At 40.5% G+C, this 72,089-nt stretch overlaps 1 protein-coding gene and 1 long non-coding RNA gene across 2 annotated transcripts in view; one reads left to right on the top strand and one right to left on the bottom strand.

The window, feature by feature from the left end:
• Positions 1 to 13,073: 13,073 nt before the first annotated feature.
• TBX18 (T-box transcription factor 18) lies at positions 13,074 to 44,199 on the bottom strand. Its single transcript, XM_082405972.1, has 8 exons — positions 41,982 to 44,199; positions 40,560 to 40,764; positions 38,292 to 38,393; positions 34,967 to 35,138; positions 26,752 to 26,919; positions 23,635 to 23,699; positions 17,916 to 18,010; positions 13,074 to 16,064 (listed from the first exon to the last, which is right to left on the bottom strand). The coding sequence occupies exons 1-8, from the start codon at positions 42,286 to 42,288 to the stop codon at positions 15,340 to 15,342; spliced, it is 1,839 nt and encodes a 612-aa protein (XP_082262098.1). The 5' UTR covers positions 42,289 to 44,199; the 3' UTR covers positions 13,074 to 15,339.
• Positions 44,200 to 45,987: 1,788 nt separating this feature from the next.
• The window catches only part of LOC309635148, a 136,646-nt gene continuing 110,544 nt past the window's right edge, over positions 45,988 to 72,089 (top strand). Inside the window, exons 1-2 of the long non-coding RNA XR_014248661.1 lie at positions 45,988 to 51,939; positions 61,796 to 61,885. This is a non-coding gene — a long non-coding RNA (uncharacterized lncRNA). The remainder of the gene's footprint in view (positions 51,940 to 61,795; positions 61,886 to 72,089) is intronic.

Here is a 72,089-nt window from a genome sequence, read left to right as displayed (position 1 = left end):
TACCACTGGCATTTTTCATAGAACTAGAACAAAAACTTCCACAATTTGTATGGAAACACAAAAGACCCCGAATAGTCAAAGCAATCTGGAGAAAGAGAAACGGAGCTGGAGGAATCAGGCTCCTGGACTTCAGACTCTACTACAAAGCTACAGTAATCAAGACAGTATGGTACTGACACAAAAACAGAAATATAGATCAATGGAACAGGATAGAAAGCCCAGAGTAAACCCACACACATATGGTCACCTTATTTTTGATAAAGGAGGCAAGAACATACAATGGAGAAAAGACAGCCTCTTCAATAAGTGCTACTGGGAAAACTGGACAGCTACATGTAATAGAATGAAATTAGAACACTCCCTAACACCATACACAAAAATAAACTCAAAATGGATTAAATACCTAAATGTAAGGCCAGACACTATAAACCTCTTAGAGGAAAACATAGGCAGAACACTCTATGACGTAAATCACAGTAAGATCCATTTTGACCCACCTCCTAGAGAAATGGAAATAAAAACAAAGATAAACAAATGGGACCTAATGAAACTTAAAAGCTTTTGCACAGCAAAGGAAACCATAAACAAGAGAAAAAGACAACCCTCAGGATGGGAGAAAATATTTGCAAATGAAGCAACTGACCAAAGATTAATCTCTAAAATTTACAAGCAGCTCATGCAGCTCATTGTGAAAAAAACAAAAAACCCAGTCCAAAAATGGGCAGAAGACCTAAATAGACATTTCTCCAAAGAAGATACACAGATTGCCAACAAACACATGAAAGAATGCTCAACATCACTAATCATTAGAGAAATGCAAATCAAAACTACAATGAAGTATCACTTCGCACAAGTCAGAATGGCCATCATCAAAAAATCTACAAACAATAAATGCTGGAGAGGGTGTGGAGAAAAGGGAACCCTCTTGCACTGTTGGTGGGAATGTAAATTGAAGCAGCCACTATGGAGAACAGTATGGAGGTTCCTTAAAAAACTAAAGATAGAACTACCATATGACCCAGCAATCCCACTACTGGGCATATACCCTGAGAAAACCATAATTCAAAAAGAGTCATGTATCACAATGTTCATTGCAGCTCTATTTACTATAGCCAGGACATGGAAGCATCCTAAGTGTCCATCGACAGATGAATGGATAAAGAAGATGTGGCACATATATACAATGGAATATTACTCAGCCATAAAAAGAAATGAGTTGAGTTACTTGTAGTGAGGTGGATGGAGTTAGAGTCTGTCATACAGAGTGAAGTAAGTCAGAAAGAGAAAAACAAATACCATATGCTAACACATATACAGAATCTAAAAAAAAAAAAAAAAGGTTCTGAAGAACCTAGGGGCAGGACATGAATAAAGACGCAGAAGTAGAGAGTGGACTTGAGGACGTGGGGAGGGGGAAGGGTAAGCTGGGACAAAGTGAGAGGGTGGCGTGGACTTATATACACTACCACATGTAAAATAGATAACTAGTGGGAAGCAGCCGCATAGCACAGGGAGATTAGCTCGGTGCTTTGTCACCACCTACAGTGGTGGGATAAGGAGGGTGGGAGGGAGACGCAAGAGGGAGGAGATATGGGGATATATGTGTATGTATAGCTGATTCACTTTGTTATACAGCAGTAACTAACACACCATTGTAAAGCATTTATACTCCAATAAAGATGTTAAGGAAAAAAAAGCTATTATGCTCATAAAAAACATCGAGAGAGAGAGGAAGATGGGGCATAAATTGATATTAGTGAAGTCATCATTGGAGGAATGAGGTCAAGTCCACCTTCTCTTACAAAGCAACATCTAAGTGCTTTATGGAACTCAACAAGCAGAAAAAGCCACCTTCTAGTTTGCTGGAGACATGTACAAAACAATATCCTATTGCATGCCAAACAATGCAGTGGAAGGCAGAAGAAATTGCAAAGCAACAAGAGACTGGTGTGATTGATTCATGTGTTGCCCAGGACGATGGGTAATGCCTTGTGTCAAGTTGAACTGGCATCTTTTTTTCTTCCTTAGTCGTTCAAAAAAATGACGACACATGTTAGATTCCAAAAAATTCAATGTGTAAGTAAATATATAGACAGAAAGTCATGAAGAACTGTGCCCTCAGCCTATTTTGGGCCCCAGTGATACACTGCTAAGAGACATCTTTGTCTTTGGTAAATAATAAGTTGTTCCCTGTTCTCCCTTCTAACGTAGGGAATGCTTGGGTAAATTTATATATTTACTTTTTTAAATGACTGTTTTAAAATATGAATCACTTGATTTTTTATAGGTGAGCAACGTTCAATTACAGAAATGATGAAATTTTCCTGTGCCCTCTTGCCCGTAAACAAAATTAATCTTCCCTTCTTCTTTACTTAAGGTCTAATAGGAATGACCATAGAGATTTGCAAAATAATATTGATAGGCTGTTTTAATTGCCAGGAGAATCAAATGCTTGCTAGTTAGATGACAGATAAGACTCAAACACACGCCATTTGCATTTTTGTATCAGGCTCATTTGTGTATCAGGCTTATGTTTTCAATACCGTACTCTGGCAGTTGCACAGGAAACATTCCCCATTCTTTCTCAGTAAAGCAATTTCACAAATACACTTGGCTCATGGAAATGAGGAACTTGGGAAACCAGTGCCACTCATGTTATATGTGGAGCCGCAGTATAGTGTGTCCTGTACACAAACGTGTGTGTTTTTTTAACCTTAAAACTTAAAATCAAGAATCAAACATTCCTTTCTTCAATCACATTTCTCCTAGTCTATGCTCTCATAGCACCCTGGATGCCCTTTTCATGGAGAACACTTATGCCATAGTGATTTTATATTTATTTGTTATTATTTGATTGTCTGTTTCCTCTGCTAGATCATACACGCTATGTGCGCAAGGCAGCTGTGTCTTATTCCAATACTTAGTATTCCAATGTCTAGAATGAGACCTGATTCATAAATGATGTTAAATAAATATTTGTTAAAGATTGAAAGAATGAATGCACACATGATTGTGAGATTTATTTTCTAAAAGCTACAAGGATTATTTTTAGTCTTTCTTACCGAATTAGTATAGTGCTATGAATGTACTAGCATTATGCTTTAAAATTTTTTTACTTTAGTAAAATATACATAACATAAAATATACCATTTTAAAGAGTACACTTCTACAGAATTAAAGATATTCACATTGTTGTGTAACTAACACCACCGTCCATCTCCAGAACAATTTCATTTTCCCAAACTGAAACTCTGTATCATTAAACACTTACTCCCCCTTCCTCTCTCCCCCAGTCCATGGCAACCACCACTCTATTTTGTGTCTCTTTGAATTTAACTACCCTAGGTATTTCGTGTAAATGAAATCATACAAGATTTGCCTTTTTGTGCCTGGCTTATTTCACTTAGCATAATGCTTTCAAGGTTCATCCATGTTGTAGCATGTACCAGAATTTCATTCCTTTTAAGGCTGAATAATATTCTATTGTATGTGTAGACCACACCTTGTTTATCTGCTCACTTGTTAATGGACGCTGGGATCACTTTTGGCTTTGTGTGAATAATGCTGCTGTGAACATGGCTGTACAAATATTCATTCAAGTCCCTGCTTTCAACTCTTTCGGATATATATTTACAAGTGAGATAGCTGGATCATATGGGAATTCTATTTTTAATTTTTTAAGGAGCCACCTTACCTTTTTCCACAGTGGCTGCACCATTGCCACCTGCAATGCATAAGGGTTCCAATTTCTTTGCATCCTCGCCAACCTGTTCTTTTTTTAAATGATATCCATCCTGTTGGGTATGAAGTAATATCTCATTGTGATTTTCATTTGCATTTCCTAATGATTAGTGACATTGAGTGTCTTTTCATGTGGTTATTGGACATTTGTATATCTGCTTTGGAGAAATGCCTATTCAAGTCCTTTGCCCATTTTTAAAGTAGGTTGCTTTTTTAATTTGTTGCTGTTGTTGTCAAGTTGTAGGAGTTCTTTATATATTCCAGATATTAATCCCTTATCAGATATATGATCTGCAAACATTTTCTCCCATGTTTTCACTCTGCTGATAGTGTCCTTTGATCCACAAACGTTTCAATTTTGATGAAGTCCAATTTATCTATTTCATCTTCTGTTGCCTCGCATTATGTTTTGTAACACAGGGATTACTGCGAAAACAAATCTGGGATCAGATGAATTTGAGTTCAAATCCTGATTTTGTTCCTTTCCAGCTGGGTGGCCCTGGCTAGGTCAGACCCTTATTTTGCTTCAGTTTGCTTAGTTATAAAATTGTACTAAATAATACTTGTTAGGATTTTAAAAATTAACACACGTAAAGGAGCTTTGGGATCACAACTCATGTTAAAAGATTTTCAGGCAATGACACCAACCATCATAATATTTAAATTTGAAGCTGCTGCGGTTTTCCCTGAGCCAATACAGCAAGATCAGTGAACTTTGGCATGAGGTCAACTTTTCCATCAAGAAACAAGTTGATACAATTCTTCTCCACTCTATCTTCACTATCTCCACATATTTGCTCCCTTTTTTAAGAGGCGTAGAAAAAATAATTTTCTCAGATGAAGGCTTCACTTCAGAAATAATTTCCCATAGCATTTTGACATTTTGTACACATATTTCCAGGGGGATCATAAGAGGAAAAGCTGACCATTTCATTTTTCCTCTTTTCAATCCCTTGAATTGAAGTAAACTTAAATTAATTACACAATGTGGCCATTAGACTGCTGTGGCTCTAAGGTCACCTATGTAAGCAAACCCAAATCTAAGCCTGCAAATGCTTCAAGGTTCCAAAATCAAACTCCTAGGGACAGCCAATCAAACAGTCAACTAGGCTAGGCTGTAAGCGAATAGTCAAGCAGTAATTCCCTCTCTTTGCTTTGCTTTGGAGTTTATAAAAGTCTGACCCCAAGCTCCTGTCTCTGGAGTGCTCCTAACCACTTCAGTTTAGCACTGCCAGATTAGAACTGATTTTCGCTCAAATAAACTCTTAAAACACTTAATATGCCTCAGTTTATCTTTTAACAACTCTTAATTTAACCAAGACTTTCCCACTGGCTTTGAGCCAGCTCTGAATCCCTTAGCTACCCATCCAAGGTAGGGGCTGTTCCCGGGAAGCTGGTGAAAAGAGAGAGGAAAGCTGTGCTGAAGGGTTTGTTTCGGGGATTATTCCTGCCAACCAATTGCTTCCTCTGGCAGGAGTTTCAGTCATTCGGAATCAGCAAGGAGCACTTTCTTTCCCTTTTTCTCTTCCCTTCCCTCCCAGTCAGGATTTCCCCTCAGTCTTTATTTTTGCCCCAATCTTCTTCCTTCCATGCTGTCAGACGCTCTTTAGGCATCAGCAAACAGGCTGAACCCCAGTTTGCCACCTGATGGCCCAGTGATTGTGGGCAAGTCCTTAACTTTTGTGAGCTCCAGTTTCCTCACTTATAAATTGAGGATCAAAACATCTCACAGGAGTGTTGTAAAGACTAAATGGAATAATGTATGTGATTATGCAGTATGTTCTATAAAATGCTATGCAAACGCTAGTCATTTTTTAATATCTCATATGAGGAATATTTTGCATTAATTTTTCCCCATCTTCCACTAGGAGGAATTGTCTTCTTAATTCATTTAATGGGGGTAAGGCGAGAGAAAGAATCGCATTCACTAATAAACGATTATCTGGGCTTTAATCAAGGGAAGAGGATGACAGCCTTTCATCCTGTAATTCACCAGTGGGTACTGCACGGAGAGAGTAAGGAGCAGAGCAAGGAGAAAGGGGCCAGGGCGTCCAAGTCTCCTCAGCCAGGAAGAGAACCACTGATACCAGAAACTGTCTTTCCTGCTTCAGAATTAATAACCGCTCTTCCCAAAACAAGCCTTGTCAAAGAGAATTACAATGTGTAAATGCCCCCGAAAGGACTCTCTTGGCTTCTGCCTGATAGAAGGGAAATGACCTGAGGCCTGGCTCATCGCCAAATGACTGTGCAACCAGCCCAGCCATGTGGAGGACAGAGGAGAACTGCATAGGTGCTCAATAAACATGTACATCATGGATGGGTCGCCAGGCAGAGTCTTGTAGCCTACTCAGTTTTCAGTGATGGTACAGTCACCACCTACTGGTAGTAACCCTCCAGAAGTATCCTCCACACAGTGGAGTGAACTGCGTATTGAGGAAGATTTATTCTCTCCATTGCCCATTATCCACACTTCTCTTAGGACGTGCATTGCTTTCTGTTTCACAGAGTTTTCTAGAGCTTCGCTGTTCGACGTGGTAGCCACTAGCCACGTGTGGTTTCTTTTTTTAACTTAAATTCGAAATAATTAATATTCAATAAAGTTAAAAATTCAGTCCCTGAATCCCACTAGCCTCATTTTGAAGTGCTCAGTAGCCACATGTGGCTACTGTATTGGTTGGTGCAGATAGAGAATATTGTCACTGTTGCAGAAAGCTCTTTTGGACTATTGGAGTATTCTGTTCCAGAATACTCATTCCTCACTTCCACCAGCCTTCCCTGGCCTTTATCAAATAGTGTCTCAGCTTCACGGCTTTTCTTGATCACTTCCTTGTCCCCCGTATAACCTTAGTCACACCCTCCAATGTTCCCACAGCTCTTGGTACTACCTCTATTTTAACATTTACTACATTGTGTCAGGACTCTGTGTTTAACACATGGGACCCTCTGGTGAGGTTCTGAGCACCCCTCCAAAGAGCAAATTCTTCTTGCTAATCACATCTCCAGCAACAGAATCTGGCATGTGGCAAGTGTTCCACAAACACTAAATGCAGGGATGAATTAATGATTGAACCGCATGTAAATAAGCAAACACATGTATTAGGAGGGCAGGGTGTCATTCACAGCCTTCTCCCTGGGGTTCTGACAGATGCATCACACACACAGGAAAATAGAAAAAAAACAGAAACAAAGTACAATTTTATCAATCTGGGCAGATAGCTGGTACCCCCAAAGCACAGCTATGGTAGAAGTTACTTTGTGAACACAGTGGGGCTGCCCGCTTTGTAGATGCTGCCTTCCCCTAGTCTTTGCTTATGTCACCCCCAACCTCTTAGGTAGATCTTACTACTAGAATCTGAAGAAAAACCAAGCCAAGTTCTCTCCTGTATACCAGAGAAAAAGGAACGGGCAGAGAGCAAGAAGGGGCATGTGTGCCCCAATATGCAGTGCCTCGCTCATCTAAGCTGTTCACCCCGAAGATGGCACCAGCTTCTAGGTCAACAGTCATTGTTACGCGTTTCCTCACAGCAAAGAAGTTTTTCTCCAAGGTGTCTTGGGTCTCCACCAACAGAGAAAACATTTTTATCCTGACAGAGCGCCCCCTAATCCATGTGAGTTGGAGAGATCTCTAGGTTCTCTTCTGTAATTTTATTTTTTAATCTTACAAAATAGGCGCTTTTTCTAGATGAAATGATATTTATTGTAATATCAACTCACTTGCACAGATGTACAACTAATAACCTACAAGTAACTATGTTAATAACCTCAATCCCTTTTGAGCCCCTGGGCCCATAGCTCCCAGGATACAATACATCCCTCACCTGTGAAACCTGGACTTCTCTACCCATCTCACTTCAATCAACAACACATCTGTGTCCAGCTGGGTGTCCTAGGATGTAGAAAGCCCCACTTTCCTCCTGTTATTTCTAGACTAGACTCTAGGGATGCCTGCAACATAAACAGTCAGTTCCTGAAACTATAGCTTTGCCTGCTGAAGCTCCCTAGAATGAATGATCTCCATGCTGCATATAATACATTCTCCCCTTAGGAGTATTTCCCCTTTGAATTCATATAATATCCTAATAGCTTTTGAAGACAGTCATGATAAAATACATAGAATATAGGGAGGAGTATCTTATGTAGGTGTCAGGCACAATGCTAACAGGAAGGAAGGAACGAAGAAACGAAGGAAGAAACAAAGGAAGGAATGAAGGAAGGAATGAAGGAAGGAAAGAAGGGAGAAAGTCTTTCCTTTCCTGTCCTTTTGTGAGGAACTACTGACCTCTGTGTCTCTGCTGATAATGGCAAATTGGCAGCTCACCAAGCAAAACCTCCAGACCTACCAAATTTTAGGTTCCTTTGTAGGCCTACAAAATTTATTCAATTTTTTATTAATTTGTTCACATATTTATTCATGTATCCACTGCTTCATTAATCACTTTTTTATCTTCACTGTATGCTGTGGCAAAAACAAACGAGACACAGCTCTCTCCCTTATGGATGTCCCATTGTAGCTGGGCTGGTTGGCCTATATGAAGAGCATATATTGAGGTATTTTCTTTTAAGAGAGGTACGCATGGAGTGCTGTGGTAACATTCTAGAGGGCAAGTTTATTTCTCCTGGGGAAAGGAATATGGAAAGAATGGAAATTGGGAAAGGCTTCACTGAAGAAAGAGTAAGTAATTCCTTAAAAAATGAGAATGTAGGCTTGAAGGACATTCAGGGCTGAGGGGAAACCATGAAGAAAGACAAGGAAGCTTGAGAGTGTTTAATGTCATTGATGGAGGCTATCACTGAAATTTTCTGAATATCTTGTCTGAAGCTTGTAGTTGAGTCAACATTGTTACCTCAATGAGGTAACAAGAAGGTCAGTTGCTTCTCCACATACAACTCTCTTACTTGACCACTCAGGCCCTTCTAGCTCTAATTTTTATATTTCTGTCTCCCCATCATGCCCTCCCAAGGTAAAATTGAGTCGACAGCAGACATTTAAACATAGGCAATTGCTATTTCCTCTCTTCTCCACACACCAAGGTCATCAAATTCAGAAAAATAAAAAAATGAGCAGAAGCTACAAGGGACCTGCCATGATGTTCATTCATTCCTTAGTCCCTAAAGCCAGGGACTACTGGAACTTTGTAACATTCCTTGATAGAAATGACTTTTGAAATTGTCTTTATCATTGATGAGTAAGAGCTTCTGTTGTTTGAAAAACATACGGTTCAACTAATTTTCCCTTGAAATTCATTTAGGCAAATTAAGAAAAAGAAATCTGCAAATCTCTGCAATCCATTTCACCAAATACCTTTAAGAAAAATATGCAGGAGTTTCCCAAAACCCTAAACAAGTAAGGTTTCCCCTTCCTGTTATTAATAGGGAAATATCTTACTAAAGTTCTGTAAACAGAGCCAAACTGAAACAATTGCGTTTAAATGATGTTAGGGTTTCCAAAGAAAACCACGGAACAAACTCAGAATTAAGGCGATAATGCATCCCTGTTGTACCTTGGCATAGGAGCAAGCATTTTGCAGTGACCATCTGGAATATGTAATATCATAATAAGGGCGAGGGCACCAGTTCACAGAGAAGCCAAGAGGCAACACTTTTTTCCTGCCAACTGTGATATGTTACAGTATGAAGTTTTCTTCCCTAGGAAACCAGCATTTCAACTTTTACAGGGCATTTGAAGACACCAACATTTTTTTTCACTGCAATACCTCAAATGTCTAAAATAATGCCAATGTAGATGCTCAATAAATATTTATTGATTGAATAAATACTGAATGTGCCAGCCTTTTTCTATGGTAATAAAAACGTCATGATGCTTTGGGATCTTTTCACTTTCCTTTTAAGGCACTTAAGGATGTATAATTATTTACCCAAGGACAACATTTCAGGTATGTTGGGAGGAGGTGTAATTTATCAAGTACTATTAAATGTATACACCCGAAAAGCACGCTAAAATGCAGTTCTGTTACTACTACTTCTACTAAGAATGTGAAAAGGCAGATTTTAAAAATTCATCAAAATATCTTGGCCCACATAACAAAAGTACAAGCAACAAAAGAAAGAATAGATAAATTGAGTCTCTTCAAAATTAAAAACTTTTGTGAGGCAAAGGACATGAACAATAAAGTTAAAACACAGCCCACCAAATGGGAGAAAATACTTGCAAGAAATATATCTGATGAGAGTTGTATCCAGAATATATAAAGAACTCTTACACCTCAATAATTAAATGACAACCCAATTAAAGATGGGTGACGGATCTGAACAGACATTTCTGTAAAGAAGATATACAGGAAAAGATGCTCAACATCGTCAGTCATCAGGGAAATGAAAATCAAAACCACAATGAGATATCACTCACACCCACTAGGATGGCTATACTCAAAAAGACTGATAATAACAACTGTTAGTAAGGATATGGAAAAATCAGAACCTTCACACATTGCTGGTAAAAATGTGTAATGGTGCAATGACTTGGGAAGACAGTCTGGAAGTTCCACAAAATATTACGACAGGATCCAGAAATTTCATTCCTAGGCATATACTCAACAGAAATGAAAACATATGTCCACACAAAAACATATACGCCAGTGTTTTTACCAGCATTATTCTTAACAGCCAAAAAATGAAAACAATCCAAATGTCCATCAATGATTGGATAAATAAAACGTAGTGTATACCTACAATGGACAATTATTCAGCAAGAAAATGAAATTAAATACCAATACATGCTACAACATGAATGAACCTTGAAAACATTATGCTACGTGAAAGAAGCCAGTCACAAATGACCACATATTGTATGATTCCATTTACGTGAGAAGCCCAAAATAGGCAAATCTATAGACAAAAAGTAGATTAGTGGTTGCCTAGGACTTTGGGTTAAAGAAAGAGTAGAGGGAAAAGGGGTGACTTAATGGGCATGGAGTTTTCTGCAGGGTGATGAAAATGCTCTATAATTGATTGTGGTGATGGTTGTACAACTCTTATTACACTAAAAAACCACTGAATTGTTCACTTTAAACAGGTGAATTGTATGGTTTGTGAATTATATCTCAATAAAGCTGTTATTTAGAAAAATGTCTTTGCTTATTATTAAGTTATTCTAGTGACCTGATTAATATAATTTAAAAAATTTAAAATTATCAAATATTTTAAAATTAATATAGTTTTAAAACATTATTTTAAAATTAATATAATTTTTTAAATGAACAAAGGATTGGTATGTTGATCCAGCCTTGTGTAAACTCAGTGAATTGCAGAGTAATCAACTTTTTTATATTTTTAATCTGAGTCTCAGCATGAATAAAACCCTTCAAAAAGACAAATTCAGGTTTTTTTCTCAGTGAAGATTTAAATGAATTTTGAATGGCTTGGAATGATCTCTAAATATTTTACTAGATGCCGTAATTATTTCACTTATTTCCAAAGTGAAACAACTTTATGCCATGCCATTAAGAGCATCATGAAAAGGAAATTTTATTAACATCTTTTTCTGTTCACTATAAAGTAGCAAATACATAATTAAGTGCGGCTTCCTTCAAATACTAATATACAAACGTATGTCTTATATATTATAACTAAATAAAGCACAGTTCCATTTTTTTAAAATTCTAAGTAATCCAATAAATTTAAAATAATCCTGGTGGTGTAATGTTCTTTATAAAGATAGATATATATCTAAAATAGTTTTATAAAAACATACCTTTTGGAAATATATATATCCAAATATATGTACATATCTCCCAAAGATACATTTTTATAAAGCTATTTTCCTACTATCAAGCTGAATATTATTTATGCACTAAGGTCATATGAATTTGAAACTGAAAGGAATAGTACAGATTCTCATCCCAGACACTCCTTTCACATATAAAAAAACAGATCTAAAGTGGTTACGTTTTGTCCAAAATCATGATTGGGAAACCCATTGTTTGAAACTAAGTTCCCTATTCTCAAGGAAGTGATGATCTCACCATAGCAAAATTCCAAAAAAAGAAAATTCACCATTTGAAAATCTATCAGCATGTAGATGGATACTAAGTTTATAAACATCTGTTGGATGTTTCTATACTTGAAAAAAATATATACATATATATATTTATTCATTTCCATCACTGATATTGTTTTCAAGTTTTAAGCTCCTAGAAGGCCGTAATCACATATGTCTACTTAACTGTTCACATGTTCAACTTCACCTACTGTTTATCTGAGCACATATTTTAAGGAATGATGATCAATGAGATTAAAACACAATATGGTAATAATTTAATAAAATGACTTAATTACCAATGGAAGGCTTAAGAAAATCTCCATGCAGATGAGTCAATAAACTCCCCATGAGGAAACCCAGCAGAGTTACACTTTGAAATAAAGGATTCTTTACAAACCTGTCTAATTAAAGACAGCACTGGCATAGCATCCACCAACTCTACCGTGACTCCTGAAAGAAACTCATGAAATTAAATAATGGCTGGTGTAATGGCTTTACACCAGGCTTGGTTAGTGATCACTTTTCTTGCACCTTCTCCTTCACATTCATATTTTCCCAGAACTTCCCTACTCCAAAAATTACTCCCTTCTCTTAATCAAACCTCCAGCTATCTCTAAAACTTCTGTTTATCTATTTCATACTAAGGTGTGAGTTGCTAATAGGTTTAAATCTAGGGAGTGAGGTCTCAAGAGGAATTCACATTTTAAAAGTGAGGTGCATTTTGCTCAAAATTCCACTAATATAAAGAGTGAGTGTGATCCTTTGCTATATCAGCAACACTGTGCCCCAACCTTCTCTGGGGGCCACCAAAGTCTCCTGACCCCCTACATTCCAGAAATCAGGGGTCAGCAAGTGGGTGCCCTGCTTGTGAAAAGCTGGTGACCTCTGGGAGGGAGCCTGTATGGAAGCAAGTGTTAATTTTCAAAATGTGACTGGTTGTGATAGCAGCAACCTCACCTCATCACAATGTCCCTTGGAATGTTTTCTGAGTAAGGGGTCTAAAAGTGATCTGTCATCACTGGTCAGTGGTACAAGCAGCTCATTCTTATATCCTTGCCCTTCCCCCCCGGACCCAAAACAAAACATCCCACTCAGCCCTCCTCTTCTCACATTTGAATTTTCATGTGTTCAACATTTGTCAGGTCTTCACCTTCAATGACATGGTCAAGGCACCAAGAAATTATATTTAACACATCAGAAATGAATACCAGGCCCATTTCCCCATGCCTTGTAATCATAAGCTACAAAATTTGTGTTTGGAGTATGCATGTGTGGGCCTATTCTTGGAACAACATTTATAGACACTTCAAATGATTCCCCTCCAAAGCCATAAAAGGGTTTAGTAACACACTTTAATATATAATTTCTTAAGCATTTTTTAATAAAATACAGATATATAATTATAATTATCAATGCCTGTATGTCATTTAATATAATGATAAAAGGCTAGTCTTTGAAGTGACATGATGATTAATATTTACAGTAAAACCTAAAGGAAACAGCATTTGTACAATATTGCCAAATTGAAAAGAAAAGATTAATTAAAAATTCTACTTGTATTGCGGTGTCATCTCAAATCACAAAGAGCAAAAAGGAAAATTCTCTTCTTATTAATGCATATAGGTACAGATCATTACTTTCTATGTTTTCTCCAGATGGAAAACTCTCTTGTTTTCCTTAAATTATACCAAGCACTGAGGCTGGGATGTACTCATAATAAGGACTTTTCCCAAATCTTTGTCAAGTTATTAATACCATACATAAACATCTTATGTAGATCTACCTATTGGATATACGTCATGTGCCTTCATGCTAATTTTAAATTTAAAGATCAATACTAATTTGACAAACTGTTAGAGAACCCATGAGGAAATTTATCAGTATATATAAACAGAGTCACATTCTGTACAAATACTGTTTAAATAGTAATCTCCCTCAAGATGTAACAGCCATGTTGTTTTAAAGTAAAGAAGCAAACCAGGAGCTCTGCCCTAGCCCCATCTAACCTAGGGATGGGTTAAAGCCATTCTGTTTAGCACTGAAACACACTGCTTTCGCTTGGCAAATATATGAAATGTAGTGAGTCAGTGGACACATGATTTTATCCTCAATAGACATATGGTAATGCTCTTCACCTTGCATTCTTAGCCTTTCCTATTCATCTCATTATGTGCTATCAAAGTTACTACATGCTTCGAAACCCTGTATACATTGTTTTAGGGGTTTTTAAAAAATAATGCTGTTTTCGTTTTTTTTTTTTCAGTTTCGAGGTTAAAAATGATGTTGAGGTTAAAAGTTTTACAGCTCCTTTATCATAATTGGTATCTTCCTCCTTAGTCTTCCAAGAGGAACTTTATAGTAATGGGCTTTGGCCTTTGCACTGCAACCCCCAAAAGACAGATTGCTGGAGATAACCCCCTGAAATTCCTTACAGCGTTATTTAACACCATGAAGGCCTAGAATCTATCTGTTTTGAGAAAGACTCAGACAAAGGGACAAGGTTCAGGAGGGGGGAAGGTTTCAATTTGTAGGAGTTATGAGACATAAATAAGTAGCATAAATGCCTTTTTCCCTTACTTATAGACCATGGGTCAGGAATCGCAAAGCAAGATGGAAAAAAATCCTGAATTTAAAAAAAAAAAACACTATAAAAACCTAAGGGATAGCTAACAACATTCTTCTTCTTGATTTAAAAAGCTAGACATTTCTCATTGGAATCAAAGAATTTGAGGTGGATTTATTTTCTTTTTGCCATTCCAGTCATATCATATATTCCTCCCCTGGTGAAAACTGGAATTTAAAAATGTCTATAGGACATTCTTTAATAGTCTACTTGATACTAAATAAAATGAGCAAAACATCCAAAATACTGGAAATTTATTCTCTGCAGATGAATAAATACCTCTTACATGTCCAATAGAAAGTGAAAAAATTACAAGCCTTTCCATTTTCCTTAAGAAAGTAATTATTATGGATTATGAATTTTTATAGGACCAAAGTCACCTAATACCTGTGATAAATAAGAGCAAGTAGGAACACAAAAGCTAATCCTTCATGATTACAAATACCTCAGTACTATTACTAAGACTTCTACTGACTTAGGTTCTCACATTGTGCCCAAGAATAACAGAAATCACAAGACTCTGTGTGCTGGTTACTGCTGGTTATCAACCCTCAAGTAGGAAACTGTGTAGAGCATTTTCCTGATAAATTAAGTTATACGTCTTAGTCTGGTTAGTGTCATTGCCAAGTTTTAAGTTTGCTGTTTGGTTTTTTAAAAAGTATGAGAACTTTGGTTAAACATACTACATTTATGCCAATACTCTGTGTAACTGGGGGAAAAATAGAGGGAGGATGTGGTTTTGTAGGCTGCAAAACTCCACATGCCATATACAGTATACATATGTACCAAAGATAATTACAATCTCACCATGAGAAAGTCAAAAAAACTCAGTGAGCCTTCATTTTCTATTATATGTACATTTTACAAGCTACTGATAAGTTTCTTTTCATATTTCTTTCCAGAAAGAAAAGACAAGGAAAACGAAGAAAGAATATACATTAGCCAGATTCCAATGTAGTTTAACTTAAAGGCTTCATCAGACCATATGTGCAGACACTTGAGATGATGAGAGAGTTAAGCTTCCTAGGGTCCTAGAATCAAAGAAACTCTGCTGACCCCCACTGCTAAGCAGGTGCACTCCTTCCACGGGGGGCAACATCTGCCGATCCGTCATGGTCCCACTCGGTGAGGACCCCAAGAAACTTCCTTGGGAAGAAACAATTTTCTCAGGACTGGCAGCCAGTTTGGGGGATGTGGAGAAGTTATATCCATACAAGGCACAGGGGCTGTGTAACCTGAACGTGTTATAGGAACCCTGGTGTGTCTGGTTAGCAGCAAAGGCGTTGCTGGGGGGTGAAGGCATGATGTACTGGAGCTGGGGGGACATCCCAGAAATCTGCATGGATAAGCTGGTCTGTGGGCAGCTGAAGGTGTCCCCATCCGTGCCGCCCATGGACATGTTCACCGAGGCGCTGCCGCTCACGCCCACGTAGGAGGGAGTCCTGGGCGGGGCGAAGGTCTCGCCTGTCTGATTGGTCAGCCTGTTGTAGGTCTCCGCTAAGGATGTGCTGTACCGGTTGAGGGTTAGGCTGGAGCGAGCGCACGCGGAGTAGTCAGCCGGGGCCAGACTACACAGCTGGCTGGTGTTGGGTCCCAGATGGAAGGCTGGAGACGAGCAAGGGGAGCCGGACAGAAGATGAGGGTGGGTGGCCGCAACGCCATTCCCAGAACCTTGGAGTAAGGTGGAGGAACCTGTATTTCCTGCAGAAGAAATTGAAATGTAAAGAGCATCTTTTCCTTTCAATTGTGTACACAGGAGCTAGACGGACTTGTGAGAAGGGGCGGGTACAAAGACGAAAAGGAGATGGTCTCCGCTCTCAGGAATTGTAATTTCATTGAATTCAGACTGAAATATTTTAAACACAGATCTTCTCAATATTTTCAAGGAAACTATCTCCCCAAGGAGTGATTTTTTTTTTCCAGAAGATATTAGGACACTATCACATAGAATTTTCACATTTTCTCCCTCAATTAGCTTTCTCAAAGTTTTCTCATTTTTTAATAATAAACACTACAAATACTGACTTTCCTGGCAACTTTAGAAAATATAAATTTCATCTTACTCTGTATCTTGTTCCAAAAGTTCCATCACCTCACTTCTACCCAACTTTTACTCTTTCTTTCAGCAGAGCTTCCTCTGGAGCAATATATTTTCTTGCAAGAAAAAAGAAGGAATTCAAAGAAAAGAGCCAAATTGGTCAAAGACACATCCTGCCTCAAACAAACTTGCAACTTCCCACTGCAAGCTTGTGTGCATCAATGACTGTACCATTCAGGGCTACTGAAATAAGGCTACGGTCTAGAACTTTATTTTTTTTGTATTGGAGTATAGTTGCTTTCCAATGTTGTGTTAGTTTCTGCTGTACAACGAAGTGAATCAGCTACACGTATACGTATCTCATTTCCAAACAGACAATGGTTTGGTGAATCACATGCTAACACAAGAGCAGAGGTCCAGCAAATAAACAGTCCTGTGAAATAGAGAGGGGGGTTAACCCTGCATCCAATCAATAACAGTGGTGGCGGCTGACTCCCCACTCTGGATTTGCTGACAGATTGATGTTTGCAACTTGATGGAACTTAGGGAGAGAAGAGAATTCCAATGGGCTGGATAGGTTGTAAAACCTTCATTGCTCTAGTGACAGTGTTTTATATAGCTTCTCAAAATAATCTAAAAGCCCAATCTGCCCAATGATAATTATCTAAAACCCAGCAATGCTAAATTCTCAACGGGGTGCTGGGCAGGATCAGGCGTAAAATGCCTGAGTGCAGGAGGGGGCTGCGAGTCCTACCTACCAAGTAGAGAAGGAAGTGTCATCCCTTTCCGTGCTGCTCCCTCTGAGGAAACACCAGCCCTGTGCTTGTAGGAAATACTCAAAGGGGAGCTCAGGGAAGGTTGCCTCAGTGTGCCTGACCTTCTCATCATAAATACAAGAGAACGCTGCCTAGAGGCAATTCTGCTGAAGGAAGAGGAAGCTGGCAAGAAAGGGTGAACCGAGACCAGCATTGGCAATTATCTGTGAAGTATGCCTAGTACCAGCGCCAACTAGTCTACCTCTAATTTTAAGAAGAGATTTAGGGTAAAGTAAAGGTTATGAAATATATAAACAGACTAAAACATCCAAGACTTAACCTTTGACCACAACGGCCATTTTCCTGGCCCATCCCCATACCAGACAGAAAAGAGAGGGATCCTATAATGGGAGGATGTTGGTAATGAGGTTGCCATTACAGAGGACAAGCAATGACGTGTGCATTTTTCAGTGCCTGAGCATCTAGGCAGGACCTGGCTATATACATGACCCAGAAGACATTTTTTTTTTTTTTCGTTTTTTGTTTTTAAGACTTTTTTTGATGTGGACCATTTTTAAAGTCTTTATTGAATTTGTTACACTATTGCTTCTGTTTTATGTCTTGGCTTTTTGGCCGGGAGGCATGTGGGATATTAGCTCCCAGACCACGGATCGAACCTGCATCCCCTGCATTGGAAGGTGAAGTCTTAACCACTGGACCACCAGGGAAGTCCCTGACCCAGGAGACTTTGTGATTTACCTTGCTTGGGAATTCCAGGGATATCTTCAAAGGTGAGGGTCCGTAGTGAAGGTCGCCAGAATGCATATGACTCCACAAGGGCTTCCAAACCCATTCTAAATGGAAGGGTCAGGATGGGGGTGAACACAAGAAGCCCAGTTAGGAGCGGTTGGAGTTTGCACCCATAATAAGCAGCTCAGAAAACACCACTGGTGTTGACAGTGGCCCCCCACATTTGCAGGTGAGGAGCTTGGCACAAACAGAAAAAATAATGGTTCAGAGATGAGCTACCGTTCTGTCACCAGGAGCACAAGAGGATGGAAACCACCCAGGATGTCCTGTTAACATTCTCAGAAAACTTAGCTGATCTCAGGGGATAAAAAGCTGTCCCCTTGTACTAGGAAGTTGGGGTGAAGAGAGTCCATCCTAGCTGCCGTGAGTCCAAGGCTTTGCTGTGATCTGGAGCTCATTCTCTCTCCCTGTTACACCACCCCCCTCGGATGCGGAGAGCTCTGCCACAAAACCACGCCCTGTAAAGAGGCATTTCTATCCATCATTCGGTGCCTCAGCAGCCAGCTGAGAAGAGCACTCATCCAAAGAAAACTGACTTCTCTCTCAGAGGCATGATCACCACACCCAGGGCAGCCAGGTGGGCTCTGGGGAAGAGAGGGCAGCCCTGGCTTCTCAGCCCAGCCTGCAGGATGATCACAGCAAGGTGATCTCACAGGGCGCTACAGTATACGGAGCTAGTACCAGCATCAGACATTATTTTAAAGCCCCTACATACACTTAATGAATGGACACTTAGAGAGACAGGATAACTTCATTATGGGCTACTTACATGGATATATGTATATTTTAAAACAAGGGTGACTACTCTGAATACATAATAAATGTATGTATCTCCTACCGTAAGTGATTCAGACATCACTTCCATCCATCAGATAACTAAGTCCTCCAGGTCATAGAAATGAGGCCCTTCACTCAACTAGCACATTCTCAAGGCCTCACCACTATTTCCTCAACCATCTCAGTGCTAAGCAATTTGTTAATCTAGGTAACATTGTGCTTTTCATGAAATATATAGCTCCACTGTAGGAAATGCCTGATTCCTGAGTGCCAAACAGCACACGAACATCTCTTGTGATGGTCAGATACAGTTTTATTTAATACAGATAATCTGTATTTAATGCTGATATTAAAGACAGGGTCTATCTTAATAGCTTAGACTCCACGTGCTACTTTCCCTCCATCCCCAAGTCATGAGCTATGAGCTAAGACTAGAGAAAACTCCCCTCACAGAGTCACACCCCCTATACAACATGGCGAGAGCTCTCTAAAGACCCATGGTAAGTGACCTGTGCGTGCAGATAAAACCATCTTCCCCTGCCTGCCCTGGGCTGCCCTGAGCATGAAGGACAGAGTCTGGCTTCAGATGGAATCAGTGTGCCCCAGAGAGAGGACTGTTTTGTGGTAAGGACACTGGATTAGAGATCAGGAGAACTGGGCTGTGACTACAGCCCACTAACCTTGAGTAAATGTTTGAAGCTCCCTGGACTGCAGTTTCCCACAAAGTGAGGATTGGAATACAAAGCTTTAAACCCTCCCCTAGCTCTAAAGTTGTTTACCACTAAGTCATTTTTTTTCCAAATGAGACATGCTATCTGTGGCTGACTACAAACCAGATCCAAGACCACTCGACTCAGCAATATTTTATGTACATTAAAGTATTGATTGGGGAGAAGTTTGGCAGCCTGGTCAGTCCCAAAGCCCCACATAACCTGCAGGTTTCATTTAATACTCAACTTATGAATGCTGGGTGCTGTTTAGCTGATTACTCTATTTTTAGCTTGTACTAATACTCAATTTTTATGACTTTCTAGAAACAAGCTTTTTTAAGCTAAAGAAGTTAGGACACAGTTTTGTATAAACTGCTTTGTTAAACCACATAGATGAGTTTTCGTAATTGTAGTTTTAAATATTCAGGATACCAAAGTAGTCCTGGAGTGATCTCAAGGGGAATTTACTAAGAGGTAATTCATGAGCATCTATGGGACCTAGAAATTTATTAGCTGTGGAGATGAGAATCAGTGCATTATTTGCTTTAGCAGTGTAAACTTTATGATGCTTCAAATACAAACCCACAGACCAAATTTTTAGGGAGAAGTTATTGATCCTCCCAAATATATAACCCTAAGCTTTAAAGGGATGTTCTGAAGGTGACAGAGCTACATGTGATCTGATTTGGACCTATTGATATTTTTCTTGAAGCTGCTGTTTCACACTGCAAGTTCTAGAAAGGATTTCAGATATTTTGCAGGAAACAGTTATAAAATATTTATTAGCTGAATCTGGACGTTTTTTTAAAAAAGCCTTCATTTTCTCCAGTAATGGAGACTTTTCCCATCTAGTTAAAGAAAAGATAAAAGACACCTCCTGCAGGAGTGTAGCCAAGACGGTAATTTATACAAGATGCTTTTGAACAATTTCCACATTTTATCACCTCGCTAATTTATGCTATCAAATGGCCAAGTTTATTTAGCAAAATGGTTATGTTTTTCCTGAAGTATTTAAAGAGAAGAAATTTTTGTACCTTCCTGAGTAAAACATTTTATAGGGTCAACCCTAAGGCCTAACTGAAGAATGAAACTATTCTCAGCACATAAATTCTCCTTCACGTAACAAATGTCTTGCAGGAGAGCTTTTAAGGGCTGAAGCTACTGATTCCTATAAAATAGGCTGCAGAACCATAAATAGCCAGGAAGGTATAATTTTTAATTAAATTGTTTTATAAAGTTTAAAAAAATCACAAGTCCAAGTTTCTTTCTTGTCCTGCATAATATGTTTATTTCATGTCTAGGGAAAAATAAAAACAGAATGTGTATTAAAAAGCAGTAACAACAGTGCAAGAAAACTGGGGGTATTAAAGAAATATTTTGAATTTTTTCTCATGGGCTTTTTTCTCTATTAATATATGAAAACATATCACCCCTCCCCCAAGTTCTCAGCACCAACGCACCTTCCTGGTCTTACAGATAACTTTTTTTTTTAAGGAAAATAATACATAATTTAGAAATCTTTAAAGCTGACCAAATTCTCTCTTTTCATTATAAGTGTCTTTTGCATTTATCAGTGGAAAATGTTAAAATCAGATTTTTTTAAAACCGGGAATACTGATTCATAGATATTTAGCATTCCAAAATGGGCACTGAAGAGCTTTCCTATGATAAGCAGGAGAAGTCATTTAAATGAGAAAAAAAGTGAAACTATTCATTTCACTAACAAGAAAGCTACATATAAGTTCAACATGTTTTTCCTATACTAAGATATTGTTTAAACATTTGGAGTAAAATAAAAATTTTTAATTTTAACAACCTTTAAAAAGTGTTAAAGCATAATTTATTATTTTTTGCATGTCCATTAAAAACTTTAAAAGGCTTAGACTCAGGCAATAAACAGTAGCAAGCACCATGGATGCCATGCTTATATACTCCTGAAACAGCCAAAGGGAAGAAAAAATTTCTATCAGACCTAGCATTTGACCTCATGGTACCAAACAAGAGACTTAGTGGTTTACTTTCACCAATGCCTCTGAGTTTTTTTCACTGATCAAATTTTTAAAAACTAACGTCTTTTCATTGTGCTGACTTATCTAGAATTCTTCCTGAAACCTTGTAATATGTATCCTATCATCTCACTTCTACTTATAGGCTTATCCACTATGACTACTACCCAAAATACACCTTTAAAAATATGTTTAAAGTTATTGCTTCAAAAACGAACTGACAGTAATGTGCAACATGATAAATATAATGAACACTGCTGTATGTTATACAGGAAAGTTATTAAGAGAGGAAATCTTAATTAAGAGTTCTCATCACAAGGAAAAAAATTGTTTTTCTATTTCTTTAATTTTGTATCTATATGAGATGATGGATTCACTAAATTCACTAAACTTATTGTCATCATTTCATGATGTGTGTCACATCATTATGCAGTACACCTTAAACTTAGGCATGCTGTATGTCAACTGCATCTCAATAAAAGTGGAAGAAAAAAAAAAAGACTGTGTACAAGCCATGTGACACCCCAATGTCAACAGCAGTGAGGTGTTTGCCAGAGCCATCCTACAGGAGAGCCTGGACTTAGTTCCTGGCTGTATAGTCTCAAGCCTAAATGCTGCCCTCCTGGAGTTTCAGTGAGTTTTAATAAATTTATTCTCTGCTTAAAAAAAAAAAAAAGAACTGAAAGAAATGCAAGGGTCATAAATAGATAAATACTCTTCTGCTATAACGAAAACCACAAGAAGATTCCATCAAAGTATTTGGCAAGGTAGAAAAGGAGTCATCCCAGGGGCTTCCTTCAGTCACCTTACCAGTGACCACCCCAGTTACTAGATTATTCAACTTTCAGAAACTCCTCTGAAAAACAAAGTTAACCAGGAGCTAATGCAACATAACAAAAGCTAAACAAAGTTTTTCTGCACATGGAAAGAGACATCTAAAATGACAGAATAATCTCAATACAGCAGACAGTGTATAGTAGGAATACCTGCAAATCTTCCTACAGAGTGAAGCCCTGTTATTAGTCAGTCTTGTTGATCTGCCTGCGTTAAGTTAAAGGCTACTCCACTCTCATACATTTTAGCCCTCACATTGCATGGTGTTTAAATGAATCATTGCATATGAAGATGAAATCAAGTCTTTCTGCAAGCATTTGAGTTTATTCTGAGAAAAGGTCTCTGTCTACACTACCTTGCCCAGCTAATCAGCTGAAAGAACTAAAAGTCTGCACTACTGCTTGATTGTTTTCTCTCTACAATTTTAAGCGAAATTGTTCCTAAAATAAGATAATCAGGGATTTTGACCTCATGTAGACACCGCCTATCAATACCAAGTTTTCAAGAAGTATTTCTGGAGTAAAGTGATAAAAAATGTCTCAAATATTTTTTAAAAACACAGTGCTTTTAAAAACATTTAAGTCAAAGTCTTACCCTGAAAGGGCATCTGGAGAACGTTAGTCTATTATTACTATCAACAGTTATTTTAGAAAATCTTGCACCCAACTGTATTGGGATAGAATCATATCAATAAATTCAAAAACTCTTGGCACACAGACTAGGGTGGTCTGCTTTTTGATAAAAAGTAATAGAGTAGAATTCATTATTGTAGCTCTCCCACTTAGTACAAACACCATAAAACACGACACAGAAAAAATAAACAAGTGTGTGGCTGTCAGTAGAGCCAAGACAAATTTGGAAACCAAAGAACATCAGCTGTCTTGGCAGTGAGGAGTAGTCTCATATTCTAGTTGGAAATCTGAGTGAACGAGAGTCTCTGTCCTATTTTGAAGACAGATCAATACATAGTTGTGACATCACTAAGCAAATTCTAAACCAAGAGCAGATGCAGAGAGTATTTTGATTTGGGATATTAAAGCCCCTGGATCTTGAGGGGCAGGTTTCCACAAGGCCCCTTCAGAGGCAGCATGTACTGTACACCCTGAGAACTTCCGTTTTCACCCCAGCATTTCACATCAACATTAACCTTAGAAATGGGCAAAATGCCACACCCAAAATAAGTTACATCCAAGGCTCAATGATATTAGTAAATTTAAATCCTCATCAGAAGTGATTTCAAAACCATGTCAGTAAATTTAACTGTTTACTTTGTAATGGAAAATTCACAATAAAAAATCAAATATATTTATCACAGCCAGAATGTTTTTCACTAAGACTCACCTGTTACGCCCAGAGTCTCGGAAGCCTTTGGCAAAGGGATTCCTATCTATCTTCAGGCGAGTAATCTGCAGAGCAGAAAAAAAAATCACATCAAGTCTTATTATAAATGTCAAGGAAGGTTATTAAAAATGGAAATGATGGAAGAACTGTAAGTAACTCCAAAATTAACTGTCAGAGGATGTACTGTGTTCTTCTTCCCTATTTCTCAGGTATTTTATTATATTAGTAGCAAAGCTACATGAAAATTTCAGAAATCATCTAGACATTCATTTGCTATGAAAAGGACATTCCCCCGCCTCTATTCAAGCTCTGTAATAAAGCTTGCTTTGCTTTTAATATCCCTGGAGAAGGAGATTCTGAATCGTCTGTTGATAATTTGCCCTTTGTTTGACAATCTCTCTAAACTAAAGTTCTTCCCTTTATTAACTCTGTGACATGTATCTGTTTCTCTTGCAGTAGTGGTGATGGGGAACAGCTAATATCCAGCTTCTATTTAACAGCCATTTATACGCTTGAATGTTGTTAACCTTCTTCAGAAATAGGCAATATACATTCCTTTAACTTTGTCTCTCCTTGAATCATCTTTATGGCTCTCATCTCCTCTTTTATCTGTGGAGTCGTGACCTGGTCAGAGCACTACAGTGAATGTCTAACCAGAGGTAACCATGACTTGAAGGTTCTAATGGGATTCAATCTTATATATGTAGAAGAAATAAATAATGGCTTCATTTTAACTACAGTTGTAATTTGTTGACTTACAACCAGATTTTTGCCCAGGAAGACCCCAAGATTTGAGGGAAACATTTTTGCAAGTGGTCTAATTCTCTCCATTCAAAACAACTTTTTTTAGTTATACCATCCTGAAATTGACACTAATAAACAACATCCCATTTGTTTCTTACCAGATCTCCACTTTGCCCAAAGGAGTTAACAGCCTATTTTCTAAAAAGCACATCATGCTTTGTTTTCTGTGTTCCCTGGTTTAGTGGAATCGCCAAAGTTAATGAACATCCTTGTTTCTTATTGTGCCATTTTGGCCAAGGACAAATGAACACTGCTGGACGACACTAAGGCAAAGAAAGGCACCCTTGGAAAGTCGTCTGCAATCCCCCTGTATTATGCTGTGTATGCTCTCAACCATCTGCCAATCAGCCGTGCAACACCTGGGGTAGGTGTACTCCATATGCTACTGTCTCAGTTTGTGGATAAAACTACATTATAAATGAGATAATGTAAGAGTCTGCTAAGTAATTCACCATGTCTGCCACTCTGCCATTGAAAGAATTCTTTATAATTCATTATAGCTCAATTATCTGTTCATTTAAATCATGTTTAAAGAACATTTAATAACTTAAGTGCTCATTTAAAATAGTATTTTAAAAAAGAGTACAGATTTATATAATGGTGCCTTGTCTAAATACAGGTTTATCACAATTACTATTATAATGATTTTTATTACTGACATCACATCTGTTGAGTGCATACCATGTATGCTGTAATATTAGTTTTGTGCATATTATTTTATTGAATTCTCATAGCAACTTAGATGTAGTTATTATCCCAATTTTACGTTTCTTTTATACTGGGTTAAGTTTCCTATGATCATAAGGTTAACTGGCCATAGAACTGGGCTAGCACCCCAGGCTTTAGAGCCCACGCTGGTAGCCACCAAGAATGGGCTGCTTACCAATTTTCCAAAAGTTCTTCAAAATAGCAGCCAGGAAGTTTAAAAAAATGAACATGGTTTTTCATTATCAATTTTCTTTTCTTCTAATTTTTCCATCCTCTTAATTGATTTGTCAACATTTGTGAATTGGTGTTAGTCACCAACGGGTACCAAAAGCCCAGTGTAGCTCGTTTATTGTATCACAGAGGCTAGTAGAAAATACACTTTTAATACAGTTAATTGGGTGTGTTGGAGAGAGACTGATAGATAGACAGGCAGACAGAGAAAAAAGATGAACTGGGTAACAAATGCCTCTGCTCTTTTCTCCCCATGCATTATATATTTTTCCTTTAAAAAGAAACTCATTTTCTACACCTGACATATTTTAAGAATATCTTCCTAATTATCTCCAGCCCTTTTAAAGGTTAATTTCATGTTCCCTCCCAAAAGCCTGTATAGAAGTGTGACAACGTGAGTATGAGAGGACAGGACAGCCTGGGCTGTGGGACAGGTGTCGCCACACGGACGAGAACAGATGAGCCTCTCAGCCCTAAAGGAGGACGCGCAGGACAGGGTCCGAATCTCCTAAGAAGCATTAAAACAACAGAAAACACAACAGAGAGTTTATAAAGCCTAAAATTGTTAACTGAGATGTATATAAATGTAAAGAGAAGTGGAAACCTTGAATAATTCTGCTGACCATTGAAATTTTAAAAAAATCTACCACAGACCACATCAGCCTCAACTCCATCGCTATTTCTTATGAAAACTGGCCAGAATTGCATGGATCAAATAATTGCCTCAATTCAATTCTCCACCAGCTTGACACAGCCTTAAAGAAGTACATACACTTATTCATATAGAAAAGAAGTATTTCACTTCTCAAATTATTTCTAATTTTACGAAAGGATTACTCCATAATCGCTCATCTCTCAGACTATAAGCATATGCATCACCCTCTATCACAATTAAAGCATATCTTGAAAGAAATAGCCCTTTTGTATATATATACTAAAATGACTGCATAGGATAAATGCTTCTGAAATATTTCCCATAATATATGGATGGTAGCTTTAAAATAAAGTGAGCTGTCAAATCCCATGCCCTGTGACACAACTCACTTTCATATCCTACGTGTCTATTTCCTAGTCAATACACATGCTTTCTAATTTTAATTATGACATCAGGATTCAATGTCTCAAAATGGAGAGTAAACCTACACTGCCAGTCATGAGACACACTCTGGTCTAAAGAAATCCTCACTAGAGTAGCTTTACATGGGGAATAATGCATAAATAATTGTTATTACAATACATATATATTCTGGATGTCATACATGGCAAATGCTTTATGAAAATTCATAACATTTAGCTACAGTGAAAAGAAGAGCTAGCTTTCAATCTGTACATGAAATTAAACGTCTAGAAAGATCCCAATTCTGAGAACAGTACCTGCTGATTCTGATAGGCGGTGACAGTGGTGAAAACAGTTTCTGGAAAGGAGAATGCCTTCACTCCCTCCCCAGATGGAACAGGCTTGATGGGAGAAAGATCATCCCCACAGTCTTTACGGATGACATGGACTCGTGGTTGGTATTTGTGCATAGAATGAAGAATAATCTATGTCAAGGAAAGAAAAGCCAAATTTGTCAGCAACTTCTGCCTTGACTAAATATTTAACGTGCAAAACGAATCCCAGTTGGAAATAAAAATATCCAAGGCTCTGAAAGTGCCAATTTAATAACGTATATCAAAATTGGACTGAGACTGCTAGGAAGCTGTTTGCAAAGTGTGCATAAAAATACAAACGAAAAAAAGTAATCACTATTTTGGCAGAACCCTGTGTATAACCGTACGAATGTAACATCAAATTTTCTGTTTCTGAAAACACAAGAATAAATTCATAGGCCTTTTATTTATAATGAGCCTAATGGAACACAGAGCCCAAAACAATAAAACTAAGAATGAGATTGAAATGATTATTTGAATTCTACCACACCCATCCCCTAAAAATAAGTGTCTGCACACCAAGGTTTTCTTCAGAAACATTTTTCCCTTGTTGGTGACCACAACATGTCTATTCAAGGGCAAAGGGATTTTAAGGATACCCCAGGGTGTGACTTATGCGTGGCTCACAAAGTCTCTGGTTTGCCTGGAGAGCCCAGCGTCCGTGCTCCCATCATAACAAGGCTTTCAAAACCCAGATGCCTGGCGATGCAAAAGCTCTCAGACTTAGCTAGGGGAATCTGATGATATGGTTCAACTGCCTTCTGCCCAAAGACTCCACTTCTGAGAATTTATCCTAAGGAAATATTCCAAATCCAGAAAAGCGTTTCATATACAAAGATGTGCAGTGCACCATTTATAACAGTGGAAAAACTATAAACCACTGACATGAGTAGATTGGTTAGGTAAATGAAAGTCCACACAGTGGGATACAGCATTATTCAGCCATTACTAACACTTTTAGGACATGTTTAACCACATAATGAAACGCTTCTCTTTAAATCTTAAATTAGAATAAAGGATCCAAGTTGGTTTTCAACTTACCATAACTACATAAAAGTAGACAGTAAAAAGGACCCATACAAAGATATGAAGAGTGGTCACAGTTCTGGATGATGGAATTGTGTGTGAATGTTTTCTTCTTCTTTATATGTTTTATGCTGTCAAGCTTGAGGAGGCGGGGTAAAGAAATAGCCCTAACCCTCTATGCCTACTTTCTGGAGATCAGCTCGGTGCTTTGTGACCACCTAGAGGGGTGTGATAGGGAGGGTGGGAGGGAGACGCAAGAGGGAGGGGATATGGGTATATATGTATACATTTAGCTGATTCACTTTGTTATGCAGCAGAAACTAACACAACATTGTAAAGCAATTATACTCCAATAAAGACATTAATAAATAAATAAATAAATGCAATGTGTGATTCTGGATTGGAACCCAGATAGGAAAAAACATTACTAAAAAGACATTATGGTGACAGCTGGAAAATTTTGAATATGGACTGTGTATTAAAAATAGTATATGTCAATGATTAAAAAAAAAAAGAAAGAAATAGACCTATCCAATGGGATTTTCTATTTGCTGCCAGGAATCCAAATTAAGGTATTCACTAATGAGTTTAGTTAATGAATCTATATCTTTCCTGAACTATACAATTTGAATTCAGGTTTTGAGGAGTTAGGAGTTTGGAGAAATGCTTAAACAAAGGTCTGGGGAAAACACAGTGGTTGGTTGACCTGCCTCATGTTTTTCAGGATGTGCACAGTTTAATAAGCCAAATTCAGAATCACTGGTCAGCCCAAACACAAATAGCCCTCTACCTGTAGAGTGTGTTTGCTGCCCCAAAAGGATGTCTTTACACTCTGTTATTAACCAACAGTTTTGGGGGTTTTTAAACCCTAAAATTTTCTTTCTATCAGTGGAGGAAATGCCTGGATAGCAGATCTAATGATGGTACCCACCAGACGTTCTTGATGGAACGACAGCATGAGTCTGAGGAAAGGACAAGAGGGGACAATAGCCTTCATCATCACCCAGGGACACACAATGCAAATCAGCAACCTCTGGAAAAGTCTTTTTCCAGGTTTAAAAAAGGACAGAATTTCAACTAACTCATTCATGGCTCACAAAATCAGTTTAGAGTGTTGCAACTGGAAATTTTTTAAATAAGTAAAATTAGAAAATAAAGCAGAAAAATAGAGTGTGCTGCTTGTAGTAAGGATGGGTACTGTTTTTCAAAACACTGTCTGTTTTCTGTGTGTGTGTGTGTGTGTGTGTGTGTGTGTGTGTGTGTGTGTATACTAAGTCTAACATGAAATGTATGTCTGGCTGTGAGTCAGGTAAAAAGTATGAAAAAGCAAGATTTAATTCTAATGATTCTAATGATTCACAAATTCCAGAGCAGACGAAAAATTGGAAAAAGCCACTTTACATTAAACAAACAAAAATAAAGTGCATAGCCAAGAAGACGAGAGTGAACTGGCTTGTAGTGAAGGAAACAAAAATTCATTTGGGTTTCTCTTTACTAGTCTATGAAAAGTGGGTTCTTGTTTTATGAAGTCTTTGTTCTCTCAAGCAGATTTCTCTATATAGCTATATACACTTTAATTTCATTTATTTCTTTATATCCTTACGGAATCTCCAAAATGACTTTAGGTGGGGTATACTGGGGTAGGGGACAGAAATAGCTGAGGCATGCCTATATTTGCACATTAAAGGGTAACTGCCAATAGTAACCTGAAAATTATTCAAGAAAAATAATATACTTTCAATATGATCTATAGGAATGTAGTATATCCCTGTAAATTTTAAGAGAACGCTAAACGAGCCCTAGTTATTCTCATAAAATAGCATTATTTGCTTTTTAATGAACTATCAAAGTTATAATGACAAGTGTTCAAGAATATTTTGCTTATTTAATAGAACAAGTAGAACGAGGAGAGCCACTGGCCTTATAAACAAGGAGACCACAATGATAATGCCCATTTCTGAAACTCAAGAAATTATATCTGATCTGCATGTTCCGCGTTCTCTGTTCTGTTCAGATGGAGGATGTTTTTTTCTTTGGGGCATTACCTAGTAGCACAGATAGTCATATAGACCTCTGTCCATAAACACGGGGTGCTTTCCCATGTGAAGGTTCATACAGTTTTTTCCCACATTAAAGATACTAGGTTTGAGTCAAAAGAAGCACGATGTTACGTATTTCTGATCTGATGGGCCTAAAGTGCCTGTAGTTTGACAGATACACCACCTGTCCCTTACAAAACAGCTCAATAGGGAAACACTACCTGCTGACTCTGGAAATTTTCTACATGACCTAAATGCCAGTGTTGGAACAAGTCAAGCAAAGGACCAAGAAGGAGCAGATAACAAAAACCTGGCTCCCTGCATTTTTGGTGATACCAGATGCGGACTTGCTTTCAATGGTAGGGGTCAGGGTAGTTACACAGGGTCGCAAGCTCCATAGCAAAGTGGCCTGGGTTTTGTTTCAAGTGTGACGTTGTGTATGAAGCACTCCTTACAGATATGGACTTTCAAATTCATCAGCTCATTTGAGTCACTCAGAATTCTCTGGTTCCAATATAACCCATGAGAGAACCAAGGCCCAGAGAATAGAAGTTTTTTGCTTATGAACCTTAGACCTCTAAGCCATGGCAAATTCCTTCCATCAGGGAGATCTAGCAATCTCCCCTGTGACCTCTTGCTTCCCCATCTGATTCTCGAGCAGAAATGGGAAGAGGGTGAGGACAAACTCAGAGCTAGGGTGACTGTATCAGTGAATCCTCAGCAGCTGGAAGAACAGACCCTCCGACAAGTTTCCTGGCTGTGGACGCCTGACTGTGCTTCCTTCCAAAGTACACCAGCACTGTGGGTACAAGTCCTGCCCCGGTTTAAGGTGCACCATTACCTGTTAAATGTCTTCTAATTCTGCAGGGAAATGTTCACCTAAATGTTTCCCTCCAGACAGCAAATTCCAAGTGAAACATGCACATGATGAGAAGGAAATACCCCACCCAAGCATGCTGACCATCTGCCCCCAGGTAACACAAGGACCAGTCTTGGTTTGTATACAATCCAAGACAAAGTTGACTATGGTCTCCCCAAAGGGCAAGTAGGGATTATAAAGTCTTCACAACATACAAGATTAGCTGTGGAGAGTGAAGTAAGTCAGAAAGAGAAAAACAAATACCGTATGTTAACACATATATATGGAATCTAAAAAAAAAAAAAGGTCTGAAGAACCTAGAGGCAGGACAGGAATAAAGACGCAGACGTAGAGAATGGACTTGAGGACACGGGTAGGGGGAAGGGTAAGCTGGGACGAAGTGAGAGAGTGGCATGTACATATATACACTACCAAATGTAAAATAGATAGCTAGTGGGAAGCAGCCGCATAGCACAGGGAGATCAGCTCACTGCTTTGTGACCACCTAGAGGGGTGGGATAGGGAGGGTGGGAGGGAGACACAAGAGGGAGGAGATATGGGGATATATGTATATGTATATCTTTGTCATAAAGCAGAAACTAACACACCATTGTAAAGCAATTATACTCCAATAAAGATGTTAAAAAGACATACATGTGTAGTCCTAAAAATTATAAGATTAATTTTTCTTAACTTTAATAAAAAGTTGACATGCTAAACAGAAAAAAAAAAAAAAAGATTAGCTGTGGAGTGGTGGGACGTTTCTACATCTCTAGATTCTCACCGATGTTCCTCTCTAAACAATTCTTGGTGTTTGGAAAGATGAAAAATCACTTTGGGGAAAATCACAATGGCACATAATCTCATGTTTTGTGCAGCCCTAGATCCACTCACAGCCCCGTGACAATTTGTTTCCTCCAATCTCTCTGTGTTTAATAAAAGTCCCAGGTCTACATGGAGTTCTCAAGTCACCATGTTGAACACTTGTACATCTTTAGCGGAATAAAACTGGGAACTGAGAGGACAAAAAGTAGGAAACTAATTTAGAAAGCAAATTAGAAAATTACCTCGCATTTGAATCTACAGCTTGATTGGTTAGAGATTAGTGTCACTTCCTTTAGAATTAGGGGGCGGGGAGGCTCGACTGTATGAGGGCAGAGAGGTGAGAGTCCCTGAGAGGTCTCTGCATCAGGAAAGGGACTGCTGAATTAGTCCCATCACAATGGTACTGCTGTCTTCTCAGACGCTAAATCACATCAGCAATAGAATAAGAAATGACTTCCTAATCTCTAATCTAACCTTATTTAGGGTCATCAACTGAGCAAAGAAACACAACAGACACCTTCTTCACGGAGCCTTCCCAATCTCTCCTGGCTGGAACAATGTGGCAGCTGCACTGCTCTGACATCACGATCACCTGTGTGCCTGTCTTCTCTCCCCATCTAGGCTAGAAGATCACTGAAGGCAGAGACTATGGCTTCTTATCTCTTACTACATTTTACAAAGTCTTCGAAACTTTGTTTTTAAATAAAGAACAGAAAAGAGCATTTTCCCTCCTACCTTCTCCTCTAGTATCAAGCAATAGGTACATTTTTACTATTTGCAAAGGCAATTTCCTTGCTTCCAAAATGCACAGGTACATATTATTCTCTCCCTATTCCCTGCGCACACTAATTACTTTTCTTTATTAAAGTATTACATCCTGTCACAACCTTAAAAGAATTTTACTGGAAGATGACACACTTCTATAGATTTTATCTGTTTTCTGCTATGTTTTTATTTTTTTTAAGAGTGAAATGTTATAATTATTTAGGTATAAACAATTGTGACTCAAGTTGCAATCTATTCTTTTGTATTTTAAACAAATGCTGTGTGATATTTAACGTTATGTGTCAACTTGGCTAGACCATGGTACCTAGATGTTTGGCCAAACACCAGTCCGGATGTCATTGTGAAGGTACTTTTCAGTTGAGATTAACATTTAAATCAGTAGAGTAAAGCAGATACCCCCCATTATGTGGGTGGGCCTTACCCAATCAGTTGAAAGACTTAAGAGAAAAAAGGTGGAGGTCCCCTGAGGAAGAGGAAATTCTGCTTCGAGGCTCAAGCTGCAACATCATCTCTTCCCTGCGTCTTCAGCCTGCCCACCCACCCTGCAAATTTCACACCTACCAGCCGCCACAATTGTGTGAGCCAGTTCCCTAAAATAAATCCCTCCTCTATCTCTATCTCTATTTCTATCTATATCTCTATATATATCTATAATTATATCTATACAGTCTATTAGTTCTGTTTCTCTAGAGAATGCTGTTTTAAATAAAGTCTAGTGAAATTATGAAGTTAAAATCAGATAGATGGATAAATTACTAGATCAATATCTAATTTTATAGATGTGGTAGATATTAGATATAAAGCCAGTAATTTGATCTGAAAGAATTTGAATTATAGAATGACTATATTTATTTAAAGGAGTTTGTCCCTTATATATGACAGTGTATAGTTTTTAGACCCACTTATCTCTTTAAAAGATATATTCTCAAACTATAGAACTCAGAAAAGCAGGGTATGTTTAAGCTTTGAAAACAAGTAACACTTAGTGCCATTTATTTTTTTTTTATTTTTTTATTTTTTTAAAGATTTATTTATTGATTGATTGATTGCTATGTTGGGTCTTCGTTTCTGTGCTAGGGCTCTCTCCAGTTGCGGCAAGCGGGGGCCACTCTTCATCGTGGTGCGCGGGCCTCTCACTATCGCGGCCTCTCCCGTTGCGGAGCACAGGCTCCAGACGCGCAGGCTCAGCAGTTGTGGCTCACGGGCCTAGCTGCTCCGTGGCACGCGGGATCCTCCCAGACCAGGGCTCGAACCCGTGTCCCCTGCATTAGCAGGCAGACTCTCAACCACTGCGCCACCACGGAAGCCCCCAGTGCCATTTATCTTTAAAATTTTTACTGTAAAAAAAAATTAAAGACCCCTCAATGGATGCACTGGCAAAGTTTCACAGTTGGCTCCCTCAATGAGACAGAAGAAACTAGTGTTCTTTCATTGAAATCAAATGAAAAATAACTGTTACAACCTGACTGTGTATATACAGAAAAAAAAGAAGAGAAGCAAAGTAATGCACTAAAGTACAGGGCATGAAGTTGGATTCAGAAATAAACTGTACACTGTTACTTTTCTGATTCTGGTTTAGAATATGAAAGGCAACAAATAAACAAAAGCACTGGCAGTTTGAGAGAGATGAACGAGTCTTAAAAATCCAAATGCTGCATCTGTACCACAATGAAATTTGTACTTGAATGTCTTCATTAAGGTCAATTTGCTTAAGATATTATCTAGCAACTTACAAATCACATCCTGTCATCACTGTATTACTAGCTTATGACACTTTGCATTTTTGTTTGAAAAGATTGGCCCATAAATATGCTATCTTCATGTCACCCCTTTGAGAAATGAACTAGTTGGTATTCCTTTTATGTACGATATACGCTCTTAAAAAGGCATTTCAATCCTGCTTCAGTCAAAACCCTCTCAAATAACAGAAACCTAATAGAAATGCTAGCATTGAGTGGAAATCAACAAGTATCCAGAGTTACTTATTTATTAAAATAATAAGGGTAGTCTTGCCTAGGAACAATACTGTGTAAAAATTAATAAGGTGTTAAAAATGACTATATTATTGAAATGGCTGGCTTTAGCATATATATCATTTTTCACCAGTTTTAAGACGAAAAGGAATTATTACAACGTATTTGACACCTTAGATGTCATTACAAAACAACTGGGAGCTTGCAAGTGGAACACGCAAACAGCATAAGCCTGGGCCATCATTGAGAAGCATGAGCTTCTGCAGGAGAAAGAACTGGATGCAGGCAGGACACAATAAATCATTATCACTGTTCACTCAACTGCCAAGAATTCATATTCAGAGTATAATAATTGGCACCTCACGGGATTTCAAACAAATGTTTTGGCTAAAAATGGCTGCCTGACGTTCTTCCATTCCAATACAAATGCAATATCTAGTTTTCCCTATTAAATGCTTCATAGAATACTCCGGCCACAGGCATAATCTCTGATGCAACTATAACCTAGATTTTGCACGGACTGTGCTCAGGCTAGTCAACCAAGAGAGGAATTTCATGATCTTAGAAAAGTTCATTTCCTTCAGGCAGGCACAGTACAGATATGGCCCACGCCACCCAATGGAGGCAAATTAGGGAGGCCATGTACTCACGTGGCCTTGGTCATCCAGTTCGTTGTTGGTGAGCTTCAGCTTGTCGAAACTGATCACTTGTCTCATCCAAGTCTCCCCTGAGGCAGGCGAGTCCGGATGAATGTACACCCGGGGTGGCACAGGGGAATCAGCATTGCCCGCCACCATCCATTTAGAGCTGTGGTAAACATACCTAGAAGGCAATGACAAGGCTCAGTGTGTGAACTGTTGCTTTCTTGGAATTTCCAACTCAGTAGACTCAGACAAAACGTGTACCCTTTAAAAAGTCTAAAATTCGACGATTTGCTCTTTACATTCAATGCATATAAAATAAGAATTCAAGCACTTTTTTAAAACTCTCTGAAGCAGTGGTAACCTACTGACCACTCAAAGTGGTATGTTAAGGATTTAGTGAAAAATATGCACACTATTCCCACCATAAATGCAAGTATTTTAATTTGGATGAATCACACTTAAACACATTAGACATTCTGTCTGTATTCTGATGTTTTCCATTTTTCATCTGGATGTTCAATTGACATGAAGAAACTATTAAGTTGTCAATCTCCCCTTTAAGGAAATCTCAGAAATACTTGAGAGTTATATCTTAAAGTGTCCCACTTTCTTTATCACTTCCCATTTTATGCTTATGTTCAAACTGATGAGATAGATGGCAGAAAGGCAAGGGGAAATTGTCAGAACTTTCAGTAAATTTATTTTCATAGGGAAAAAAGTTCCATCTATTATCATTTATAATTATTTTTTCTAACTCTATTACACTATAAACTGAGGATATTCCGTTTAATTTTAAAAGTTTGTAAAATCATAAAACATAGGCCTTTATCTCCTATATTTCTCTTTTTTTTGACTATTGTAAGAAAATTCTTTAAATTTTTTTATACCACTAATTAAAATACACATCAAACTTTAAAAATTATGATATATCTAATTAGCATTACCTTTCTAAGAGACAAAACATCTTATTCTATTTGTTTGTGTATGTCAACTATATTGACTCTGTAAAAATAATCATTTAAATAACAATGTTTCAAGTAGTATACAAGATAATAATGTTTAATCTTATATTCAGACCATCATTTATTAATGTTAATTTAAAATACACTAATTCAAAAACTAGAAACTAGTATATTGATGATTGACTTAGAAAAGGGTAGAAAATGAAATTATATACTTGGATGTTTTTCTTCCATTTGTTTAAAAATATGGCATACAATTTAAAGCAACAATTTACAAATAGTCTCAGAGGATTCTACCAGTATATTTGCAAATTTCTTATTAAAATAGCATGAAACATTTTCATAATATCTCCGGTAAGGCTCACTGTTTCAATATGGTCACACATTTCATTCTCTATTGAGTCCAATATGCCTTCTATTCTTTAATTCCTTTTCTTGGGAAAAAATACATTATCACAAAATTAATAAAAACAATTCCCCTTAATTGATATAATGCAATTTCAATAAATAAGCTCCTAAATGCATGGCCTTTTATGAATATTAATTTTACATTCTAATAAATCACAATCACCTTTCATTTCACCAAATACCATTCTTTGATAGCAGAGAATAAGCCAAAAATATTTGTTTCTACCATTGTTGAAAAAGTTGGAAAATAAAATGCAAATCTTAGAAATGCAAGAAAAGCAGCACAATGGATATAGAGCTATTGCCAAAATAAATAGAGTAATATGCTCTGTCAAAACCTTGAAAAGGTATGCATATTGAATAGTTCAAAAATCCACACCCACTAAGAGAATAAATGCTACATGTTACATATTCTTTGTGAAACATTCTCAACACAAATGCTAAAAACAATTTTTTTCTTGAGAAGCAATATAAGTGAAACCAAATTTATGTTTTATAATTTGATCTTTTATAATATGGCATCTTAATACTAATACTTGAAATTTTTCTTGCTTTATGTGGGAACAATAAGGATCAGTTAAGAAAAATAAACCATCCAAAATATATGGAAGAGATTTGGAGAAAGAAATAGAAGACAAACTTAGAAGAAAAAGGAATAATTTCTAAGCTCATTAGAAGTACATTGTCCTCCTAAGCGCAAAACCCAAATTAGAATATGGATTTTAAACCAAGTATATTTAAAGAATAAACTTCAATGTCTTCTAGCTTCTATCATGTAGTAGATAATTTTAGCAAAGCTCCCTAATGAATTATTTAATTAAAATAAGGGATACAACTTATACACAAAACACAAATAATAAAACTGTCCTTTTTATTACCTATATTTTTAGTATCCCATATGTGCCTGTACTAATTAAATCTGTACACTTTTGACACCATAAACCTGTTTCAAAAAAGCGACTCCCTAAATCTTAAAGAGTAATAAAAACCAAATCTGATTTCATTTAAAAACTTACTAAATGCTCTAGCTGTTTATTTAAAAGACAGAAACAAAGAAATTTAAAGAAGCATCTTCCGATTTTCCACTCAGAATTTCCTTTTTTAAATGTTAGCATTTTTTTTAAACATCTTTATTGGAGTATAATTGCTTTACAATGGTGTGTTAGTTTCTGCTTTATAACAAAGTGAATCAGTTCAGCTCCTCAGGAAAATAAAAAGAATTGCCATTGACGACTATTGATTTGCTTACTTGCAGAAGGAAAAGCAAAGGTTGGTTTGATACTGAAGAAAGTATCTTTTCCAACTTTACTTGATATCTAGATAAATATATTCTCTCAAAATCCAAACACTACAAAACTTTTTAAAAATTACTGTGTTAACTACCAGCCAAAAAAACAACAGTAAGGTAACAAATTCATTGCCAGCTTAAAGATGTCTTAATATAGTAATGAATTGAGATTTTTTTTTCTAAATTGTAAAAAATCTTCAATAATTTTCTCAAATTAAAGGGAAAAAAGCCTGTGAAGAGTTATGATTTTGTATGTAACACAATAAAGGGAATTTATTTAAATGTCCAAAAATTTGCGAAGAAAATGGAACAATTTGTTAACTATTATGTATATCTACAAACTTGACTCAACCTTTCGTCTCAAAATCCTAATCAAAATGCGAATCAACATTAAAGTCACATTTAGTTTAGCAACACTAAACTGACCCCTTATTAAAATTCCTCAACACTTAAAGACATTTCTGTATCTACTAAAAGCAAAACAAATTTTTTTTTCACATTTATTGCAAGAGAAGGCACCATCTAGACTACTGGAAGTGACAGGGTTTGGATTATGGATCTGATAATTCTACAGGCTTCTGGAAACAAATATCATAATCAGCACAGATTAAATAGGCGTATCCTGTAAAATCCCAGGGTTTTCTTATCCTCTGTACCCATCTGATCACTGTACCTGTATCTTTTGTTGTCCACTGGCACAATATCCATGGCAATGTAATATTGCTGGTGAGGATCTAATCCTGATATCTTCACTCTCATTGCTGGAAACATGCGCCTATGTATAAGGGAGGGGAGGAAAGACGGTTTGGGTTCTGTTTTTGTTTATGATTACGCTTGGAGAATGAATAAGCAAAGAAAACTCTCGAATCTGTATTTTTCACATGGAAAAACTTACAACATTCACTTTGGTAATGTAATTCAAAGAATCTGAACACAGGATGTATCAAAACTGAGTCATTTAAATGTAATTTGTTGTACCCTGTACCTGCATTCCATGTTTACTGAAATGTCAGTATAACTAAAAGCAAAAAAGAAAAATTGTACACTGAAGAAATAATGGCACAGAAAGCACTTTATTTTTTAAACAAAAATCGGTAAGCAGATAGACTTTAATAATAAAGTGTTCCAAATGGTAGAAATAGAAAATTTGAATTTCTAAAAGTGATAAAATATATTATAATGTGAAATTTTAAAAGGGTTATAAAAAAAAGCACAAGGAGCCAATGTGCCATGCCATAACCAAACAATATGTTCTTTATTGAGACAGGACTTCCTGTCTGCAGCATGGTAAAGGTGAAGTGCAAAAGTTGCTCTAAATTTGAAAGGTATAGTAAAACTTCTTTATTGAAAGCAGAAACTAAACACAGTGTATATTTACCAAATCATTCCTTCCCCCACCATACCCTGAAAATACTTTCTTATTTAACCACACTTACTCAAAACGTTGCTAATTAAAACAAATGAAAATCCACATTTCTCTTGGCTTCCCAGAGATGCATATAAAAGGAGATGCTAAAATAAACGCATCTATCTGTTAAAAAGGGCACAGTAGCAAGGAATACAACAGCAAATTATTGTATATAAAAAAACAAATAAAGCAGTTCTCCTTAAAAAAAAAAACAAAAACTTTCATCTAATGATTTATGTCTAGGACCCTTCCGGTTATTCTAATTTTTGCTAATTTAACCTTATAACACAAATTTTAGTACTGTTATTTACCAGAAATGTTTCCTATAACAATAAAGCCATTAAAGACCACTTCCAGAGAAAAGAAAGTCCATTATTCCTAACTAGGCATGAGAACAGTTTAATACGCTGGCTGTTTTAGTGTTATTTCAGTGCACCTGTAAGATAAAGAGTAAAGGTCTTTAACTCCATCCTTTATAAGACAACTGTTGCTTTGTGTTGTTGAAGACTGAATTTGGATCATTAATAAAAAGCTCTGTGAAAATGTAGAAGGTAGCATATGGATTCAATAAAATATGTTTTTGTAATTTCTAATAAGTTTGGATACTTTTATGCTATCCAGGTTTTTGCCATGTGTACTCCCTGAAAGAGTTGTGTGTTCTTTTTAAAGTTTCTTTTAAGGAAGATAGTATTCACCGATTTCACTGCACTAAATGAACTGAAAACTTTAAAACGCAAATATTTCTGTCCCTCCCTCACATTAACATGATCTGTGCAACAAATTAATTTATTTTACTAACTGACGGATGTGCAAATTTCACACTTTCAAAAAAATAGATATAACTTACAAATTTTTTTGGTATTCCTCAGCAAATTTAGGCTAATTTGTTGGATTTCATTTAGAAAAAAAAGTAACCACGTAACTGTGAATCTATAAAAAGAATGGTTTTTTAAAAATCGGGGCAATTGTTTTTGCAGGGATTAAGCATGTATTACTGGTGATTCCACTAATTTTCATCCTAATCTAATATCAAAATAGCATAACACATCACATTCTCATACTGCCAGCAAATCTTTTGATAAAGAACCAACTGGAAGTTTCGGACCTAAAAAAGCAAATGATAGTTTGCTAAAGAGTAAACTGCGTTTTCTTAAAAACGGGGGGGGGATAATCTGTTCCTTAATTTCAGAAACATAACTAAAGCCTAAACAAATGCCTGAACAGATATTAAGTATGATCACGAATCTATAGCTACCCTGCGTGCAGATTATCAACAGTAACCGTTATCGCCTCCGCGGCGACAGTGATTTTCTCCTTAGCATCCAACGAGAGGACGGCCGGGCTGTGCCCCTCGCCGACTGCACTCCGGGTTAGGTAGGCAAAGCCAGTCTCAAAAATGAACCACTACCCGGGGCCTTGTCTGCAGAAACAGCTAACGAGAGACCCCACCGCTCTGGCAGGTCCTTCTTCCCAACCCACCAAGAGGTGGGGTGAGGCCAGAGCCGGGGCCGTTCGCGCCAGCGTGCCCTTTACCTGCCGGCCTTGGTGATGATCATCTCCGTGCCGATCTCGTGAAAGCGCTTCCAGAGCTCAGCTCCCTGCAGATCCACCCGCGGGGCCTGCGGCGACGGCAGCGGGGTCCCGGGCCGGGCCAGGGTGGGCACCGGGGACCCCTTCGGGGAGTCTCCTGGGGATGCCAGTGGGGAAGCGCCCTGCAGGAAGCCGTCCTCACAGCCGCCTGGGCAGCAAAGGGCAGAGAGGGGTAACCGGTGAGGGCTCGAAATGGGAAGCCTGGTGGGGAGATGAACCCCCGAGGGCGGCTGGGGAGAGGAAAAGGACCGCGAGGAAAGGGGAAGCTTTCTTGCCATCCGGCCCTTACAACAAACAGGCCCATGGGTGGGTAAATAGGCGCTCCGCCAGCCAAAGGGACGGACACCCGACGCTCAAGTAGGGCCCTCTCGGCCCCCAAGTCTCAAGTCCCGCAGAGGCGTGCGGCCAGCGTCCACCCCACCCTCCCTGCTTCCGCCCGGTCAAGGCCCCAAAATAAGTTTTGTGCCGCAGCCAGAGTCTGGGATGCATGCCCAGCGGAGGCTGAGATGGGTCCCCGAGTCCAGATCCGCAGTGCAGGCCCCGACACACCCCACGCCATGGAGAGCACGGAGCAAAAACGCCCGGCGCCCCGGCTCTTGGTCCCAAGCGCTTGGGCCTCCCTTCGCAATAGGCGTCCTAGGCGCCTTGCTCCGGGCCCGGCCGGAGGCATCCTCTAGAAAGCTCTTCAAACACCGCTCTCGCCAAACTCCCCGGCCGCCCGGAGCTTCTTAGCAAAGCAGCTAGCGGGAAGAGAAGAGCACGAAAAACAAGCCCACGATCGCCGTCGGCCTTGGCAGCGGGAATCAAGAGAGGAAGGCAAGGGAACCTCTCAGCTACCCCTCGGGAAACCACGTTTGCAAATACGCCACCCTCTTCCTGGTTTGCCCAAACCTTTTAGGCATTCGTTTCGGTTTCGGGGGGATGGGGGTATGCCGTCGCTCCCCCCACTCCCATGCTTTTAAAAGTTAGGAAAGAAAAAAGAGCACCCAAGGGCTGGAAGCCCAAGGGAGGCAGATGCGGAAAGCACAGATCTGCACCGCCGAGCGCCGCAAACTTCAGCTGCTGAGGGCGCGGCGTGAGTGGGCGGCGGCGGCAGCAGCAGCCTGAGAAACCAGGCTGAAAGCGGCATTTTACTGTCTGGAGGGTGACCCGAGTTGCGCGGCGAGAGAGTCCAGGGCAGCGCGAGCTTTGCGCCCTGACACCTAGGCTAGCGCGCTGATGGCTGAGTTGCCCCGGGCGCACAGGGACACCGCGCGCGCGCACGCCCACAACTCGCAGTAGTTCAGGTTCTCCGCGGCGGTACTGGCTCGCGGGACTGGGAGAGGACGTCTAAGGAAGAAGTTAGGCGGGAAGGGGCCGACTCACCCGCGGCTCCGCGGGAGCCGCAGCTCCGCTCCAGGTCTGCGCAGCTCCGGATGGGCCCGGGTGCCGCCCCAGCCGGCGGCGAGAGTGCAGTGCCTTCGTCTCCCTCAGAGGAGCCCTTTTCTCCGGCGCCGCCGCCGCGGCTGCAGCCTCCGTCATCTAAGGCCCCGGCCGCCTCCTCCGCGCCCAGCTTTCGCCTCTTCTTCTGAAGCTGTTGCTGCTTCTCGGCGCCGATCAGTGCCTCCACGGAGAAGGCGTGCGCCTTAAGGCTTAGCATGCTGCACGGCGAGCCCCTCCGCTTCTCGGCCATCCCCGCCGCCCGGCGCCCGCCCCTCGCTCATATACACACGCGCAGGCACACGCACACACTCGCTCTCCTTCCCCCACCAAAATCTGAACGACTCTCGGGGACTCCCGCAGGCCCAGATCTGCCCTCTTCCCCGCCCGGGCAAAAACAAATTTGGCGTTTCCTCTCTCGCGCTTGTGTTGGGATCCCAGGAACCAGCGACGCGCCCGCCAAGTTTCCTTCCCTCGGTCTCTCGCGCGCTCTCTCAGTGATGGACTCTTTCGCTCCCACCCCCTCCACCTCTTCCTGCAGCTCCAAGATCTGCCTCGACTGATGCGCCAGAGAGGACTAACATGGGTAAAAAACACTCTGCGGACACAAATTAGGGATTGTAATTGAAATTTGTTGCCTTGATCTGTCAGCACTTCCAGGCAGGAGAGCGGTGGGAAGAACTTGCTCATTAGTGTCAATAAAGGGGCGGGGGCGGAGTCCGGGGCCCTGTCAATCACCGAGACGGCCAGCCAATCAAGAGGCGCCGACTCCGCTCCGCCCGCGCCCACTTCCTTACAAGGTCGCAAAAAACCTAGAGTGGAAAGCGCCGCCGTCTGGCTTGGAAGTGCCAGCCCGGGCCCTGAACCGGGTCAGTCTCCCTGCCTCCCACAGCCAGTACATCCCGTGAGCCTCCAGCTTTCCCCACCGGGACCTGGAAAGGCTGAGGCTCCTGGCTTTAAACCGAAATGATCACCACATTAGAATATCAAGAATCTTTCAAGAAACCTTAAGTTCCAGTCCCATTCCCTTATCACTTAATATTGCTACAACTCAGAACATTTTGAGGAGTGGGGAGAATTCACAGCCACCAGGCCCGTCTTTTCTCATGGACACATTCCTGCATTTAGTAACACCCACTCTGCGCCGGGAGTGGCACTAGACTTATTTGTTTTACTCCGTGGATTTTTCTTGGGGAGGGAGGGGGAATTCAAGATACGTTTAAATCCTTTATATTTAGGAGAGCAAAATTTTACCCCATTATTGCTCAGTCCTTTATATGAACCAGTCAGAAAAAGCACGCTCTTTCTGGAGCCTCCCATTTCTTTCGAACAATGATCGCTAATTTAAACCTGGTATTTTAATTTTTATGTTTTTAATGGTAAGGACTTAGCTTTAAGACCCCTAAACACTTCGCAGAGTGAAATAAGTTTTAAGATGCAATAAAATTTCCATTGCAGTTTTAGAAAATGTCTCTGTGATTTAACATAACTTCATGTTTGCCCTGTTTTTGCCAGTTAGCTACTTCTTTTCTCAGGCTTTTAAAGAGCCAACATGTTTCTTTAAAACAATTTTTTTTAATACCTCTTTTTAATTGAATAACACTTAACATGTCTCTGTACAGTTTGTTTTGTAGTTTCAACTCGACTTTTGCTCTGGATTAACAAAAATAATGGATGTGATGCAAATAGAGCAAGTCTCTTTGTAGAATAAAACTCATGATGGATATTACTCTTAAATCTTTGGTATAAAATACACGACAAAGGATTGAGGGTTTTTTTGGTTTGTTTTTTGTTTGTTTTCTCTCCCTCGCTCTGTTTAACCTCCACACTGTTGGCTGCCCCATTATCTCTTACTTCTCTCTTAGTTTCCAGTACAGTGATTCAGGCAGTGGCTTCGCCACTGCGATCTTTTCACCGTAGCTCCAGGGGGAACTCGCGGTTCCTCCAAGGAAACCAGAAGAGCGGGAACCAGAGCAGGCGGTGCTCAGAGGCGTCTCCGCACGCGCCGCCCGGCGGGCCCGGCAGCCTCAGGGTCAAACACGACTCCCCAACAACCTGAGCAGGAGGCCTCTTTTAAAAGATTGAGAACCAGACTCAACCAGGAGGAGGTGTTTTGCATTTGCAAAAAAAGGCTTTGCGAACGGTCTGGAGCTGTCCGGACCTCGGTGGACCTCCAGACTCCGCGGCGTCCTAAGCGGGTAGTATAGCCTTAAAAGTAAGTGCAAACCTGGTTTCTGAAGCCTGCCCGAAGACGGGCGCAAGCCCGGGAGAGCGCAGTGGCCGCCTGGAGGGCTGGGGCAGGGAGTGGGGAGGGGGATGCGGTGGAGGGAGGGCCGCAGACCTGGCAGCAGGCTGCGCACCGAGCTCCGCGCGGCCGGGGCATCTGAAGCCAGCATCCGCAGCCTGCGGGGACCGAGCGCCCCGCTCCACGCCCAGGCTTTCAGTGGCCCCAAGGAGGAGCGACCCGAGGCTCCTCTGAGCTGCCCTTGCGGACTTGGAGAGGTGGAGGCGCTGAGGCCCAAGGGTGGAGTCGCCGGCGCCCTGAGGCCTACTCCGGGGGAACGGCTCTTCTGGAGAAACCCCAGGCCGCCAGGGACGATCGCGGTTTTCCAGACGCGAAGCCTGCTTTGTAGACGGGTGCTTGTCCGTTTACAGGCCCCGCAGCTCAAACTGATTTAGAAGGGACTACACGGGCCTGCAGGGCCCCAAGGCCTCCTATATCCCTACACCGCTTCTTTCTCCTTTACCCCGGGCAGCGAGGGGCGCAGCCCTCGGGACGCGCGGACATCGGGGACTTGGGCCCCACAGACAAGCTGAAAAGCCGGGCCTCACACACATCCACTATGTCAGATAGAACGTGGCCCTTAGAAATAATCCAGATGTGCCCTGGGCGCCCGGGACAGGACCAAGGCTCTGGTCTCCTTAGTCCAAGTCCAGGCTGGCCTTTGGGAACCACAGCGATAGAGCCGCACCGCCGCTCTCCACCTTGGGCTCGCATGGAATCCGGCTCAGACTCCAGGACCCAGCGGGACCAGCTGCCCCTGACCCCACGAAGCAGAAGGTCGCAGACCTCAGCTCACCCCCGACCTTCGCTCCCGAGAGGGGAAGCCGAGCTTCTCCAGGAGCCTGAGGGAAGGAAGGCGGGTTTGGCAGGCTGGCGGAGTCGCGGCCTTCGAAGCGCTGGCGAAGCCACCACCCTAATCGGGCGTTTTCTCAAAAGCGTGGCACGCGCGTGCCAGAGTCGAGCCAGGGCCTTGCACTTTGCCAGTCAAGAGAGCAAAGGAAGCGGGGACAGGGCGCAAACTGGCGGGAGAAAAACTCGACAGGGTGCGCGCGTGCACGTGCCTGTATGTACGTGGATGCGCGTGTGTGCACCTGCGAGGGTGTAAACATGGGTGGGCCTGTGTACCGGGGAGCGTGTGCCTCTCGTCACTTTAAGAGAGAAAATGTCTGTTCCCAGTATGAGCTATGTTAAGGAAACGATTAAAACTGAATTAAACTGTCAGGCCTCTGGCAAGAATAGCACGGCTCTATTTCAAATAAAAGTCATCCAGGGAAGAACGTTATCAGAGTGGGCTTCTCTCAGGAACTTGGGCGGGGAGAGAGGGAAGGACACAAGAGCCTTGCGAATGGTACCTAGTGGAATCTGTGTCCAGCCAGTTAGCAAAACTATCGCAGGAGGGGGGTGGGCGTTGAAAAGCATAGTCAGTTCCTCTTCCTTATTTTTCTCTGTGCATTTTAAAATTGGACAGTTCTGAAAGATTTTTTTAAACGCATTCTGTCGGTTCCCGCTGTGCTTTCTCAGCCTAGAGCCTGTTTACACTATATACAGTGTAATATATATATGTTTGGAGAGAGCTTGCTATTTCCACTTACCTGACGTAGCTACTTGCATTTATAAACAGTTACTTATAAACAGTTACTTATAAACAGTTACTTATAAACAGTATTTATAAACAGTTACTTATTTTTAATTTTAAATTCTAAATTTAAAAATCCTATGCGTTAGGATTTCATTCTCTAGATAGACTTTTTTTTTCTTTTAAACTTGACGGTGGCCATAAGAGTTTCTAACCCTTACGATTAACTTCCCACACTCAAGACATGACACAGGAGGTGAGCCCTGGCTACAAGAGAGTCTGTTCTTGGCCATTGAATGGGAGTTGCTTCAGGTGGTCCCCAAATTTCCAAACAGGCGGGATCCGGACTTCCATGCGCTAAAAAAAAAAAAAAAAAAAGTGTATTATTAGCTAGAAGATTAACCTAGCGAGAAGTACAGAAATAGATGGGAGAGTGGGGGTGAGCAAGGGCCCAATCCTAGCACCAAGGTGGGTACTTATTCGGCTGCCTTAATTTGTAACAATTTGGGAAGAAGGTACAGCCTAATTGGGGGCGTGGACGTCAGAGTCGCGGAGTCACCAGGCAGCACCTTACTCGCTGGCTGGGGCTCCCTCTCTCCTCCCTTCCTTCCCTTACCGTCTTCCACTCTCTTCGTTATCTGCCCTGCTCTTCTTCTCGCCTCTCCCTCTGATCTGGGTTAATAAAAACAATAATTATAACCTGTGTAAGTTTACAAAGAGTAATTTACGGGAGTAAATTCAGTCGGCCGGGGGCTGGACCGCTGCGCTCTCGAGGGCTTCCTTCCTGCCGGGTCTCCGGCTGCAGCTGCAAACCCAGGCCCCGTGGAGAAAGCGATCCAGAACCGCGATTCCTCGCGGCTCGCTTCTGTCGTGGATTTGCACACACACACACAGCACTATCCAACATGTTGGCGATTGTTTACCATTCTCCTCCTCCAACAACAAGTCTCTTAAGTATTCTCATCAGCTGAGACCGAGTCTCAATAGCAAAGAAATCGCGCAGCCCACCGAAGTGCTCTTCGGGGCTCCCGAGCGCCCAAACTCAGTTTGGGGTCCGGAGAGATTCCTTTTAGTGCTGGTTTTTCAATCAATGATCGTGTCTCGGTGAGGTTTAGGGGAGGTGCGCTGTTTGGAGAGAGCAAAAGGCGTGTACTCTAATGGTAAGCTTGTCGTCATTACTCCCTCCCTCCCTCCACTTCCAGTTCTCCAGGGAAAGGTAAAGGAAGGGAGAAGTGAGGCCTCTGACCCACCAAGTCGAGGGGCTGTGAGGACGTAATGAACCTGTAATGTATCCGGAAGAAAACTCACTGGGCTGGACGAATGAGCTTCGCCACTCATGTCCAATTTCCAGCAGTATCTGCTCTACCTCCAGACGATGCTGGAATTATTTTTCACCCTGTGCGTGAAAAACCGCCCCCTTCACTTCCTCATTCATTGACCTACACTCCTCTGACGACACTACTACAGTAACGGGGTAGTAACAAAAATGTCCAAGAAGGAAACACTTGTCTCTATCACTAATACCTGATCCAAATATAAGCTGGCTTCAAGGAGGTAATGAAATTAACACCTAGATGTAAATGGATACCCAAAGATGGGTAGATGGACATTGCTGAATTGCAACAGGTTAATTTGGACATAAATCAAACTGAGGCAATGAATGGGGAAATTAAATAATATTCTCTAAATAGTTAATGGGCATTTTAATAGTTTATGCTTTATAAAATGTTTAAGTTGATATTTAAGATATGCAGCTTCATATTCTTTGAATTAAATATTTAATGCTATATTTCCCCATAAACAAAGATTTTCTTGAGTCTGCTGGTTTAATTAAATGAATTGAAAAGGGAACTGAGTGCCTGAGGCTCCAATAACTAGGTAGGATGTTTAGCTTTTTATACAAATTATTACACCCTCTAATTGGCTGTAAATTGGGCCCTGTTGTCCTATTTCACATCCGTAGATACCCCCAGTTATTAAACAGTGAAAATTCTGTGGGCATTTATATAATCTGCTGAAAGTATGAATAAAGAATGTGGCTGAAATTTATTCATATTTTTGTACTGACAGATGAGGCATTTCAGTTTCAGCTGAATGAAAAGACTTTTAACAGATTAATTTAAGGCTAGCACTGGAACTGCACAAAAAGAAGTGAGCTATTGAAAAATAGTATTAAGAATGAACCCTGAATTTAAACACATGGGCAAAAAATTTGAGAACAAGCTTTGACTTTTCTACATTACTTTTGGTTTTGCTTTGTTTTCACTTTTAATTGTGTAAACTTTTCCATCCTTTAACGAGTGTAAGATGAACAATTAAGATAGCTGAAAAATGAAAGAGTTTAAGGTTTTCCCCATTTTGGATATAAAAATATTAAAATTTTTCTCAAATAAAATAATCTTACTGGAATACACTTCCAACCTGGGTTTTCAGGAAGAGCCAAATTAGAATCGTCAAGCAAAAGAACAGTAATAACAAGAGGATCTTTACCAAAACATTTAGAAATTTTGGAAATGTTGCTTGTAAAGAATTCTCAGCACATAAAACACTGCATTTCCAAATTCAGTCTCAAGAAGAAAGAGGGAGAGGAAAAAAGCTATCCAGGCTTTTACATCACAATAGGTGATGTAAATTTTGAATAACTAGCATTTCTAGAAGACTTGTGCTTTTTTCTGTTAACCTTTACTCTTTGGTGCAGGTTCCTTCTCAAATTACATAAAATGTACTTTAAGAAGCACTCACTACCTGCTACAGATGTCCAGGAAAAACTGAATTATGGAAGTCGGAAACATATGGCAGTTGCCTGTTGCAAAAGGAAGGTACATATGAAAGTTATAAATTTCTTTCTTTAAGTCAGCATTGTAAATGCATTTTATAGGGTTCACAGTATGTATTACACCTGTAGATTTAATTTTTGAAAAACACATTTTTAGGAGAAATTTGTGGTTTGGGATTCTAAGAGAAAGAACTCGTCTTGATGTGTTAGAAATAAAGAAAAAACAACAAATAAAAATAAATATGTGGAGAGGCAAACATTTTTCTTTTAATTTCCCAGTTGGTTACACTGAAAAGGACTTCAGACCATCTATTGGCAAAGGATTACTCACAACACAGGAGTTGCCCGTCAGCAGAGCATGCTGCATTTACTGAGTTCCAGCTCTGAAGAAGCAGAGATGTCAACCTGAGCAAAACCAGTTTGGGGTCGATATAAAAAACACCAGATTAAGAATTGGATCACACAAATGTCAAAACCACACCAATATATTTGTTTTTGAGAAAAATTTCCAACTACTTGCTGATCTTTTTCCCCATCAAAATATTAGGTTTAATTTTATTTTATTTAACGCCTTTGAAACGTTTTGTTTGAAGTCGTAATTTAATATTATATATTCGGTATGGATACCAAGCATTATCAACTACCAAGTATCTTCTCTTAAACCTTCAAAGTTATTTGAAAATAATCCCTCCAACTTTCTACCTGAAGCCCCCTTTGGTATCTTTAAATTTAATTTTAATTTGTGGATTTTAAGAGTCACAGCTCTCCTGTTCCATTTTATTTGGAGAAATGTTAGAAGCATGTTATATGAATGATCTTGGTCAAAAAGAAGTTTAAACAAATATATACTTGTTTAATACCCTAAGACTGGGGCAGGTGCCTACATTTAAGGTCGCTGTGGGTTCACGTCAAGAAAACCGTCTTCAGATTCCCCTTGTGGAAGCTAGGGAAACGCTCGTGCCTGATCTCCGCTTTGCTGTGTTAGAATGAAATTTACTTGCTGGGGTGCAGGTTGTGTGAAATAATGCAAAAATAATAGCAGATGCTCTCCACCCTGGCAGAACTTTTATTTGGTTGCGTTTTGAATTCCCCTAAGTGATCAATTGTTGAGTGGTCGCCTGAGTGGGTTTTCTCTTTTCCAGATACTGCCTTACTTAAGGCCAGTCCTGCCCAGGCTTTAGACCATTCGATCTATGTGCGGCGGTAAGATATCGAGCTTTCATTATTGGGGGCTTCCAGACAGGTTGGGGAGAAGAATGCCTGAGGCGCAGAAAAGACTATCAGATTCTTTTCTGCTTATTCACAGAAATTTGGGAACATGGAAAGTGCCGAGAAATTTCTGGTTTCCTTCTCCAAGTCTTAGGTCGTTTCCAGAGCTCCCACCCTGTCCTGCCCAGACGGTTCTCGTTAACATTTACAATTGGAGCTCTTCAAGGGGACCCCCCAAGATAGCATATATTATTTAATAACAAAAACAGCAGTAACGGTAAAAAGAAATAAAGAAATCAGTCCAGTTTCCAGGGGTATCCTAGAAACCCCAAGGCAGATCCGACTGGTAAAACATTTACGAATTCACATTCTCGATGAGGTTCCACGCCTAAAATTAAAATCTAGTCTGGGTGTCTGAAGCTCATTTTGCTTTGGTCAATACCTGCGTTTTCTTTCATTTTGTTTCCGTTCCCTCCTGGGTTTGGTGCCTTTTTTTTTTTTTTTCTTTCCCATTTGCAAAGACAATCTGATTTACAGTTTGACTGAGAGTTGCATTTCTGTTTCGAAGGCGAAACGTCCAAGTCAGTTAGCCAAATTATTCCCCGACGGCTCCAATATTGCGCCAGAGTCCCAGAGTCAGTTATTTTTATGTCTGACTGTATTTCAAATGTGCAAGGTGATAAATAAAACACGCCTCAAGCTGCAAACTATCTCAGTGTGATGAGGAACAATTGACAAAAATTAACTCAGCCAAAGCGTTGGGGTTCTCGCGAGCGGCTGGAGCATAAATCAGTATCCTGGCAGCTTCGGGAAGCAGCGCGCTTGAAGCCGCGCGCCCGCTGCAGCCGCAATTTTCCAGCAGCCGCTGGGCTCGCCTGGCTTGAGTGAGCGAGGCTCGGCCACGGGGATCCGAGCGGGAATCGGATTCCACCCCGAGTTCAGAGTCATCCGAGGAAGGGACATGTTAGGGGAGAAAGGCATGGCCACGCCTAAGCGACTCCGTAATTTATCACTGAGACTTCTCCAGTGGGTTGTGTGCGAGTGAAGTCAAGAGGACTAGGAAGGCAAACTCGGGGGTGGGGGCTTGAGCAGGGAGTAACAACCCCCGACTGTCTCTGGATCCCAGAGGAGCTTCTTTCATTGCTCAAGTCACTTGAAAAGGAGATTCGTCTCAGCTATTAATTAAACCTATTTTACGGAAAATCAAGGAAGGCGCCTGGAAAGCTCTCTGCGCTAGCGCTGTAACTGCTTGGAGTCCGGAGCCCGCCTGCATATTCACTCCCCAGTGCACACTCCGAGTCCTCGCCCCCTTCTCCAGAGCGAGGCGGCTGGCCGCGACACCCAGGAGACATGGGTCAGGCAGGGCGGAAGGTGTTCGGGTCGGTTGCCGCCGGCCCTCGCCACCTGTTGGAGAGACCAAGCCTAAGATCCCGCGCCCTCGGGCGGACTCGCGCTCAGCGGCCACAGGGAGTCAAGGCTGAGGAGCCGCGGGTTTCTGTTGCTAAGAGCAAAGAACAGCCCTCTCGGTGCTAAGTGCACAGTAAGTGCGAAGAATAAATACATCATCTCCCGGGGCGGCTCTCTCGGAAAGGCCTCTCAGCCCCCTGCCGTTCAGAGCCCGCTGAGGGCTATTGATTAGAGCGGGCGCCCGCGCCGCGCCGCGCCGCGCCTGCGCCTCTGCTCGCTGGCTGAGAAGGGCGCGCTGCCCCGGCCACTGCGCACCACCCGCCTGGCGCGGCGCTAGCTCCTCCGAGGGAAACTAATAATAAGGATCATCAAAACCCTCAGAGACGTCCCCAGACCCAGGAGACCGCACAACCACGCTGACGATGTCCCGAGCCTCGTCCCACCCTGCCTGGGGAGCCTGAGCTGCGCCGCAGAGCCCGGACACAGCGTGCGCGGCGTGTGCGCATGTGTGCGTGCGTGAGCGTGCGTGTGCGTGCGGATTCGCCGCGGGCCGTCAGTCCCGGTGGCCGCGGGAGACGGGCAGTGTCTGGAGGAGAGGAGAGGAGGCCATTTGAATTAAGACTCTCCTTTTAAAAATGGGTTAAAGAACAAAGTGAGTTAAAACCTAAGCCCCCCCCCCTCCCCCTGGAGGAAGCTCTAGTTCCGGGGCTGCGCGGGCCCCGTTTTTCCGGGGGTTAGCGCACGGGAGTTGGTCGCCCACCGCGTCCGCTGTTGAGGTCGGGCGGCCGCATCCCGGGGCACCTGGGCCTCTTCGCGGCTCCTGGACTCCACGGCGCAGGTTTTCTCTCGAGCTCGGCTCGGCAATCCCGGGCCCCTGACCTCTGCAGCCGCGCCGCCCACCGCTTCCTCCCCCGAGGGCGTAAACCCGAATCCACTCCGGCCTCGGGCCTCGGCCTGCGCCATGGCCCGCGGACCGCCCGGCTCTGAGGATTCTGGGCTGGGGAGAGGCGGGCTGAGCTCCCCTCCTGACGCGATTCCGCACGCATCTGTTTCGGGACCCTGGTCGTGTCCCGGCCTTAACCTCCTCAGCGTTACAACGGGGATAATAATCCTTGCCGGCTCGCCCGCCAGGTGGTGGCTGGATAATATATTCCGGTGGAGGAGTGAGGAGGGTTGGCAGAGACTGTCAACTGTTACGCTGGGTGGCCGTTCACAGCCCTCCCAGATTGGAGGGTGGAGGGCGGGGGTAGTTCGCCCCCGGCCTGCGACCTCCCGGAAGAAAGGGGCTCGTGGTTGTTTAGGTTGCGCAGAGCCCGCCACGCTTCCGGCGGGGGCACGTGGCGCTTTTGGGGACCTTCGCCTCACTGTCCCGAGCTCGGCCTGGGGCGGAGCAGCCTTCTCGGCACCCTGTACTCGGTTCTGCGCGGACCCCACCGTCTCGCCGCGGGCAGCAGCCGTAGGAGACTCCGGAACTTCTGGCCAGATCTGGAGCTGAGCGTCCCCGACTGAACCCAGGCAGAAAGGGAAGCCCTGTAGGTTGTCCTGATCTGCGGACGCAGTTGAGGCGACCCTGAGTCTCGCAGGAAAACCAGTCCCGGAGAAGACATTGGCCTCTGATGGTCAGACCTCCGCGGAGAGTCTCAAAGGAAGAAGTCCCACCAACTCTTCACAAAACTATAAAACCATCTAGAAAAGGAAGCGTCCACATGGATTGAGGGAAACAGTTGAGAATTAAAAGGTAAATAGAAAGAGGAACTTGAAAGGAATATTAATGTACATTTTCTTTGCACCTGAGTTCAGGTTAACCCTCAAACAAAAAAGGACTTAAATTTCTCCAGGCCCTAGGCCTGCTAGCGCGTAGTTCCCAGGCCAGTTCCCGTGACCTGTTACCATTATCAGTGCTCCAGATAGTGGGCGAGGAATGAGCTTCTTTCTCATTGTCATTTTCCATTTATAACTGCAGGGCACGCTACTGATGAACTTTCTTGACTTTTCTCGTTAGTGAGGTTCTCTTGGGTTTTTTGTTACTGTTTGTTTTGTTGTTTAGAAAGGCACATTTCGCAAGTTTGTAAGTAGGTCAACTGTTGCAAACTGTCCCATCTTGAATCATATAGCAGAGGAAAAAATGAATACAAAATAACCTGTATATGGGGATAGTGAGCTAAGATGGCTATGGGCTCTCAGTTGCATAGTTATTTCTAAGAAGACTTCATTTGAAAAAATGAAAAACATTTTGGGGCAGTTACAGTTACATTAGTACATGTTGTGGAAATAAGCTTGCAGTTAGAGAAAAATTATTAGAAACAGCTGTGATGTTAATGTTTCAAAACCCAAAGTGCTCAGTATGCTCAGTATCTACTTTTCATAATTTTTTCTTGTGCATCCAAATAGTGCACTCCTCTGTGTGTAATACAAGACACTTGTTTAATAAAGCAAATGATTGTCTGTGTCAGGGAGATTTGGTCCTCTTTCCCTCTCCCAGTCCATATGCAGAGCAGATCAAAGACCTGATTACCTCTGTCTTTCCAAAGGCACCAGATGGTGTCTTGATTTTTTTTTTTCAGATATTTTAGCAATAGAATTCAAAGGACTAAAGAATGTGTGTGATGCTACAGATGAAAGCTGTACCCAGGTAAATTATTTTTTAAATTAATGTCATGCCTACCTTACCTTATTCAAAGTTTTGAGGAGTCTCTTGAGAATATATATAATGAATAAATATATAAATGGCAAGTAAAGGTTAGAACCAAGTAAAATAGAAATCACAATCCAGGATCAAGATAAGAAGACTATAACTCTGATATGCATGTAGAGTATTACACAGTTATTAAACAGGAACTTTGGATTTGTCTCTGAGCTTCCTAGCAGCAAGAGTAAAGAGCAAAACAAGATCCTTTTAGTGCACAGGGAGAAATCTAATCTGTTCCTTATAGTAAGCAATAGTTCCCTAAAATGATAATGATGATGATAGTAATGATGCTAGCGGCAGCAGCTGTTCCATTTGGGAGATCAACTGCCCTTCCCCTCCCTGCCTCCCAAGTTCCAACACATTCAGATACTCTTCTTGGGTTGTTTTTACTTTGTTGCAGTTAGGCTAAAAGCTGCTTCTCTGCATAGAGGCAGTTTAGCATCTGGAAGGAACTTTGGAATCAGAGACATCTGAATTCAGTACTGGCTTTTGCACTTAGGGTTCTGCTGTAACCCTTGGCAAGGCATTTAATCTCTCTCTGTCTCTCTGAGACCCACTTTTCTTTATAAAGTGGAGACAGTTTATCCCATAGGCTTATAGGAGAGGGTTTTCTACATCCTGACACTAAGAAACTCTATGTGTGAGGCTGTTGCTGTTTTTATTTTCCTTCACATAACACAAATGTTAGTTTCCTTTCCCCTTTTCCACAGCTACACAGCATTCAATGGCACTTCTACCTTTGGGTCTCAGAGCAAATGAGAATGCCAGGCTTTAGACTTGAAGACCTGTCAGTACAGTTATATGCGCAAGGTCTCTGAGGTCCTTTACTCTCCCTACTTACCTGTAGTATTTTTCTGGGGAGAGAAGGGGGTATTGGTAAGATGGACCTTGTCTTAAACCAGCAAGTGTAAGAGGGCGTCAGTCCCTGAGGCTGCAGGTCCACAGGTGGGTTCTATACAGCAGCGCCACTCCTAGTCACCAGTGGGGATGGCAGCTGTCTGGATGACCTTGATAATGAGGTGAGTCATGCCATGAATGAGTTCCGGGAGAAGGTAGATAGATCTCTTGAGTATTTTTTTGGAGGGGAAAAGAGCACTACAGTTTTGCAGGTCACTATAGAAAGTCAGTAATCTCGTAAGTATTGAGGATTTGGGGCAGGAGCTAAATAGAAGATGACCCTCCCCTTTCCCCCATCCTCCCTCACCCTCCCTCTTACTGTGTAGAGCTTCTAAACTGAGTACTTGCGAAGAATCCAGTAGTGGCTCTAGGTTTTATGGAGACAGGTTCTCTGTCCTGGATCCACCACCTAAGACTATCCAGGCAGTTGGCCTCCAAGAGGTCCTCTCTTTTTGTCTCTCTTCCCTCTTTCACCTGCTCAGTACCCACTAAACTCTCACCTTTCTCCTGCTAAAGCTTGCAGGTTGATAATGGGTTAAATATCAATCTAGTGTATCTAAGTCTTTATATTTTCCAAGTTAGTTGTATCTTAGAAAAGAATGGAGGTGTATATGTGCGTGTGTGACCTGTTCTACAAGATTGTAAGCATCCCAAGGTCAAAAACGTCATGGTGTTTATGCATTGACTGAATTTGGAACAGCAGATCATTTGTTTCAGGTTGAGGTGGCCCCAAGACTAAGATTCCAAGAAGCACACTTGTGCTTGTTGTTTGTGGAGTACAGGCCAAATGATCCAGAATAAATCTCCAGCTTCTCTCCTTAGCAGATGCACAGAATATGGCAGAAGGGAAGCAGGCTTTATGATGGCTTTTTGTGATGGATTTTTTCCCAGCTAATTAGGTGCATAGTGGGTATTGAGCAGTGTGGTGTGCAGCCAGCAGTGGGGCCCACCTGGCCCTGGGAAGGGGTTTAGAGAGGCCTGCCTGTTCCTGTGGCATGGATTTCGTGGCCACGTTTGCCAACTCTCTGAAGCTCTCTCAGGGGAAGGGAAAGAAGGAGTGAGAAGACAGCTATACTCTGTTAAAGTATATGAATCTGAATTCCTCTGCTGGTTTTAATGGATTCCAGAATTAAGGCTGAAGGCAGAACCAGTAGACTGTTTTCTAGAACAATGCTGTGAGAGAAGGATACAGTAAATTCTCACAATAAGGCATTTCCTTGCTTCCTCTATCAGTTGGGTCATTGAGCCTACAACCCAGCCCCTCCCTTCGTCCTCTATGCTTACCTTTAACTGGAGCTCCTCCAAGCAGCCCTTCATGCTGTGGCCCACCCAGAGCCTCAGCCTGGGCCAGCTGGTGCAGCGCTCCTGCATTTCCTCCCTGGAAAACTGGTGCTTCTAGAGCTTCTGCTACTATTGCTTGCTGCCACCAAGTTGCTGAACTTGCCTGTTGCCTTAGTTACTGATACTATCTCCACAGTCACCCCAACTTCCCATCGCTGGGCCTGCATACATGCTTGGGTCTTAGATGTTGGAGGCCCTGCTAAAGTGCTTCCTTCTTGCCTGTGTGGGGTTGGGCTGGGATGGTCCAGATCACTTGTCTTTTCTTCCTGCTGTGGATTCTCCTGGTTCTTCCTTCGCTGCCTTCACCCACACAGCCGTAGAAGTGAGCTAATGCACTCTGGCCATTCCTTCTAAAGGTCCCCTCTTTGACTGGCAGGCCCAAAGGTATGGAATGGTACTTCCTGTGCACCTCCTTGTAGCTGCAGGAAGTACCCATGTACCCACATGTGAAGGCTGGTTGCTGGTCCCCTTCAGGCCAGTTAGGTTTCCTTGAGTTCAGTTGAATGCACATTCATCCCCATCTGTTTATGGTGCATTTATCATATAAGTTTCAGGCTTACTTATTTTAGAAAATTTCAACATTGTAGAAGTTACGTATTAGTCATGGAAAGTAATGCTAACTGCTATATCAAACAATCCTTGAATAACAGTGGAATAACCCAATACTAGTTTACTTCTCACTTAAGAGCCCCGTGTGGGTCAGGTGGCATCTTTCCTCCAGTTGGTGACTCAGGCACCCAGGCTGACTCCTTGTAGCTATGCCATTTGGAACTTGACTTCCAAGTTTGCCATGGAAACAAAAGAATGTATGGGGAAAGCACACCTATTCTTAATGACCTCAGCTTTGAAGTGACACTTATGACCTCTGTTCACACAGGAAAGCAATCCCAAAGCCCCATGTACCTGCAAAGGAATCTGGGGAACATAGTATTTTTTTTCCCAGGAAAATAGAAGTAAATTTGATGATTACCTAGCTTTTTCTCTGTTACAGGTTTTGAAGGGAAACCCCACTCTTTTCTGTATAAGGGAATGTTCAAGGCTAGTATGCTCCAGACTCAAAAGGACAGAGAAAATAGAATGCACTGTCTAATCAGGTATAAAAACTAAGATGAGTACTATAGGCCAATATTTGGTTTTTGCTTTTACGGAGCTGATTCAAGGACAAAGTTCTCTTTGAGGTCAGGGAGAATTACATTCCATGGAATTGAAACAAGGTGTCTGGAGGAAAATGAGGATGTGACGAGCCAAAGGATCTCCACTTATTGTGGAAACAGCTGTATCAGTGTTAAAAGCCCTAAATCCATCTATTACAGATCTCCATAGTGTTTTTATTGCCAGAGTAGTTTCCAGTGACTTGGAACTTGGGAAGGTTTAGCCAACAAGCTATAGTGATATTCCAAAATCCAGGAATTAATCATGTCTTTTCTGGCCTTTTACTTTTAGTCCTAATAGATGCTATCAGCACTCTCCCTTCCTTCTCTGTCTTGGTTAACATTTTATTTGTACCTTTAATGATTTAACAGATGTCAAACTTTGTTATGGGTTTGACAAGGGTTGACGTTGCTAGAACGTCCTTGCCTGGGTCTGGTTCGTTTATGAGGGGATAACAGACCACTGATGTCATTTTCATGTGCTTTGATGGAAGTTTTAGTGTCCCAACTCCCCTGTGGACAGAGTTTTACACTTCTAAAGTGGTTGCAGCCTTCTTGTTAAGTTCTTTTCCCAACACACTCTTGCATTTTACTTTCTCACTGAACAGTATATTGTAATACCATTTAGGATAGTTGGTTCAACACCAGTACGCTCAGATTTTCCAGATGAGAAGTATAGTTAAGAGAAGAAAACTCTAAATCTCCTCTTTTTAAAGAGAGATGATGGACATCGCACATTGATCTGTAGTACTAGTCTTCGAAGAGACTAGAAAAACCTTTGTGCTGTCTGTTCTTAGAATAGTTGCATTTATTGTTTAAAATAGCCTGACTTATTATTTTCATTCCTGAACTTATGTGTGAGGAGGTCTTAGAAGTCCTGCCAGAACTTTAGAAGCCACTTGATTGGTTAATGCTCACTGGCCAGATTCAAAGCACCTAAGGAAGGCTCTGGCCAAAGAGAGAAGCTAAATGGGGATCCCTTGAGTGCCAGGAGACATATGTCATGAACTATACTGACCGTGGAGAAGACCTGGCCTTTACCTTCAGTAGTTTATAGCTGAATGAACTGTGTGAAAAATCAAAAATAAATTAACTGTATTAATAGGGCAGGGAAAGCATGGTCAGAGGCAAACCAATGATAATACCTAAAGGAAATGAAGGTGAAAATATTTGGCTGGTATTCTTTTATGCAGAAAGATTTAAAAAAACGCCCAAATAGGAGTCAGGGTCAAGTGAAGGAATAGGACTTGAGAGGTTGTTTCTGGTGCAGATCCTTTAACTTACTGCCTGTATGACTTTGAGGGAAGTTCTTTAACTTTTAGGAGGCTCTGTTTCCTCAACCAAGAAATAGAGTAATGTGGACCCTGGCAAACACATTAACTGATTGTGGATCAGATGAGACAGTATATTTGAAAGTGCTTTAGAACGGTAAAGTGCTGTGCAGGTAGCTTCCCAGCCCCACGTCCACACACAAACTGTTGTGGCTCTGGGTGGAGGTGATGTGGAGGCGATTGTTTTTTTGGTGTGTTGTTTGGCACCATAAGTACATGTAAAAACAGTAATGTTGGTAGAGACCGTTTTTTCCCCCAAAGTTCACTTCCAGCTGCTAAAATCATTTGCTACGTGAATGGAAACATAAGTACGGTAGTATGTGGCACTTGGTGATGGCTCCAGATCAATTCTTTGACAATCAATTTGCCAAATTACCAATTGCAGGAAACCATCAGGTATATATCTTTTACCAGGGTGGAGATGGTTTGTAAAGAGCCTTTTCACCAGCAGAAGGCAGGGCCAGGGCATACACCTGCAGAAATAGAAAAGGCTGTAAAGTGTGTTTAAAGGAAAGCTCATCCATCCACATTTTAAATGCTGAGTGCTGGAGAATTGCTTCAGCATCTGAAATGTGCATCACATGGGAAATTGATAACTGAGCTGCCCTATCCAGTCATTTGTGAAAACTACTAGTGCGAACAATCACCAAAACTAATCTTTTGAAAAAATTCAACAATAACTCAGTGAATTGGTCATTCAGAAACTTTGTCAGACCAGTAAGGGGTGACCATTGATCACTGATTCAGATGAGAGTGGGTTGGATCTAAATTGCTTTCCTCATCTGTGTGTGTTGAGGAAGGGGGAGCACTGCAGTAGTGGCATTTAGGTAATGGAGATTTTCAGAGCTCAATGAGAGATAGACTCATAGTTTTCTATAGTTTATTCAGTTTGGAGCAGGATCCAGAATAGTATTGAGGGTAAGGTAGGAGGGGAGGCAAATGCTGGGGGTGAAACGGCCCTTGGAACCCAGGTGTACGGGGCCCATCCCGTGAACACTGGAGTTCAGACACAGAGAAGCCAATCAGATTTCAGAAGCACCTACAGTGGGTTTAGAGCTGTGGTTAGGGAATGGCTCTGGAGCCCCTCAGGTGGTCAGAGATGTGGGCTGGTGAAATTAGTGTCAGCATCTGAGAGCAACAAAGGACCAAAGCAGCCAGTGCTGAGCCAGAGGTCAGGAACCCCAAGTTCTGGCCCCAGTGTTTCCCTTAAATTGATGTAAACCAGTGTTTCAAACTCTTTGTGCAGGATTATTTTTTTGAATGTCAACCCATTTTGGATTGACATATGGTCCTGGTGTACGTGACATACACTCAGCTTGTGCCACATGTGACTTACCAGGTGAATTAGATGACACCCAAACTGGTTTACATTCTGTTCAACGAGATGAGTATACTACTGATTGTGGGCTTGCATGTCACAGAAATATCAAATTACTGTAAGTTTTTAAGTGTTTATTTTGTTTTTGATCTTTGTGAACTGATAACAGTTTATGGACTTTCAATGGAGTGCATGGTCTCAAAGTTGTTTTCTATTTTGACACTTTGTAAATGCAGATGTGGGAGGGGCACTAATCTTTCAAATACAGTGATGCTTCCTTTATGGGTCATTATTGGAGAATGAGAATGTGAAACTTAATATAGGTGAATGCTTCAGAAAATAGAAGCTTAAAATACTGGTTAAAAGGAGACTGGTTGTTTTGCAACCTCCATTTCTTCTTCTTCCTTAGTATTAGAACCCATAATCTTTGGTTGGACTCATGACCCTTGGAATAAAAACTACATTTCTCAGCTTCCTTGTAGCAAGGTGTGGTCATTTGCTAAATTCTGGACAGTAGCATATAAGCAGAGGTGGCATGGCAACTTCTGGGAAGCCTGAAAGGGAAAGCCCTGGAATGTGGACATAATTGCTGGGGCTCCAACACTGATACGCTTGGCTGCCTTGGGAGTGCAGGCCCTGTAAAGCACAGCAACAGGACAGGTGGAGCCTCAGCCCCTCTCTCCATGGACTCAGTGTGGCACATCAGCCCCAGCTGCAGTGTCAGACGGATGTGAGAGAAGGAAATTAGATTCCATAGTTTTCAATGGTGTTTTATTTATTTGCTGAACCCAGTCCTTAACGATACAATTTTAAAATCCTGATGTTTGTATTAATTTAACAAAACACACTTTATTTCCCTAATCCTTAAAACAGAGAGTTCAAAATGTGATTTAATCTCTTTATGATTAACAAGCATCACGACACAGGGCTATGATTATACGTGCCATCATCCAGGAGACCACAACTACTTGTTTATGAGGACTGTGCTTATAAGATTGTTTTCCTTGTCAGCTCTACCACTTCTTACTTTCAGTGTGCCTGCATCTAAAAGTTAGGACTATATTCCTTTAAATTTTTTCTGCTTCCAGATGGCTGCAACATGGAAACCAAAAGTATAAAAATTGGGTTAGATCAATTCCACCTCTGTTTATTAAACACCTACTTACGTGCCAAGCACTGAACTGGATGCCAGGCGTCCGTGTATGAACTAATATAATCCTCAGTCTCAAGTTGTTTAAAATCCAGGGGGGCATTATTAGTGCCATCACAAAATATTCTAGGAGCGTTAAAGAGGAAGCTATTACTTTTGTCTGGTTTGGGAGCAAGGTTGTTAGGAGGGGTGGGAAATGTTCACAGAAAAGGTAACATTGGAGCTGGGTCCTGATGTGGGATGTTACCCGAGGAAGAAGTTGTTGATAAAGTCACTCCACGTAGGGACATAGCTCAGGAGAGCCATAGCAGAGTGACAGTGGGTGCCATATTGGTGAAGTAGCCCAAGGAGGTGGAGGCATGTAGCTGTAAAGGGAAGTTGAAGGCCCATTTAGATGGATTTTGAATGGTTTATTTAAGAGTTTGGTCTTTGTGGGCAATTGAGAGACACTGAAGTGTGTTGTTTGTTATTTGTGTGTTTTTAAGCAGGGCAAGGATATGACGAAATATCTAATCTTAGGGAAATAATGTCAGACAACTCTGTGAAAGAAAAATTGAATGGGAAAAAGAATAGAAAAAAAAGGTAGGAACCTACTGCAGTATAATATATACTACGATCTATTGCATTATAGATCAGAACAGGACCCAAGACGTTGGCTACGAGGAAGGCGGATGCTTGTGAGACACGTTTTTAAAGAAGCAAGAAGACTTGCTGGACAAAGGTTGGTTGTATCTATGTATGTGGGATGAAAGAAAGGGAGTCAGTTACAGTTTCAGTGAGCCTGAGGACACCTTTAACTGCCATGAGACTCAAAAGGAAGATTACCTTTAGGGAGGAAGGGGATTTTAATCAATCAGATTGTGTTGAGATAAGATCTAAAGAACATCAAGGTTTAATGTTCTACAGGCATTTACAAATTTTAATTATGTGCTCCCTAGGGGAAGGGCTGTGTTTATCTCTTTTCCTGTGGTATCCCCAACAAATGGTGTTTGACTATGACCACTGCACAGTATCAAATATATATTGAGATAATGACTAAATAATTCAACTGATGGAAAGGTCTAGGGAATAGATAGGTATTTGGAAGTCAGCAGTATATGTGTGATGTTTGGGTCTGTGGGAATTGAAGAAATGAACAATCAAAAGCTTAAAGAGGGGTGAAAAGAGAATTTAGGAACCTTAGGAAATCTCATATAGGAATAAAGAGGAGAGGTAGTGAGGATGTATAAGAATGGGTGATCAGATAACAACATGTTCTAGAAAACAGTACAGTTCTGAGATTGAGACAGTGGTGAATTCTATTAAATGCCGCCACAGAGTAAAGTTTCATGAGGACTAAACTCACTGATTTGGAATTAAGAATGACAGAGACTATTTAGAGAGCAATTTCTGTAGAGTGATGATTCTCAAACTTCAGTGTGCATCAGAGTCATCAGGAGGGCTTCTTTGGTAGGTCTGGGATATTTGCATTTTTAACAAGTTGCCAGGTAATTCTACACTGTTGCTGATCCAGGATCATGCTTGAAGAACTACTGCTATAGTACTTCAGAGAGGAAACGATCAGATTATTTGGGGATGAAAGAGACTTTCCTAAAGGAAGAATTCCTGGAAAGATGGAAAAAAAAAAAAAAAAAAAAACCCACTCTCCTCACTAATTAAGACTTCCTCACCTCCTGGTGGAAAAACAATAGAACAGATTTTTCTTAAATATTTGAAGCTGAAGAACTTTTGTCAAGACATGCAACCTCTTTGAACTTCTGTTTCCTATTCTGTATAAATAGGAGTAATAATAAAACCTACCTCTATGCATTATTCTTAGGAATAAATGAAATATCAGTATTGTGATAGCATTCACCTGTGTTTAGTGCTCAAATAAATAATGTTGAATCTGAGCATATACACTGTTTATCCAAGGCCAAAAAGCCTATACATAAATGCATCTGTTAACAATAAAAACTGCCTCTACAAACTTCCAGCAGTCCTCCAAAATATTTTTTATAATTGGCACTCCAGTGCCATCTATAAATTATAAATTGAGCAAATATAAAAGGCTTGATGACTGTTTTCAGGGACAGTGGAATTTAATACTACATACCACAAAGCTTTTTCCTTCTTTCTCTTTAAATATGTGCTGTTCCAAAATTTCCATCTCCTGAAATATTTTCCTCTGGTCACTTTTAAAAATAAACATTTAAATTAACCAGTCAACATTTCTTTCATTAATGTGATGAGTGAATATAAATCATTAAAACATGTTTGAGGAAAGACTACAAAAATCTATTCAAATAAAAATGTGAATGTTTGCTAAAGAATTTAATAGGAAGCCAAAACAAACTCTGTCAGTATTCTTTATTAAACAAATGAAGTATTCCTTTAAGTCACACTATATTTAAATAATGAATCTACAAGACTAGGTAAACAAACCAGGATTTTGAGAAATAAAATTTAAATATGTCTTACAAATATTCTAATCCAGTAATTATACTTAGGTAGGCAGTAGTTACTGAGTGTGGTGTTTTATGGCTATATAATAATAATATTTTAAGATTGTGTCTGCATATTAAGAAAAGGAAAATATTTATGATAATATCAACTTCATATAATTGTTCTGAGCATTAAATTAAATAATATACATAAAATCTTTAGATTACTTGGAAGAGAGTAAACACAATAATAACAACAATAATATACATAATAGCTACCACTATTTTTGTCTGAAATTATGGTCAAGTTGTTACCACATTAGCCTAGTTTAATCACTATCACATTATTATGTAGTATATATTATCATTAGCCTCATTTTACAGATGAGGAAATTAAACCTTAGGAAGTAATATCCCAAGTACCACAGCTAGTAAGTGGTGGAGGCAGTGGTAGAACCCAGGCTCTCTACCTCTAGAGCTCTCCCTCTCCCCTGCGAAGCCACTACTATACAACACCTCCATGTGTTGGTGCATATAGTATTGTGAATCTAATAGCAATGTTGATGAGGGAAAGCATGATACTGAATGTGTATCCAATGCATTTAATTTGAAGGATTTAATTATAAAGCATGCTTGACGTTAACTTGAATGCAGGAAATGTGTCTAAAAGAAGACTGTGATCATGTAGAGAGTTACCAAAACATGCAAATAAAATGCTATACACATTTAGAAAATTACATATCTGATAATGGGCTTGCATCTAGAATAGGTAAAGAACTCTTACTACTCAGTAACAAAAAGACAAATAACCCAATTAAAAACTGAGCAAAGAATATGAATAGACATTTCTCCAAAGAAGTTATATAAATGGCCAAAAAGCACAAGAAACGGTGCTGGATATCATTGGCCATGAGGGAAATGCAAATCAAAAACACGAGATACCATTTCATACCTACTAGGATGGCTAGAATAAAGAAGTCAGATAATAACAAGTGATGGCGAGGATGTGGAGAAACTGGAACACTCATACACTGCTGGTGGGAATGTAAAATAGTGTGCAACCATTTTGGAAAACAGTCTGGCAGTTCCTTAAATGAGTAAACATAGAGTTACCACATGACCCAGCAATTCCACTTCTAGATATATACCCAAGAGAAATGAAAACATATGCCCATCCAGAAACTTGCATATGAATGTTTATAGCAGCATTATTGATAATAGCCAAAAGGTGGAAACAACCCAATTATTCATCAACTGATGAATAGATAAATAAAATGTTGTATATCCATATAATGGAATGTTATTTGGTCATAAAAAGGAATGAAGTATTGATATATGCTACAACATGAATGAACCTTAAAAACATTATGCCAAGTGAAAGAAGCCATACAAAAATCAATGGCATTTCTGTATGGTAACAACAAACTGTCTGAAAAAGAAATAATGAAAACTATCCCACTTGCATAGCATCAAAAACAAGAAAATACTTAAGAATAAATTTAACAAAGGAGGTGAAAGATCCGTAGGCTGAAACTATAAGACTGTGATGAAAGAAACTGAAGAAGACACAAATAAATGGAAAGATATCCCATGTTTATGGATTGGAAGAATTAATATTGCTAAAATGTCCACAATACCCAAAGCCATCTATAGATTCAATGCAATCTCCATCAAAATTCCAATGGCATTTTTCACAGAAATAGAAAAAAACTATCCTAAAATTTGTATGGAACCAGAAAAGACCCCAAAGAGCCAAAGCAATCTTGAGAAAGAAGAACATAGCTGGAGGCATCACATTTCCTGATTTCAAACTATATTACAGAGCTATAGTATTCAAAACAGTATAGTAGTGGCAAAAACAGGCATACAGACAAATGGAACAAAATTAAGAGCCCAGAAATAAACCCTCACATAAACAGTCAACTAATATTTGACAAGAGAGCCAAGAATATCCAATGGAGAAATTAGTCTCTTTAGCAAATGGTGTTGAGAAAACTGGATATTCACTTGCAAAAAAAAAAAAAAAGAAAAAAATGAAATTGGACCATTTTGATGTTCATAAGAATTACCTGGGGAATTCAACAAAATGCAGATTCTGATTCAGTATTCTTCGGCTGGGCCTCAGATTCTGCATTTCTAACCATCTCCAAGTGATGCCAATGCTGCTGGCCCATGGACCACATTTTGAGTCGCATCGCTGTAGAATATATAGGATAAAGTAACTGGTGTGAAAAGGGTTGTAGTAACAACTCCTGTGGCATTACAATTATTAAAGCTTTCGCCTCTTGTTAATTGAGCTGAAGTACAGGTGAATGACATGGTATAAGAACATTGTGTCTTCTCTACTTGAACATTATGGGAACAATGATAATCATAAGGATTATGTTGTTGGGTGGCTGCTTTTGACGTCATCAGAAGCCTTGCAAAAAAAATTATAGGCTCTAGACAATTGTTAACCTGTGTCCTGCTGTAAGAGCCAAAGGACCTCACGGCAGCTTCAGAAAAACTTTCATCTCCTGCAGCTGCGAGACTAACTAGGCTGAAATTCAAACATTTGATCTGAGTATAAGGGTGGTAAGTCAGCAAAGAAAACTAAATGTACAGCCTCAATAGTTCTTCTATATCTAACTCATGGCTCTGATAGGGAAAAAGTTAGGATCCTGAAAATTAGAATAAGAACATTTGTGTGCATGAGCCTGAGAATCATTAACCCCCAATTTCTCTTGAATTCTCTGGCCATTAGAAGCAAGTCCTTACTTCTTGCAGACACCTCCCCTTACCTGGAAAGTACTCAATTATATATCTTACTTTAAGTAGGTGCCTCAGAAGATGATGCTTGTTGTCATCAAGGTCTGCCCCTCACCATATTTTATTGCCTCCAGATAATAACCTGGGTCAAGTTTTAGCACAGGCTGAGCAGGGAAGTACAAGCCTGCTTCAAGAAGAAGCACTTACATCGCAAAAGAATTGTAGTTCCAGGATATACACACATATCAGTAGGAACATAGGAATACATTAGGATATTGAGGGGGCTAACTAGGGGTAGGTGCAATATATGAGTAAGAGAGAATTCATTGTCATGGGCATCTCACATGTGACTCAGGACTCAGTATTCTGGAAGTATGTCTGTTTCTGGTCTTAATAATTTGCTGAGATAACTCCTTGAAACTTGGACATAGCAATGGCCTACAGTAAATGGAACTTTCTTGGCAGAGGATTGAAGAAGTAGTCAGAGGGCTCAGTGTAGTGGAAATCTTAGAATAGATGGATTTACTGTGTGGAATACCTATGTTCCGAGAGAGGCAACAGAGAAAACCCCATTCTCTAAAACTGTAAGAAATGCACTGCTGAAGGGGACTCCAAATATCTTTGAGAAGCTTGGCTATGGAACTTGGATCCCCAATATTATTGGGAATGATGGAATTTTATAATAACAGGTGCTGGTGACAGCATTGGCCACCAAAAGTAAGGGGACATAATTACGATAATGGGTAGAAAGACAAGAGTGGCAACAAGTGAGCCTTGATTCAGAGATCTATGGTGATGGCTAATAGAGTACAGATTTCTTAGGGCTAATACAGAGGGGAAGTTGACCTGGGTGTTTATTTGTATATAAAAACAACTGGTACCCAGCAAGCAGAAGGTGAACGTCAGTTTCAGCAGTGGAAAAATCATGGTACTTTACCCTGTTTCCAGATATAGGATAGTTTACAGAGCCAGAGTATATTAAAAAAGAGATCAGTCCTTTTGAAAAAGAACCTGAAATGCCATCTCAAGTACAGTATGGTAGTGGCAAAAACAGACATATAGACCAGTGGGACAGGTCCTTCCCTTAATGGCCCTGTGGTCAAGGTAATTGTCCTCTGTGGAATACCCAGGCTTCTAAAGTACTGTAAAATATGAGGGCTGAGATGATACTAATACTAGGAGACCTGAAATACCATGTTGGTTGTCTGGGTAGAGTGGGGATTTATAGAGGTCAGATAATATATGGACTTTTAGCCCAAGTTTTTTCATCATGAGTCCAGTGGCTTCATAGATCCACCCTATGGTTATACTCCAAATATATACTTAGCAGCTGATAGAATTCTTACATAGAAGGACCCATTGAAAGCCCCTGAAATTAATCCCCTACTCTCCCTGGCCAGGATAAGCATGCCAGAAGGAGTATAACATTCTAAGAGGTATGGAAAATATTAGCAGCGCTATCACACACTTAAAAGATGCTAAGTGGTCTTCATCAGGTCTCCATTAATTTACCTACTAGACCTCCAGAAAACCCAGATGGATCACAACTGATGAATGTGGACTACAGTATATTTAATGTACATGTGTGGTAATGGTAGGGGGGCATTAGTAGCTTCACTCTCAGCTGCCATGGCATCAGTAAGACTCTGACACCTAGTATGCAGCTATTAATTTGGGGGAATGCTTTCCTTTGATCTCTAGCAGCAGGAAGAATCAAAAGCATATCATATAACAGGGATAGCATTATGCCTCCCCTATCTCCTTTCATAGATATCAGACCTGCATTGTACTCTCTCACTGCCTATTCCTGTTCCTTTTCCCTCTATCCATCACAGGCATTTCCCCTAATGAATAACTTATACAAATAATCCCATTTTGGAGGGGAATATTTCTTCAATGATCCAAACTAATATAAGGTGGGAGTAAGATTGATCCTATTTGCCATCATTCCCAGTTGTCCGTTTATGGAATTTCTGATTCCCCTTCCTGTAACGTTAGGCTCTGTCGAGTTATATTCCTTGGTCATAGATGGTGGGGTACTTCCTTCAGGGACAAAGCAAGATCCACTGAACTGGAAGCTGTGATTACCACTTGGCCATTTTGAATTAAGCATCAACCAACAAAGTGACCCAACAAAGGCTGAGATAACTAGCCTTAATTACCATGAGGAATTGTATGGGGACTACAAAATTGAGGGTCTAGAAAAACTATGTCTGATGCCCAAGAAAATCACTGGATTGTATATTGGTGCTTCTGTGGCCAGGGTTAAGTGTGAATGGGTAATTGCATCAACCATGGCAAGACAATTTAGGGTTTAGACCCCTTGGGAATGATCATCAGCTTAATTCCACTAAGTTAGTACAATGCTGGCCAAGGGAAAGGGAAGTCTGGAATGAGGTAGACGAGGGAGATTATCCCTATTAACTATGGCTCCAAGAGCAATTGCTGCAGCATCAGTGATTATAGCTTAGATTGATAATCCTGTTGAAGTCTATTTAGGAGATTACAACTGGCCATTAATTTCAAGGATGAGACACCTTTTCTCTCAGGGAGGAAGTGAGGACATCTTGTTCTTGTATAAGATTTGGTTATAGTAAAGGGTGAGAACAGATCTGAGAGGTGCACGGGGTGAATTGTACTAGACCAGTTTGTGCACCAATCCCTATTTGCTCGACATTTTTATCCCCTGGGTCTCTGGTGTCGCTTTCCAGCCTGAGCAGCCACAGTGATGGCTTCCACCGGTTCTGCAGTTCACTTCATCTTCCAATACCATTGGTGGTCTCAGCTTCCCCTGAGGGGTGAGGACTGTTCTGAGATGCAGTTGTTCCCAACAGCCTCTTTGGAAATATCCCACATGGCTGACAACCACCTATGTGTTCTTCAGAGACTGGCCAATCTGGGTAATGCACTACTTAGTATTTGCTTCCTCTTTTTCCCTGCCTTACTTCCCACTTCGTGCCTGGGATTGCACTTGCTAATAGAGCATTAGCACATAACCTGCCTCAGGTTTTGTCTTCCTGGGAACCAGGCTAAGATAGCCATATGTGTACTAGGAAGGCTTTTAAGTTGTATTTTAATTATTTGTTTTCCTGTCTCTCTTCCACTTTAGATTGATATTTCTGTGAGCAAAGATCATGTCTTAAATCGGGGTTCAACAAACTTATTCTGTGAAAGAGCCAGATATTAAATACTTTTTGGCTTTGTAGTCCATATGGTCTCTGTTGCAACTGCTCAGCTCTGCTCCTGTAGAGAGAAGGCAGTCACAGTAAAACATAAATGAAGGAGCATGGCTGTATTCCAATAAAACTTTATTTACAGAAGCAAGCTATAGGCTGGATTTGAACACAGGCCTTGGTTTGCTGACCCCTGCATTAAATTAAAAGCAGCATGATGTGATGGAAAGAGCTAGAGTTGGCAGAAAAATAGATCTGGATTTGATTCCTAGTCCTGCTACTTACTGCTGTGTAATTGTACAGGTTTATTTCTCTGAGCCTCAACTTTCTCATTTGCTAAAGCGGGCCTTGCAACATTTCACATTTTTGTAATAATTAAATGAGATAATGAGATCATTTTTGCAAAATATTTGACATAGTATAAATGCTCCATGAATCAAAGCAATTGTCTTATTTTATTTTATTTTTTCTGAACAGCACCTGGCATATAACCCAGAACATTTTAGGTATTCAGTAAATGCTGGTTAAAGAAATAAAAGATACAAAATAAGCAAACTGCTTTCTCCTCATGACGGGTTCCCTAAGTAGGCTTTCCTAACATCTTTCCTGTCCTTCGTATAAATGCACTGATTACCTGTGCATAAGCTGTATACTGTACTTCTAATAGTAAATCACTGAATTGGGATTTTGCCATAAATCAGTCTCATGACTTACAGTTATGTGAGTTTTCCAAAAGTCTGATCACTAGAGAAGATCACTGATGTTCCCGCTTGAAGCTCTGCAGATCAAATGTATTAGAATATAAAGGCTGCCTGAAGCTGTTTCTTCTCCTCCAGATCGTCTCTGAATTTGAGAGAGCCTGGGCTAGTTTTAAGACTTGCAGGGTATAAACCAATAAAGTGCCAAATGGAGTTAAAATCGTGTGGTATATTTTAAATGCTTACATGAGTAAAGTAGAGCTTTTAACCCTCAAAATAGAATGTATTATATTCCCTTTTGACTGTAAGCTGTCAGAGGTCTGGACATCAGACCCATCATGACTGTGGGGCTGGGGCAAATGGACCTCGGGGTTCAACTCCTCTGAGCCTGACCCTGCTCAACTCATAAGACGTCTAACTTGTTGGCACTTTAAAGCATTTTTCAACAACTTTTATGCTTCTGAGAAGTAGTTCTACACTTCCATAAAGCGCACCTGGAAATATTGGTGCATTTTGGATAATAGCTCTCATATTTCAAAATTAGACCTGATAACTTACTCAATGTGGGATGAGAAAAACAGACGCTCAGCCAGAAGAAATTCTATAAAATGCAGTTTAGGTTGATATACCTAAAACCATGCATAGGTAATAAGTAGTATCATCCAACTTGGGGGAATATGTTTTGGAACTAAATGCTCTTCTTTTTTCTTAAGTTTAAAGAAATGATATACATAGGAGGCATTAAAAGTATATATATCAGTGGGAGCTTTTTATTGTGGGTTGGTATAAATTATCCTTGGAGTCCTCTAGAACTAAAATACTTTGAAATAATATTTATGAGTGTGCCCATGGCCACAAAATTGTGTAATAAAGACTATTAGGGACCATAGGCACAGCATTTTGTTGTAGACAAGGGGTTCAGAATGTCTCCCTTGTGACTTTATACAGTTGAACATCCTTCTAGCTATCAGAATTCTATTTCTATTGACTGCTATTTATAGAGCAGTATATTGTGTCAGGCCTCTGCTATGAGCATTCACTTAAGACTCCTTAAGAATGGTTACCTAATAATTATTTGTGGAATGTTTTTGAATGGATACACTATCATATTTTATTCTCACTCTGACCCTGTGAGGTATGTATTATAAAGTCAACTGTGTAGATGAGAAGCTGCAGTCAAGTAACTAGTGGAGTTAAGATTTATTTTGTCATCAACTATGCTGAGATGTCTGGAGGGCCAACTGTATTCATTGTACTATGATCACTTTATATAAGGGTTTTAAGCATCTGTGGATTTTGGTATCTGTAGGGGCTCCCAGAAGGGTGACTAAGTGGGTAGCTTTGATCCAGCTGAACTTAAGTGGTCATGATATTGTTATTCCATAGTCTGTTCTGTATCAGAGACTGGGGAAGACATTGGTTTATGTTGTTTCTAAATCTTAAACCAGTGATGTTTCCCTGGAAACCTGGGCCAAGCCTTCCATGAGCAACTGGGAGGTGTTTAGATTGTATTTTAATTATTTGTTTTTCTGTTTTTCGCTATCCAAGGGCAAAGATCATGTCTTATAATGGGAAGCAGCATGATATGATGAAAAGAACTCAAGTTTTGCAGTTAAACAGACTGTCCCATTTTATGGGCAGTGAAACAGGATTAATAAGATGAAGTGACTTGTCCACAGTCACACTGCTGTGAAGTGGTAGAGCCTGGATGAGAATACAAGTTAGTGTAGTTCAACAGCCACCTTCCTCCTTCTTTCCCTCCCACCCCTGAACAATGATGAAGGATGGAACAATGATGGTGCTGTTGTTTGGTCCTAATGTATAGTTGGATCCTTTCTGCACTGGTTAAGACATACATCTGGATTTATTGATGTCTCATATTT

The sequence above is a fragment of the Balaenoptera borealis genome (genome assembly GCF_965194805.1).
Source record: "Balaenoptera borealis genome assembly, chromosome: 9".
NCBI classification, from domain to species: domain Eukaryota; kingdom Metazoa; phylum Chordata; class Mammalia; order Artiodactyla; family Balaenopteridae; genus Balaenoptera; species Balaenoptera borealis.
The sequence above is the reverse complement of the archived record's forward strand: the minus strand, read 5'-3'. Positions and strand labels throughout refer to the sequence as shown.

What these genes read in the sequence shown, in the direction of transcription:
- TBX18 (XM_082405972.1), bottom strand. Translation starts at nt 42,288, where the DNA reads ATGGCCGAGAAGCGGAGGGGCTCGCCGTGCAGCATGCTAAGCCTTAAG. An exon ending in ATCATCACCAAGGCCGGCAG is followed by an intron (nt 38,394 to 40,559) that starts GTAAAGGGCACG and finishes CCTTATACATAG; the next exon opens with GCGCATGTTTCCAGCAATGA. An exon ending in CCCTGGAATTCCCAAGCAAG is followed by an intron (nt 16,065 to 17,915) that starts GTAAATCACAAA and finishes TTTCTTCTGCAG; the next exon opens with GAAATACAGGTTCCTCCACC.